This window comes from Chenopodium album, chromosome 14 (assembly GCF_948465745.1).
Source record: "Chenopodium album chromosome 14, dcCheAlbu1.1, whole genome shotgun sequence".
In the NCBI taxonomy this organism is placed as follows: domain Eukaryota; kingdom Viridiplantae; phylum Streptophyta; class Magnoliopsida; order Caryophyllales; family Amaranthaceae; genus Chenopodium; species Chenopodium album.
The window spans coordinates 11,671,927-11,738,630 of NC_137847.1; the positions used below are offsets into that span (position 1 = coordinate 11,671,927).

The following is a 66,704-nucleotide window of genomic DNA, read 5'->3' on the forward strand; positions in this document are numbered from 1 at the left end:
AAGCCAAAGCATCTACGATACAACCGGCTATACTATGTGCACGATACAACCTCACTAAAGAGCAATTAAGCAAAAAAATAACTCAGTTTTACAGTAAAATCAGTCGTACAATAGAAATTGTCTCGTCAAAATGCCTAATCAAGCTAAAACAATCCCATTCCACTAATCTCACAAACAAAATAAGTAAAAATTGATACAGCGATCAACTCAGAAATTCAACAAAAGTAGCAAATTACATTCTATTATTCTCTTAAACTTGTTGCCAGATCATACAACTTTTTTTTTTTTTCACGATTCAAGAAACTAAAGCAATGAAATAGCAAAATTAGGGGAAAAAAAATTAAAAATCAGAGACTAATTTTCGGGATTACTGACCTGATTTGAAGCTGAAGAGATAATAAAAAAGCTGAAATGAAGAATAAGCGTCGAAATTAGAATGTGTCGTTGAGAAGTGCCAAATTTGACGCCCATTTTTCTGTGTTATGATTAATTAGCGAAATTTCGACTGAAAAAATTCAATTGTTGGTGATGTTGTCTGTTGGTTGAATCATCAACTGATCACCATGGCCGGCGAGGGCAGAGATTTGTACTCTCCATCCCACCAGCACTTCCCATTTTAATTTCTGTTCATTTTTTAAAATTTAATTTAATTTAATTTTTATTTTTTTTTTTTTTTAATTGTACCATTTTTTTTTTTTTTTTTTTGCAAAAAATTGTACCATTTAGATTGGATACAACTATACAAGCCATACAACGGAGGAATTTTTTTTATTTTTTTTTTGTTTATTTTTTTTTTTAGGAAACAAACATGATTTACATGATTGAGGAAGTGTTTGATTTTATTTACGTATTTTTGTTTAAGATAGTTAAGATAAACTGTTTTATTAGACCAGAACCTCTCACAAGTCAATCCGACTAAGAAATAGGAAAATTCGAAAATCCTTACTTTAAGGTTAGAAGGAATCCTTACCATTGGGCCAAGCTTTATTTACTTGTTTTTTTATTAAGTTCAATCAATCAATCATCAATCAATATATATATATATATATATATATATATAATACTAAAACAGACATCAGGAATGACACGTGGCACTTCCTGGTGTAATTTTTTCCCTCCAAAATTCCCCCTTTTCTTTTTTTTGTTTTTTTTTAAAAAAAAAATTCTTAATCTACCCAATGTTACCTATTATATTTATACACAAAATATTCACCAAATCATATAATTATGTTATTTTTGATTCACATGTTTTACGCAATTTCTACCCTACTCTCGAAACACCGTGAGCATGATACTCCAGGGTCAAACGACGTCGTTCTATTATCCCTTCCTTCTTCTCTATTTTCCCCTTTTTCTTCCGCTATACTTTGTTTTTTGTATTTTCTTTCAATTTCTGTGAATTTCTTCTCCCCTATTTTCCTCTTTTTCTTCCTGCTATTCTTTTTTTTCCTCTATTTTCTTTCAATTTCTATGAATTCAATCAATTTTTTTCTTCCAATTGCAATTTCTGAAAATTAAAAATAGCACTAATTTAAAATAGAATAACAGAAGATATGGTTTATTTGAATATCACATGTTTAAAACAAAATAACAATAGACTTTAAATAGAATAACATCAATTTGTGTACTAAGTAACACAAAGTTTAACCTAAAATAACACATAACTTGATAACTGAATAACTTAAACTTCTATTGAAAATAACATAAGATATTAAACAAAATAACAACTTAACTCAAAGGTTAAGTAGAATAATAAAGGATACATTAAAATAACAAAACAACACAAAGTTAGGATTTCATTAAAATAACACATGATAAAAATAAGATAACATTAGGCTTAAAACAAAATATCATCATTTATGAAACAAATTAAAAAATGGTGTTTTAGAAAAATGTTAAATAATATCGCCAAAACAAATCTACTTTCAAAGACTAAAACAACACATGATGATCAACCCAAAATAACATTAGATTTTAAGTACATAGAATAACATTAGATATTAAGCAAAATAACATCATTTTAAAGAATAATATTAACAAATTAAAACACATTTTAGAAATATAGATCTGACTTCACAATCAAAAGAACATAATATACAATGCTGAATAACATAAGCCTAGAAACAAAATTGGTCAAAATAACAAGAACTTATCTATAATTTTGTTTTTAAATATGCAATTCTTTCATCTAGTTTTTCATTATCATTTAATTGGTTTACCATACTTGCTTTTTTTAATTGCAAATTTCATGTTATAAATGTACAATTGCGAAATAATTTATAAATAAAATTAAACAAATACTTACTTCCCTTGATATGCATTTCGGTAATTTATGTTGTTTTTGGATATGATCTTGAAGTTGAATTTGGCCTTTAATGGACAAGAAATTTGCAGGACTAGTTCAAATGGAGAGAGAAAGTGAAAGTAGTGGAGTAGAAATGAAATGATTTGATATTTTTTTCATCCACCTTTCTTTTATACAACTATATGGAGTTAGTTTCATGTTATTTGCTTTTCCTAAGTTGTTATTTTGTCAAATTTAGCGTTGCATGCTTTAATTTCGTTAATTGGGTTTTTATCCCATTTATTAGATTGGGCTGGGCCCTGGAGTACAATACTAGGTATCGGAGTACCTAATACTAATTGTTTTTTAATTTGTAATATAATATTTTCCAAATCCACTACTTTATATCTTATAAATACTACTCCGACATATCTTTAAATAGCACACTACATATATTTTATTCTTTATAGTTATTAATATGAATTATTTTAAACAAGGTAATTGTGATACAATATTTTTAAAACCCGATGAATTTATTATTGTTAATGTTATTATATTGTTGTTGTTGTTATTGTTACTATTATTTTGTTCTTGCAATATATTTCATTGAGAAATTCAAAATATTATTTTTATTAGAAATTTTCCTAGTTAAGTACTAATAACGTATGAAGTATTTCTTGGACAAAGATATAACATTGTTCTATTTATTTCTTGGACAAAATAACAGTATTCTATTTTTTTAAAAAAAATTTAGCTATTTATTATATATTACTTATTTATGTTTTCCACTATTACAATGGGTATTAACTGCACAGTAGTTAAGTTCCGGTGTAATTTTTATGTTCTTAATATTTTGATCAAAATCTCTTTTTTAATATAAAATGGGATTTTTTTTAATATTTTAATTGGTTTCTCACCTAATTATAATATTTACGAAGAACATAATGGGATGAAGAGAGTATACAATATAGCTTAACATTATAATTATTATAAACTCTAATCTATGTATGCACTTTTAAAATTTTTTTTTCTTAAATATTTTCATATTATTATATTTTGTTAAGGAAAAAAAAAAACCAAATATCATTAAAAACAGGATTATTATTCCAACCCATTGGGTGTACTACATAATTTTAATATACTCATGTTCTAATTGTTATTTGTTATATTCCATGTTTAGTTTTATATTTGCAAGATAAGAAGAAACTAAACACAACCTGTGTTATAGTTATGTTATGTCGATGATAGTTTTATATTCAAAATAAAATAAAAAAAATAAATTTTTTTTAAATACCGTGCATGGCACGGACCCTAAGCTAGTAACTATAGACTAGACACACCAGCAATGACATGTGTCATCTCCTAGTGTGTCTTTTTTTTTGGTATAAAATTGTATTAAAGAAACAAATCTTACACAAAAATAACTACATAATGCTTCTTATACAATATAATTACTTAAAATAAAAAAGATTTAGCACATCTTTCACTCAAATATTTATGCAGTTAAAAAAAAATATTATTAGGGTGTTGTTAAACGTCGCTCCCCTTTTACTAGGCATCACTCGCATTTTTTTTATAATTTTCCATTTTTACCCTTATCAAATAAATACCCACGACTCACTCCACGGCACTCACAACTCTCATACTTCACTCGCATACTCTAATTCACTCTCATTTTATCTCTCTAAAATTTAAAAAAAAAATTGTAAAATCGGAAAAAAAAAAAGCCACAACATTGATCACAACAACAATAAAAGTATTAATACTAATTACTCATTAATCACAAAATTAATAATAATCATAATAAAATAATAATATAAAGATTACAACAACAACAACAACAACAACAACAACAACAACAACAAAAAAAAATCCAAGTGGATCCTAATTTTTTTAGCGGATGTTTTATTTCAAATTTTTTTTAAAAAAAAGTACGACGACTTACAAAATCCTTGGGCGAAGCTTCCGGTCGGATGTGGTAGTGTCGGGAATTTTTTTTTACCACGTGGTAGTAGATGGAGGGGTCGGGAATGATATTATACCATTATACCATACAACTTACACAAAGGGCAATATTGTCCTTCCATGTCAAAAAGGGAGCGTTAGTATGTAAAATGGGAGCGACGTTTAGCAGTTCACTATTATTAACATACTTTTGATCATTTTCTTCGTCATTTAATATCTAACATATCTTTTGTAACCCTTTATTTTGATCAAAATTTGCCAACTATATTTTTTAGACTTTTTTCTTCATAAAAAACGAATCATAATGATAGTTAATAATTATTGAAAATTAACATACATGACACGGGAACTAACCTAGTTAGAACCATATATTAACCACTTATATGGAGTATTTTATATGATTTATGAATTTAGATAGCTATGTGACTTAAAGTCCCATGATCTTACAATGGAACGAACATTGATCATCCATCCATCTATCAAATTAGATATGACATCGGTACTCCTCCAAGGCTAGGAACCTTAAGGTCCAATTAAGGTAATGAAACTTGACTCCACATCGGTTATATGGGGGTTGATGTGGGTTTTTATGGGATGGGGGTTGATGTGGGTTTTTATGGGATGGGGGTTGATGTGGGTTTTTATGGGATTATGGGATCTGCTCCCTAAAGCTACCATATGGGAGTTGGGATGGTTCAATTCTCTTGTGATCTTGTATCAGAAAAGCTCCTATATGATTGTGAGCTTATATCTTTTTTTTTCCTGATACTTTTGTTGCCTAATTTTGATACTGGTTGATTTTTGTATGCAGTACAAAAGTATGCCTTATCATTCATTACGAGTACAAGTATTCTCTTGCACCCTTTTCTTTTACTTGAACTGCCCTCTTAAATATCGAGTAAATGAAAAGTACTGATGTAACTTCCTCAATCATAGAGATGTAATCATGAAAGTTATTATAAGTGTAGCTTACATATGATAATTTGGTTTCATTTAAGTCTACACTACTTGTTTTTAGCAATTTCTGGTGTTGCTTGTCTTCAAAAACTTCAAATTTAGGAATATTTTTTCCAAAAAAAGACCAATAGTAAACCGGCTGACATCAAAAACACATTTATCTGACTTGAAAACAACCTGATTGACTGACTTGACAAATAGATGATGAGTATAACAGAACTGTATTGCTTAGTTAATGAGAAAATGGTAGCACACACTATAAAACACACCAAGGATATGCATTTCATACTACGAATTTCACTGATAGTATGAACATAAGCTGAAATGCTAGGTATACAAATGAAAATGAATATAGAGCGTATCATGTCAGAACAATTTTCTGCTCTGAATGTTACAAACAAGAGCTAGGTATATTTTTTTGTTCATTCAAGCCCCTAAAATTTCGTACAATAAAAAAGCTACATGTCTGAATCTGTTGTGTATTTATGTACAAACTACAACTTAGTTGGCAGTTTTTTTGACAGCAGCTGCATTCGGCTTTAATCAAATGACCTGTAAAACGGAGATATAGCAGCACAGATCCACCTCTTGGTTGATTCTCAGCCAAGGGTGCCTATCACATACCAGAAACAGAATCAAACCATGAACGCTATGTACCATCTTGTAGTTAAGTAAACCAAGTGATCGTATATCAACTGCAGATTTTGAGTTTGCAGTTACTTAGCTGTTCTTTTCACCAATGAAATTCCTCTTGGACCACCACCCATCTCTTCGAAAACAACCAGAAGATTGCCACTTGGTTTCAACCATGAGCGTGGAACATGGTACCTATAATATGAAATATATATTTGTGACAAGCACTAAGATTATTTATAAGTAGGAAATACTAAAAAGACATGAATTTTCTTTACCATCTTTGGGAGGGCTTTCCACACTCGCCTAGGCATTTAGTTTCAGTGAAAGTTCCAGCATAATTGCACTGCCCACATTTGCCACTCGCCTTGTTAGCAGGCCAATGACGACCAATGCTTTCACCATTTATCCACATTTGCCCTTTTCCCATGCTGCTCATATCTATAGCCAATGGATCACTTCCTGCTGGTGCATTGAATGTAGTCTGAATACGGGGAGCAGAAGTCAGAAATCTCTCAAGGCTGAGTATTTTTTCAATAATCATCCGTGCAGCGTAGAAACAGAACGGTTGTTTTACTTGGATATCCTTACCTTATACCATGTCAATGGCTGCTTTTGCGCCACTGCTGATTGCTCCCACTCCACCGAAGAACTTCCACTGATAGTGTGTAGACCAAGTTTTTCACCCTTCATTCCAACCTGCTCACAGAAGTACATGTTAAGATATTTTATTCCTAGGTAACTTTTAGGCCTTTTTCCAAAAGTGTGCACAAAGACAGACCTTGTAAGACCATTTTGATCTTGTCAAGTCCCATGTTCCTTCGCGCAGACCCTGCAGTGTAACTGGTCCAAGAACCCCTTGATTATACCTTTCGAAGTGTGCACCAACGTTCTGAAGGAATCCAACAAAATCAGATAAATCAGAATGAAGGAACAGTGACAACTACAATTGAGTTAGTCAGAAAAACACTTCTCATGATAGAAACTAACCGCGAGTCCTACTGCAGCACTTAGTAAGGATATTTTGTTCAAACCAGCCCTCAATGGCACCTTCTGGCTAAATGTCAACTGTGGTTTCTCCAGTGATCCATAAGCAGTGCCTAAAAATCATAGGTATCGGCAAGTTTAACAATAAAAAATGTAAAATGAACAAATATTACAAGTTGGAGAGCAATGTCATACTATCTCTTTCTACCTTGAAATTGGCCATTGACAAACACATGTAAAGTATGTCCTGCTGACATAACTGTGAGAATTGGTTCTTCTGAGGTTTTCACAGTAACACTGGATGGAAAATGCGAAATAAATCAGAAATCAACAAAATAATCATGACACACTGAAATAAAAGGTAACAAATATATATCAAGATACATACTCTGTCATGTACCACAAGTAGTCAGAGTTATCTCTAGTCACATTCAATTGTTCGTACAACCCTGAACCTGAGAAAGTACTGTCATCATCAGATGTTGGAGTTTCATCAATGTATGATTGCCAGGAGAAACCACTGATTGGCGTCATCTTTGCATGGTAGCGTGGAGCTGAAACCTGTAGAAAAACAAGTAAGCATAAGCTTCACAACAAAGCCGAGCTTTCAATTTTGTTCCCAAAGGGATGTTTTCTGATTTGGAATCTTAGGGACAAATAAGGGGCAGTGAAGAACAAAGTTTTGATGATTTACGTACCCTTGCAGTGTTGTACACCTCTTTCTTGCAATCAGGAAGGATGCTAATGGACCATGGAGGAAGCTCATACTGTGCGCCGCTGAAGGTAACTTTCACACTCCATTGCGTGTCATAGTTTGCCAAGAAGGCTGCACAACTCCCTGAATTTGAGCTGTAGACGTGAGCCTGCAGAAGGTTTTTTTTCAATCAAATTAGCTATTAATAAACAAATTATTCAGAATGCGTTTACAGACTGCAGTGCAGTTTAGTCTAATTACCTCTTGGTTTTTCCCGAGTTTTGTCACTTTTGCATCTGCAGAAACTAAGGCAGGCTCACACATTTTGATTGCTGTGTGCAGATTTTTCAGGTGAGTGTATTTTGGTTCCCTTGGTAAACCTATACATGTATCAATATTCAAATATTACACAAACTATTAACCAATATAAAGTTACTTCTTGATTATAGTTTACTGTCCTAATGTGATTACCATATTCATCAAGTGGAGCATCATAGTCATAGCTTGTAGCAACAAAACGACCAGCAGTGTTGCCAAAGTTTGTCCCTCCATGAAACTGAGGCAAACAAGCAAGTAAAGAAGCAAATTCAATGGTGGTAAGTTTTTTGAGTTAATGACTGTCCAATATGTATTGACAGTTGATAATCAGTTGAAAATTTTTACCATATAATAGTTAACAAAAGAACCACCATTTTGTATGAATCTTGCAACTGAAAAGGCAACATCTTCTGCAGGTCTGTAAGGAACTGCTCCACCAAACTTAGTGTACCTTGAGAAATCATGGAAGTAACAGTTTTCAGAAACTGATTATGATCAAAAGAAGAACAAGATGGGAATAATACAACAAAAGGCGATGTATGTGTGAGTTTGACATACCAGCCAGTCCAATTTTCAGTCCACATCTTGGGTTTGGATTTGGAGTTTGGTACAAAATTTTCGCAGTAGAAGCCATTGCAGGTGTTAATCTGTCATAGTCAAATTCCAAAAAGTGGTTAGTGAATGAAAGTATTGGGTGCAACTCAATCAAGGAATATGATGCTAGGTGAAAATAGTACCAAATAGAAACAATAGAATAACAGAAAGTTGGTGGAAAATCATTTCAAACCAACTTTTTTGATCAATTATTACATATGGTAGATTGGTAACTAAAATCTTTAATGATATGAAAATAATTGTTAAGGGAGTTTGTAAAGCAAAATAATAAATACGCGGAGGCAATCATGACTGAGCAATGATAAAACACACTTAGGAGTCGGACTTACAACATCACCAGGGGCATCATCTTGCTTGCACATGATCCAAGGTACACCAGCATTGAGACCCTCAGCCATTTGAGCTGCCCATTTTGTGTAAGCCTTACCAGGTGCACCTATTTCCCATTCTACTGGTCCATATTCATTTTCTATCTGTTGTATGGTAAAAATGTAACAAGTAAATGAGTTAAAAGATTATTAAAATTGTGATACAATATCAAATGGAGGAAAAATAAGTTTTAGGTCAATTCACAAGATGATAATAACATCATGGTATGGCGCAATTTAAAAGAATATTTTAACTTGTATGAGGTATGTTAAAACGTCACATCAGCTACTTTATGAGATACGAAGTAGATAATATATGATAAAGTATGCATGACGTATTTTAATGAAAGAATAATAACAATCATTGAAATTTTTGTCTTAATAGAACATGAAGAAGACAATTTCAATCACATGCTATTAGACTATAGGAAAATATCATTTTCCAAGGATGATAGATCATCATTCCTAAAGATTTAATTGATTAGAATATACTGTATATTTTATCTTATATATCACGAGATTACTAAATACTCCGTAACTTGCATGATACAAAGAAAGGATAGACAAATAACAATCATTAGAATTTTCGACAATAATTAGAATTTACGACGTTCTTAAAATAATATATAATAATTACTCTTAAAAGACAGTTTATAACTACTAATGGATGAACTTTGACAAAGAATAGAATCATTAGTCCAAATTTCAAACCTGAGACAGTATAATTGGACCTCCTTGCCAATGGAACAACTTTTCTGCCTTCATCATGTTGACTATCTTTGCTGTGAAATCTTGCATTTTTTCCTTCATTGTACAAAATTTCAAAAAGATTAAACAACATTATAGCAACAAATTTATCAGTTAACTTTATATGAACAAAAAAAACTTAAGATATAAGAAAAGATGATTTAGAATTCCCAAAAAGACAAAAATAAAATGAGGAAAAGAATTAATTTTAAACAATAAAAACAAATTAGTGACTCACTTTGAAAGGTCCATTGTCAGTTCTAAATTCAATGCCAGGAACATACTTGAGCCACACAGGAAATCCCCTGAATATGAAACAGAAAAATTATCCATTATAAAAATATTAATTAATAAATTAATCATATTATTGAAAAATAAAATACTTTCTGAAAAAAAAAAGGTGGTTGAGTGAATATTAGACAAAAGGAAAGCACCATTCACTTTTCCTGTACACTAATTTATGGCAATAAGTATGATTTATTAATTTTATCTATTTTGATCCTTGTCAATGACTTGATTAGGTCATCTCGAATGACTTTGTGTTCACCTAAGTCAATTGTCCTTTACTTTTTTTTTTTTTTTTTTTTATTTTCTTAAGAACTACACTTTATTAGTTACTCTGTACGATACATTGAGTTTGTATAAGTTAAGTGTCTTATTTTTTAAGAGAACGGTATTTTATTGCTTATGAGTTTAGCCTATGTGACATTTCATAGCGTAACTTTATTTATATAAATTTCATACTTATACTTCGTGATATGAAAAAGTTATCCAATAATTTGAAACTAATTATATAATTGCCAATGTTAAAAGTAACAAATTTTGCATTACCCAAAGTTCCACTCAGCACAAACAAAGGGTCCAATTCTGAGATGAACGTAAAGTCCAGCTTGCTGTATTAGCTTAATAAACTTTACTAAATCATATCTTCCTTCAAAATTAAACTACAAAACAAAATCAAATAAAACAAAATTAGTCAATATATTACAAAATTAATATAATTCTAAATAAACTAGTAAAAAAGTATGAATTTTCAATTATGAGTACCTTGCCAGGAGAAGGCTCATGCCCATTCCAGAAAACATAAGTTTGAATAACATCCAATCCATTTTCTTTAGCCTTTTGTATAAGATCAGGCCACATCTACAATCATCAAACAACAACAAAAATTATGTACAAAATTTTTACTATTATATACCAAGTTTTTATAAAAATTTTATTTTCCACATGCATATCACTTTTCACAAACTTTATTTACCCGAACTTCCTATAATACCCTTAATGAGGTAACATAGTGACCAAATTATGTATGAGTGATATGCATATCAACAAAACAAATCAGACAACCCCGTACTAAACGTAATTACCTCGGGGGTGCTCCTGGGGTAGTGAATGGACCCAGAGAGGAGAATCCTCCTCTGTTTATTGATAGTAATAGCTTTATTATCATACCAAACATTCCCATAAACAGGGTAAATCATTGAAAAACATATGTAACCCATCATGATTAACATAATCATATTGTTAAATCCCAACATTTTTATTTTCATAATTGGGATTATAATGTTTTTGGGAAAATGAAGAAGAATACAATGGAGTAAAGGGTTGTTTGGTTAATTAGAGGAGAGAGAAAAAAGGGGGAAGTTGAGTTAAGTTTGAAGTTGGAAGAAATGGGAGGGTGAGAAGCTGAATTTAAACACATTTTTGTGGGCCCATTTTTTTTGTGTTAGAACCTCTCTGACAAGGAAAGTTTTTCTTTAAGATTTCATCCAAACATGGTATATTATTATACTTTATTATTATTAAAATTTGTTTTCTTTTCTTCAACTTGTAACAAACATACTACTGTAATTTTTATTTTAAGTAAAGAAGTTCATGGGGGAGAAGAGAGAAAAGATAAGGTTTAACTATTTTTGAATGTAGGCGCCCAATTTGGCGGAGGATATGATTACTGTTTGTTGAGTAGCTAAGTCACATTTTGGATTCCCATGCTTCTCTTTAGAAGAGATGCATAGAACAGATGCATGGACCGGGCTAGACTTCAGTTCCAACTTGGCTCATGTATCGTGCTAGCATGTTTTTAGGTATGTTGTGTTTTAAAAAAGACAAAGAAAAAGACGTGTTGTATAATTAGCATCATACTAATTTTTTTTTATTTTTTATTTTGTAAATGGTTCAAAATAAATGAATTAAAAAAGTAGATCGACCTATTGTATTTATGTAAGTTTGTGTCGAAATCTTTAAGTGATGTTCATTCATAGTCCATGACCTGCTGACACACTTGTGGTAGACATGTGTTAACTTGGGCTATTATAGTGACGTGGTCGCTCGGCCCGTGTCCAATTAAACTTTCTCCTTTTTTATAATACAAAAAATTACAAGCACTAATTATTTCATTTGCTCCTTATTGTTTGTTTCATTAGGGTGAAACTTAATTTCTTCTTAATATTTGGCTAGGAAAAGTGATTGAACTAAATGCAATTAGTGTGGCTATAAAGTTGTGATCCTTTATACGAAGCAATATAAAATTTGTAGTGCATGGTAAACTCAAATGAACAAACTAAAAAGGATATTAGAGCTAGTAAATATATAGGTAGAAAACCTATACCAATTATGTAGTCACTTGATTAGTCAAGTACTCGTAGAGTCGTAGTATGGTAGTATCAGTGTTTGTTTGGGTTAAAATTATCAAACATATCTGAAATAAAAATTCTTAAAAATCAGAAATTTGTCCAAGTTTTATTGAAAATTCTTTAAAAAAAAAAAACAATTAATTACCTCTCAATTAATAACCGTACTCTCAAGCTAAGTTTAACCTAACTTTATGTACATTAATATGAGGACACACTAAGAAGTAGACTATATGACAACACCGTCAATTTCAACTTTGACCTACTGCCATTATTATATTTGTTGTTCAATCATACAACAATATCAATGTTTTCCGAAGAAAAAAACAACACTATCCTTAATTTAATCAATTTTCTATTGAAGTTGTTTAGAAATGTCAAATGATCCAACAACTCCTTTAGACATTGAGATTGAGAAAAAGAGAATGAAATGAACAAAACTTGTAAATTAAATTACAACGAGCAACCACTGTCCACTACAAGCTTATTGTCCTTCTTTTGCAGCGCATTAGATACATTGTTGGCCACTTTGGTTCATAAACAAAACTGATAGTGATTTCTGATATAACTTCAACTTCTTGTTAAAAAGTCGTAGCGATTAGTAGTTAGTTATATTTGCTTTCACCAACATTATTATGTCTCTTAGCAAATGATATGATATATTAACAATCAATAATTAACTCTAAATTATCTTTCAAAAATAATAATTAACTAACTCTAAATTAGGTCATTCAAATTAAATATTCATATCACCAAAAAAAAAAAAAAAAAAATAAATAAATAAATAAAAAAAATTATATATTCATATTAATTAATTAAAGAACTATTTATATTTTACTACTCCCTCCGTCCCTAAAATACATTCCTACTACTAACATTTATTCCTCACATAATATAGACAGAAGTAGGAATGTAATTTAGGAAAGGAGGGAGTGTGCACTATTGTACTCCCTCTATTTTGGAGTTATTAAGCACATTCTATACATATAGTAATACATAATATTTTATTACTGGCTCATTTTAACTTTTCGTGATCTCCAAAACGCATTTTAAAACAGCTTTATCTCCATTTTCATACGTGTAGAAATTATAAAAATAAAATACTAATAATAAATATAATGAGACGAATGCAACAAAATTGCACATGACTATATTATCTCTTATAGATCAAGAGTATTTTATCTTATAGATTAAGAGTATTTTATATACTCTCTCGGTATTTTATTACTTGATCCATCACTGCAAGATATTAGATCAAAGAGGGCAATTTTAATCGCCCTCTTAGGCAAAGAGGGTGATTTTAAAATCGCCTCCAAGTTGCCCTAATAGGTTCGTCCTATTAGTTTCAAAGGGCAACTACAATCTTTCACCCTCCTTGATAGAAACTAACAAGGCAAAGTACAACTCGCCTCCTTGATCGATTTATGTTGCCCTCTTTGATCTTTTTTCTTTTAGTGCATGCATTTGCCTTTTTTACACTATTTGTTTGACCTACTTGACTAATGATTGTGATTTATACATTGAAAAAAAAAATATATAGTCTTGTGATTTATACATTGAAAAATAATATATATAGTCTTGTGATTACTAATTGAAATCGTCTCAATGAATGCATTATTAATTTTCAATTGTTATAATTTATACTTCATGATAATTAAAGATATTGCTAATTAAATATTTGCATTGATTTACATGCCCTAGAGAAATATTAGTAGAACAAATTATATAATACCTAGGGTGTATATTATAGATTTTAAAATTTAACCTATATTTTTATAATGGTACAAAAAATTAGAGACTTGAGGATGTAAGTTTTATGAATGATTTCCTCAAAAAAAAAAATTTAAAAAAAAAAGGTACCACAATATTATATATACTTGACTTGATCGACATTTGTTTTGTTGTGTTACGTGGTGTGTCAAAGTAAATAATTAAATAAACGTCAAAGCAAGACCTTTCCTTTCCATATTCTTAATTGAAAGAAAAGCTTGCTAGTGAATGGTGTAAGGAAGTGGTAATCAATTAAATACTAATGAAATCTAATGTGTACCTAACAAAATACATCAATTGCATGGAATGTGATCAATATGCACAATTATGATTGTGATTGCAAATTAAATACAATATTATGGCATTGCTATGGTTTTCTGTTTTTTGGTTTTTTATTGTGTAAAATTATATGATATATGTCACATGATGAATTAAAAATTATTTAAATTTATTAAAATCATAATAATTTTGAAAACTGACAACAAAAAAGTGAAAACACCTTTTTCTTGTTTCCTATTTTTGGTTTTTAGTTTTCAAAAAAGCAAGAAACTGAAAACAAAAAATGATGCCAAACAAGCCCTTAAATTATACGAGTAATTTTTATTGATTAAGTTGGAAAACTGAATCAACCTGGTCAACTTCTTTTGATTCTCTTTGTAAGCTGATTAATCTGAAATTTGAGCAAGTTTTGAATTTACTCTATTAATGTAGTTCTATTTTGTTTGCGATTTCTTCTTTAACAAGGAAATTACAATTTATTAGTGACATGCGCTCCGACCTAATTGCAATAATTTAATTGGCTCATTGACACCAACTTGGCATTGTTCAGAAGGCAAAAAAAAAAAAAACCTCGAACGTACATTGGCTAGTATTTATAGCTTAACAAGCATTATTAATGGCTACTAGAACTTAGCTATCAATCTAGTTGATTATCAATTTATACTATCTACATACTTTTGTAAGAACTATTTTATGTAATGTCCATCATTTTGAAATCAATTCCACAAACGTGTACTACTTCTGTTCTATAAATTTCTATTTTGTTTCTTCCATAAAATTCTAACCACTTTTCATTATTGATTTCAGCCCACACATTCTTCCCTATGACCCTACCTGATATCTAGGGATGTTAATGGGGCGGGACGAGGCGGGGTCGGGCGGATGTTTGCTGTCCCATCTCCATCCCCGCTTTTCATTCTCATCCCCACCCCCATCCCCGCAACGAGTCCAAAATTCATTCATATCCCTGCCAGGCAGGTACAATCCCAAAACCATCCACCTAATCCCCACCTATGACCCGCTTAATTCCTACCTTCCAAATACCACTATATAACATCATAATGATTAAAAAAATAAAAAATAAAATAAAAAAAAACATAGGTAAATTAATACACATTTTTTTTTTGTTTATAATTTAAGTCTATTACAAAGTATTATACTTTTACAATATTACACATTTTTATTTTATTTTTTTTATAATTTAAGTCTATTACAAAGTATTATACTTTTACTATATTATTTTACTTAATTTATATTTAAAATAGTACAAAAAAAAGTATATATTTATATGTAATAATATATATGGATATGGGTATGGGACAGGTATAAAGTTGGGCGGGGTGGGTATGAAGTGGGGATTGGGGGGGGGGGGGGGGGGTGGGGTACGAAGCGGGGCGGGTACAAGCTAAAATCCACCTCGCTCCATTTCTCATGGCGGGTATGGTTTTTATCCCCATCCCCGCCCACCACCCGCCAAACCGGGACTCATCCCTGACTGGAGCGGGGATGGGGCCGGATGGGTCTCCTACTTGACCTGCCCACTGACATCCCTAATGATACCTCCTTTTTTCCTTTAAAGCAAGTGGTCCTGTAAATAACACAATCTTTTTTATTGCACTAAACTATGTACACAAAGTAAGTTGATAGAAATCTATCTATATACTATACTAAAACAGGGTACACTAGCTCCATGGCTGACACGTGTCCCTGTTTTAGTTTATTTTAGGTTTTTTTTTTGGTTAAAAAATATTTTGGTGTATATTTGTCAAAAATCTTATTCATATATATTATGACATTTATAGAATATTTCTCATAATTATAAAATCTTATTTTACTAAAGTATTTAGTTTTAAGGAGTTCAATATAATCTTGGTCAATTATAAACATGTATAAAAATTTTGTCAAATAAATACAATATTTTACGGAGTAACAAAAAGTTTTAAAGTGAAAAACATTACTTTGTTTTGTAAAGAATATCTATGATCAATTTATATGATCTGATCTATATAAATGATTTAATTTGTATATAATATTAGTTTTTTTTTTTCGATTTTTCTAATAAATATTTGTTAATGAGGAGTATTTACAAGCTTGAAAAAGGAAGGTCTAATATATCATTTGGAAAATAACAAAGCCTTTATTATTTCCTCTATTACAAGATTTACCACATTTTTCCCTAAATATCTCTCAATTTATTAAAACAATACTTTTGAAGATTTTTTTAATTAAAAAAATACACCACTTGCCGCCTAGCTTTCATGAAAGAATGTCATATCAAATATTATGGTTTTTTTTTTTTTTTTTTTTTTTTTTTTTTTTTTTTTTTTTTTACTGAAAATGACATGAAAATAATTTGCTAGCTTATATCATCCTCCTAATCAAAGCATATGCATTATCCCATCCTTTCTTCTTGCACAAACAAATAATGCAAAATATTTTATTAATTGAACTAAGCAATAGCAGCGCAATCTCAAAACATTAATCATGCACTCTACCATCATTACCTAATCTTACTTTGTTTTAAATGTTATTTTGGTGGTAATTTATTTTCTAATTCCATTGCATGTTTATATTTAAGCAATAATCTAACTTGTACGTACTTTAATTTGGTCTAATGTAATAATAATGACTATACAAGGTGATATGTTTTAATGCGCGTAATACTTGAGAATTTCATATGTTGTTTAATTTTACCAAAGATGTCTTGGCTTGGTGGTTGTACAATATTATCATAGGTTTGAATTTCCTCATTCTCGCCCAGTTGTAATTTGTATAGTCATAGTGGCTTATTCGAAAAAAAAACATATATTATTATTTGACTTTATATTATATCATTTTTTTCCCTATGAATCTTTTAAAAAGAAAAAAATATATAAATAATGTAATAAGCCACAATATGCATACTGCGCGATTTTTTTAAGCAAATGAGCTCTCCACATTATACAATGTGTTGCATATTTTAGGAGGTTGGATGAAATAATTTACTTAGTAATTTATTTTTATGTAAGTGTAGAACGAATTTCATATACAAAGTACGGAGTATATTATTTTAAGGAATTTTTATATTAGGAATGAAGTTTAATAAAGTAATAAGAAGTTCAATAAAATAAATAGAGAAATATTTTGAAAAAAAAAAGTGGTAAATCTTGTAATAGAGGAAATAATGAAGACTTTATTATTTTTCATATGATATATTAGACCTTTCTTTTTTTTTTTAACTTGAAAATATTCTTCATTATCAAATATTTATTAGGAATTTTTCTTCAAAAAAAAAATATAAATAATAAAATATATATTTATTAGGAATTTGTTTTTTATTGTGTGTCCATGGACACAGTTAGAAAAACCGTTTTTTATATAAGATATAATAATGAGAAAAAGATCTCAAAATTTTTACTAAATTATAATTAATTTCTTTTCTAATATTTGACTACGGCCCATAACTGATAGTTTGTAAAATTGACTTAAATACATATTTGCGATTTGTTTATACAATTTATATGACAGTACAATATTAAATTTTATTATTTTCATATGACATTCCCTTTTGAAAAAAAAAATTACACTTAATGAAATTATATTGTCAGATAATATCTGTTATTTTATTCGTTTAGTGGTAAGGCCACACATGCTTTTACATAGATTGTTTAAGTATGTATTGTATTTGATGTAAATGTTAGTTTTCAAATATATGAAATTGCATTAAACAATAATCGATCACAAAATCAATACATATATTAATACTAAAATTAAAGTCCATATATAGTTTTGTTGTAGTTTTTTTTTTTATTACAATTTTAATATTAAGTAATTTTTTGTTGTTTAGATAACCACAAGGACATGTGATGAGAATTGATCTTAAGATCCCCTGAAAATAGGAGATAAACTTAAACTAACTGAGCAGTTTTTTTAAGGGTACTAATAACTATCATTTTGTGTCAATGTATTATTTTTTTATATATAAAAAATTGAAAGGTTTTGAAAAAATGTATTAAGTTCAATTCAAAAGTTGTTGATCAAATAAGGACTAAGAAGGTGATGAGACGTATATAGGTATAATAGGTGGATATAAATACCTTGGAAATAAATTGCAGGGGCAAGGATTGTATAGGTATAATAGGTGATAGGCGGGTAATTGCGTATTAACTGGGTATGGATACCAAGTGAATGAGGACAAAACTAGTGTACTAAATTTTAAGTTAAACACACATTTTCATATGTGGCTGATCATACGGGGTGGCCAGGGTTTTTTGGTCAAGGGTTACTCGGTCGGTTAGGGGCTACTCAGTCAATTAGACGACTTGGTTAGGGTTTACTTAGCTGGTTAGGCGTAACTTGGTCAGGGGCTACTCGGTCATTAAAGGATTACTCGATCAGTCGGTCAGGGGTTACTCAGTTGGTCATGGGCTATTCGATCGGTCATGGGTTATTCGGTCAGTGTTTTGGTGTGTGTTAGCTTGTTACACGGTGTGGCTAGCCACACCAGAAAAACACTGTAAAAAAGCATTATAAGTTTAAGTTGTTGCATTTAATTTGAATCCTTTAAACATAAGAGTTAAACATTGTTTTAATAAGTACTGGCTATACATCATTTAATTTTATCCTTCTGAGAGGTTCGTATCTTGATTTATTATGATTAATATTGAAAATAATTTATGATTAATGTACTAATTTTATAGAAATTAATTGTTTTTCTAATATTCAATTAATTTAAGGTTTTACGCAAGATAAAATGGAGATTATTAGTAAATTGTGTATCGCATGGGTGCTATACTAGTTTAAATTAAAGAGTAATGGAGGTTATATTTCTTCATTGTTTTTCTTATCAAGGCCAGGCGACATCACCTCTAAAGTGGTAACGAAAAACTTGGGTTGAATGGAAAATTATTATAATGATCATTGGCAAAAGACATGTTCATAAAATCGTTACTCCATTTTCAGTATTATTTCTGCATTAAAAATGGGTAGTTGTAAACTTGTAATAGTCGAGTATTTCATTAAGATTATTAAATTTTTATGGAACTCTCTTGAAATTTCTTAGGTGGTTAATGTACGTTAGAGATAGCTATCCATTTTAACTATGTACTGAATGTACTCTTGGCCTTTTTCAGTGAAGGTGTCAATTTACATATTCTGTCTAATTTATATGGAGTTCAATACTCCTTGCATTAACTTGCTCATGTAATTTTCGTTGATCAGAAATAGTAAGGTAATGGATTGTATCATGTTTTCAAATTTTTTTTTTTTTTTTAACTGTACACGAAATTAAGAAGTGATTAATGGTAGTACAGTGATGTAGACGAGATTTTACGAACTCCATGTAATTTAACTCGGCTACTCCAAATTATGTACTATCATTAATTAGTGGTGGAAAGATTAACTTTCTATGGATAGGAGACGGAGTGGCCGAGTAGTTTGGGGGGTTTTCAAATGCTTAATGCAGATAGAAAGCTAGGCAGCTAGCCAAAGGGGGACCAAAGAAACGATCTCTAATGAACTATATTTAGTTGGTTAATTATCTTTACAAAGACTTGACCCAACAGCTGGTGAATTGTCAAACTTCATGTGCAAGAGTTAGCATCTACCTCCAAAAAAAATGTTCTATTTTACCAAATGAGCTTTTTGTTAGCTTTCTTCTATTGTAATATGGTTGGTATATTTTCAACCGATATATTGAGCATATCATACGGATGAAATAATAATTTCTTGTTGGTAAGTTTACAAGCTGTTGTGATGTGAAAAGTAAGGAAAGAAAATCGGAAATGTATACAAAATAAAATCTCTTATTACTCCCATGAAAAGTTAATTCTTATCCTAAATTGTCATAGTACAAATTTATTTTAAAATCTTATCCTCTTATAATTATGAACGAATACTATTACAACTTTCAAATAATAATTGATTTATTATTACAAATTTTATACGTCTATATCTTATTTTTAATTTGTAATACGTAGTTCCTTTCTACCACCACCAAAATTAGATAGAAATATTTCAATGAGCTACTTTATCCATTTGCTATTGCCTGTTGCAGTAACAACCTAGTTTATTCACTTTATTTCCACTCACTTGGAAAAAATAGGAGTTTAATTTATAGTTAATAAGAATTATTCCACTTCAGTTTACTACTAGACTCAAATTCATATAAGGATCTTGCTAATGAGCGCCCCGAGGCGTTAGATAAGGATAAATTATATTGGTTGAAATGGTATTAAGTTAGGAATTTATGACAAAATCACGCGTCGTTTAGTGTAATTAATGTTAATTTTACTCTAATATTTGCATTTTAATTCTCTTATCTAACGCCCCGAAAACGCTCATTAACTTTTGCCTTCATATAACTACAAATAAGTGAATTCCAAGTGAACTGATTGAAACATAAATCACCACAAACAAATTTTAAATATATTAAAGTTTATTCCTCACTATCCAAAACAAATAAATTTTAAATTTATTAAAGTCTATTCCTCACTATCCAAAAATAAGAAATACGGATAAGTTGACGACGTGGATCATAATTAATGACTTTGATTTGGTAGGGCCTATGAATTGAAGTTCAACTTGCAACCATTCATGTGTTGGCCTTCTTATCTAAGACAACAGAGAAAAGTGAATATTGTACGCATACAGTTTTGCTTGTGTTTGTCCAATTTGATGGCTTGCCTTTGATGATTCCCTTGTTGTAAGATTATCTCTTATATTCTACTCTCTCCGTTTTTAAATACTTGTTCTATTTTTTCATGCGCAGAGTTTTAGGAGAAATTGAAGAAAGTAATAAATTATAGAGGTAGTGGGGTTGGTGGAAAAATAAAAAATTATAAAAAACCAAAAGTAGTAGAGAGAATTGAATGAGGGAGAATATAGAATTAATATTGTTGGGTCCACTTGGTGAGAGAAATTAATTAAATATTGTAAAAGCTTTCTAAATAAGGAAATAAATCGCAGAGAAAGTATCTAAAAACGGCCGAAAAAGAAAAGTGGAACAAATATATAAAAATGGAGGGAGTACTTCATACTCGGATCTGTATATTATATCCAAATGTAGTAACATTTTATACTTGTAAACTTTATATATAAGTCTATTTATTATACACATGTCCCCTCGAATGTATACATTTGTAGGCAAATGTAACATTCAGACATTCTATCATCTCGTTTTTAAGAAAATTTGTTCATTCGAAATACTCCCTCCTTTCCCAAATGATAGTTCATTATGGGCAAATTTTAGTCCTAAAATGTTCACCCTATTTGTTTTTTTCAACAACTATTAATATTAAGTTTTTACCAAAATTCCCTCCAATTTGCAACAATATTTGTGCAAATTTATATTTTCCATGTAAATTTTGTTTTCTCATATACTTTTATTACTTTCTCTCTCTACTTTTTTGCATACTCAATGTCAATTTAATTTTTCAATATACTTTTACTATTTTTATTTGTGTTTATTAATTCCCATAAAAATGCCCATAAGAGACTATCAATAGAGGACGGAGGGAGTACGAAAAATAAATAAGTAAAGGGAACATAAATTTGTTGATGTGTGTCTAATTCGAAGTACTCACGTCTGTATAAATGCAAGAATTAAAAGTTATAAAATAGATAAGATTAATCGAATTTGATTGGCTTAAATTGAACATTCTCATCCATTGGCCAACCAAGAAAAACAACAGATGTCAAGCTCAAATAAATAGTAATGTGGAAAATAAAAAACGTAAAGGGGATATTTGATGAAATTTATACACAACAATAAAATCACTCGTTATCAAAAAAGATTATGAATTCTTAAAATAGAAGTTTTAGCTTTTAATTATCCAAAAATTTGATGGGACAACTTTTTTAGCCTTAGCTTGGCCCCTGATAGTTTGCTTGAGCTACTACTAAAAGAATTCAGATTTAAACTTATGAATAATTGGATAAGCAATAGGACCTAGCAACTAATATTAGGAATAGATTCATAACAACTCGTGAATAGATTTTGGATTATATTCCTTCACTATTTAAAAGCATTTTAGTTAATTAATTGATCTATTTAATATTAAGGATTGTCTCTACTTTTAATTACATCTTGTTAGAGAAATTTTCCCATACATATTAAGCTAACTTGTAATGGAGATAGAGAATTAGAGACGCAATTAACATTGTTCTTAAAGTAACATTAGGCTTGCTAACAACAACAACAATTGCTATCTTTAGCCTCCTTTCTCTTTCTAACCCCCATTCTTATCCTCCACCGCCTTACCTTTTCTCAACCCCTGCTCGCCAGCGACTGGCGCTCTTCGCCTAGTCGTCGCCGGCGAGCCCAGTTCTCTTGTCCGTTTCCTTTCTAGTTTTTTATTTTTCGTTTTTTGCTCTATTGGTGAAGAATTCAGAGGTCCTCTTCGGTGGTTCCGATTTATCGGGTTCATCATTAAGTGTTTTGCGGCTAGCTTCAACGAATTAAGAACCAAAGGCTAGTCTTAACGCCGTCGTCGAAAGGAATTTCGTTAATTAATTCCCGACGGTAAAGGTGAAGTTAAGGTTAGAGTTTCCTCGCGTATCCAAGGTTAGGTTCAGTGAGGGGTTCTTTGTGTTGCCGTTGACGATTGTTCTTGGTGTTGGGTTGAGTTTTTGCCGGTGAGGTTTTATTAATTTTTTTGTTGCTTTCCTCTGTTCTCACGTAAGTTTGAGCTTGTTTTCTTTTAGTTGTTGTTTTTGGTTTTGTTTTAGTTTATTTAGGAGCTTGTTTCCTTTTAGTTGTTTTTAGTGTTGCTTTACTATATTTATGTTGTTGTTGTTTAAGTTGCTTGTTTTGTTGGGTGGGTTCTGGTTTTTAAATAATCCTCTTTTTCAGCTTAGCTTTGGAAGTTAACGAAGTGTTGTCGAGGTCTTTTGAGCCTTGTTGGTTGGTTTCAAAGGTTGTAAGATTAAGTTTTCCTTTATTAGTTGGGTTGGTGGTCCTACAAGTAGCCTTGTCGAGGTGTGTATGTGTACCCTTGGTAGTCAAAACAATTCTCCAGGGGGTGAAGTTATTTGCGCAGGTGGATGGTTTTCCCCGCATATGGAGATTGCAGGAGGAGCGTGGTTTTGAGTGAAGAGTTTGGTTTGCGGGTCTTGTTGCTAGGTTATGGGATAATATGGGCATTCAGGCAATTGCTATCATCCCTTTGTTAATTTGGGTGATGACAAGGTCAGTCATCGCTGTTAATCAATATCTTGAAAGAGGCTACCCATCTTTGATGTTTGGGTTAAGCAAAGTCCTCCATTTTCTTGCATCCGCTGGTAGAAGAGTTGCAAGAAGAGAACCTGCATTTGGATGCACGGTTTCTCATAGAGTCGTTAGGATATATGACTCTATAGGTTTGGTTCCCATACTCCTAGGATGCAGATATGCTTTTCAATCCCTAAGAGTGGAGTGGTGTCACAGATCCGTTCTTCAGCAACAGGGTGCATATTTCGGGTTCTTCCATCTCCCAATAGTTTCCATCACGATTTCCCTTCGCTGTCAATGCTAGGTCGGGTTCTATTTATTGTTTATGATCTGCGCTCTTGGTCCATCTCGACTGTTTTAGTCAATTCAGCTTCTCTTGGACCACAATATGGATGTGGTTTGATTTTCTTGGTTGTTCGGGCTCCGTAGCTATTGGTGTGCTGCAAGACCTTTTCAGTATTTTGTTCTCTTCGAACTTCCTGCAATAGTGCTTAGTGTGTAGGTTGTTTTGTGTTCTTGTATTAGTTTATGTTTAGGTTGTAATTCTGTTTTTCTATAATAGTATCTTTTGTCAAAAAAAAAAAAAAACATTAGGCTCGCTATAAATTAATATGGATTTCTATCTCAGTTATTTCTAAAATTTCACTTGCAAGTTTATTAGAATAATTAAATAAATAAATTCCTTACCACAATAGTATTAAATATGTTTGTATGAATTCTTTTATAAAAAGCATTGGATTAGCGTCAATTGATTTAATTTATAAAATGCATGAGATATAGATATATTACACAAAAACAACGAAATAATTGTTTTTTTTTCCCTTAGTTTTTTACTTCATATATTGTAATATTGACAGGACAAAAGCGCTAACATCTTGCATTGGTGTTTCAAACTTGGTAAACAAATTGTGATCAAATTTAGAATTGAAGATGCTTAAATGATTTTGATTAGGTATTTCATTTTAAATGTTGGATTAGGGTCAATTGAGCTCTTTGGAAGCATTTGGAATTTCTTTGGAAGCATTTGGAATTGGATTTGGCCCAATTCTGTACACTAACTGACTACCTAATTAAATGTAGCCCAATTCCAAACACTAAATAAAAACAGGTAAACAACTCAATTCATTATCTAACTTAATCTAATGCTCCTAAGTCTCCAAGCATGAAAGCGTCACTTGACATCTTTATTAATTGATATATGTAAGAATTTTGTAAAAACACGAGGAATGATCCGAAAGTATTGGGAAAGATAATATTGTGAATATTGTGAAAAGATATCTTAGAATATTTTGTGATTATCTTAGGAATATTTGGTCTTGTCCTCCAAGTATCCTAGTCTATATTTCTGTATATGGCCGTATTATTGTTGAATGAGAATTACAGAACACATTATTCAGCATATTTTAGCATGGCATCATAGCCAGGTTGAGTTGTGTGGTGATCTTGGCCAATATTATGGACAATTCACATGTGAGGGGGAGTGTTGAGCCCATGAGCAAATCCACATGTGAGTGAAAGTGTTGTCCCACATTAAAGAGTGTAGAAAGTGTTGGGAAGTGTATCCCACATTGAAGAAATAAGAAAGTTGTGTCCACTTTATAAGGCTAAGGGGCTACTCCCCTTATTGCCATATGGTTTTGAGGTAGAACCTCCTTGGTTGTATAAAGTGGACACTTGTGACGGGTGTGGCCTAAGCCCATTTATCATGGTATCAGAGCCAAATTCCGATCTTGGGACCTGTGGGTTAGGAAAGATAATATTGTGAAAAGATATCTTAGAATATTTTGTGATTATTTTAGAAATATTGGTCTTGCTCTCCAAGTATCCTAGTCTATATTTTTGTATATGGTCGTATTATTGTTGAATGAGAATTACAGAACACATTATTCAGTATATTTTAGCAGAAAGAGTGTGTACATGTTTTGCTCTAAGGTATTTTTTTTTATCAATAGTGATATATCATATACTTCCTCTGTTTTTTTAGTTGACACCGTTTGACTTTTACACTATTCACACAACACGGTTTGACTCACTTTGTGTTTTATAAATACGATAAAACATATTCATGTGGGATCTTGTTTGAATCGTTTCAATGTATATTTATTGATATCTACTTTTTATAATTTTATACAATATTGATAATTAGAGATATTAGTCGTTAAAAACATGCATTGATAAGCGTGATAATAGAAAAGTGTCAACTAAAAAAACAGAGGAAGTATCTATTAGATATAAATCTATTTGTACCGTTTATCATGTGATTTTGTCATGTGATTCAGCACAAGATCTTGGTCTAGGTTGACAATTGAGATACTTTTTAATGCTACTTCGCATTTCAACTGGTTTCTTACAAAGAGCCATGTTTATGGTTCTGATTGATTTTTATAAAGATTTTGTGATTCCAAAATATTGTTAAAGAATTGAAGTACATCATAACCACCATCTTCCTGAGTTTATTTGTCTTTTTCATTTGTTTTTTGGTTGCATACATTGAGTCATTGATACATAGAGATATGACATGATAGTATGGGTGGCTTCAATAACATAATGAACGAGTGTCATAAGATACGCCTCATCATCATCGTCTAGAATTTGAACTCGCAGGCATTAGATATCAATGATTAGGAAATAAAAATGTCCACTGCGTAATCTATCAAATTCAAGACTTGTACACCAGATAGCGCACATTGATAGCAGCAACATCAATCCTAAAGAATAGGGCAGAATGGCCTCCTTGATCGACCAGCTGAAAGCAGGTAGATATAGTAGCACAATTCAGTACATCACAAACAAGCGCGATTCTCTGAATTCTTACAGCAAGGAATATAATATGAAGCCAGAAGTACAACACTTGGCTTAAAGTATTTCAATGTCTAAAAATTAAGCATGATTTTCTGTTAAGCTCATATATAACATATACACTAACATAGTAACATGTTTGAAGGATTAATATTTAAATTCATCTCTATAAGTTCTAAAATGTCAGAGCCTGTGGCTGCTGTTAGTTGCTGGCGCGGCTGCTATCTCTTTCATTGCAGAAGAAAGTGTAGAGAACCGCGCTTGTTAGCTTAAACTAGGATTGAGGATATGTCACTAAGGGTATGACAAGCATCAGGAGTAAGGTGCATGTCAACAAAATCGCTGTATTTTCAAGTAAACCCAATGTCAACATTTAAATATACATCAGTAACAAAAAAGACCAATAATAAATCATTATGTAACATGAATTAATTATTTTCTTCAATTGCATGCTGGTAGTATGCTAGCATAGAGATGCACAAGATTATTTGCAAGCTAGTATGTATGTAAACTATATTTTCACAATAGCCGAATTAAAGGGATCATAAATTATCGCGAAAATAGACATTAAATGACTTATTTATATTGGTTGATCTGTTTTGCCATTGTTCATCTATGCTTGCATAATAATCAGCTAGTTATTCAATTCAAAGATTAAGGTTCTGACCTCTGGTTGGCAACCTAGGATTACGATCATCATGAGGGCTAATCCTTGAATATCGAGAACGAAATGGCCAAATCGAGCTCAACCGGTTCCAATTCAAGCATCTACGAGGCCTACTAATTTCAATACTTGAACTTTCTGATTCTAGTCCTCCTCCTGCATCTTCACATTGAGGCAATGTCGGTAGCTCGGTTCGACAAACAGGACAGGAGTTGTGCAGCCTTAACCAAGGTACAATGCAAACAGAATGGTAAACGTGTTTGCATGGTAACTCTCTTACTTCAGTCCCTATTTCAAACTCCTCTTTACAAACAGGACACTCTGACCCACCTTCTTTCACATGCTCTGCAGTCAGCTTCACCAAGGGGACCGCCTCGATTGCGTTATCTGGGGCCGGTGGTGGGCCCTGGCGGTCGTTCTCCGTCAGTTCTTCAATCAGCTGTATAGAAGAGTTGGAAAGAAGTTGTATTTTGTTGTATATTTACAACTCAATATATAGTGATACAAGAGAGCTATAATTTCAGTAAGCTAGAACTAAGGGAGATAAAATCCCTACAATTAAGCACTACATAATTACAGCTATAAGATTGATTGTAATTCCTACAATCACGTAAGCTAATGTTGGAAGTGTTGACTTTGAAGATGTCATTCCTTATCACGCCCCCTCAAAACGGGCGGCCAAGATGAAAGCCCGATTTTGTTGACCAAATTTGTGAAAGTGGCTCGCGGCAACGGTTTGGTTAAGGCGTCAGCTAGCTGATCGTTAGTGGAGATGTAAGAGACACGCAACTTACCACATTGAACATTCTCCCTAACAAAGTGATAATCCAAGGCTAGATGTTTCATTCTTGAGTGGAAGACTGGATTAGCACTTATGTATGTTGCTCCAACATTGTCACAGTATATGACTGGGGCAAGTGTAAGGTTGTGATGTAGCTCCTTAAATAAGTTTCCTACCCAAAGAATTTCAGCAGTAGCATTGGCCACTGCTCTGTATTCAGCCTCTGTAGAAGATCGCGCCCTTGTTTTCTGTTTCCTTGATGTCCACGATATTGGGTTCTTGCCAAGATAAACGATATACGCTGTGGTTGAGATATAGTCATCTTTGTCACGTGCCCAATCCGCATCAGAATAAGCATGAAGAGTGAGAGGAGAATCTTTGTGGATGATTAATCCCATGGTTGATGTACCAATAAGGTATCGAAGTAGGCGATGGAGAGATTGCATGTGTTCCTCCGTTGGTCGTTGCATGTATTGAGCTAACTTGTTCACTGAGAAAGCAACATCAGGTCTAGTGAGGCTTAGGTATTGCAAGCTACCCACCAAAGTACGATATTCAGTAGGATCATCAAGGAGTTTTCCTTGAATGGTCAAGGGGGGATGAGTTGCGAGTGGTGTAGCAACTGGTTTAGCATTCTCCATATTAGCCTTGCATAAGATGTCATTTATATACTTTTTCTGGCTCAAGAAAATTCCCTTGGGATGAGGCATAACTTCCACTCCCAAGAAATAGGATAATGTTCCCAAATCTTTTAGAGAGAAGCGTGCTGCAAGATTGGTGATGACTGACTCCAGGGCATTATTATCATTGCTTGTGATAATAATATCATCAACATAAACAAGGAGATAGATTGTGGAGCCATGATTATGCAAGGTGAACAATGAGGAGTCAGAAATTGTATTCTTGAAGCCTAACCCAAGTAAGTGGTGGCGAAGCTCTTTATACCAAGCTCTTGGAGCTTGTTTCAAACCATAGAGGGCCTTATTTAGCTTGCACACATGAGTAGGATGTTGAGGGTCTATGTATCCAGGAGGTTGGATAGTGTATACATCATCAGTAAGTGTGCCTTGAAGGAAAGCATTATTGATGTCGAGTTGACGTAGTTGCCACCCTTGGCTAACCGCGCGAGAGAGAACGAGCCTAACTGTGGCAGGTTTGACTACAGGGCTGAATGTTTCCCCATAATCTATGCCATGCCTTTGATTAAAACCTCGAGCAACATACCGAGCTTTGTATTGAATAACATTCCCATCTTTATCTTTCTTTATGCGAAATATCCACTTGCAACCAACAACATTTTGAGACATTTCAGGAGGAACAAGTGTCCAAGTATGATTTTTGATGAGTGCATTCATCTCGTCATCCATGGCTTTTCTCCAAACAGGGCTCTTTAAGGCTTGTGTGATATTTTTGGGAATGTCAATAGGAACTAATTCGGCATTGAGATTGAGTTTGTCAATGGGTTTTCTAATGCCGTGCTGAAGGCGAGTAGACATAGAGTGAGTAGGAATGGGTGGTGGGTGGTCAATATGAGATTGAGGTGGTGATGGTGGGGGGGAAGTAGATGGGGACGTAGGAGACGTGTGATGACTGTTTGTAGGAGATGGGGTTGTAGTTTGAGAGGTGGGGGAGAAGGATGAAACTGATGGGCTAGTAAGGAGGTGATATGGTGGGCTTTGATTGGGGCTTGAAGGAGATGGTGCAGCGGAAATTTGTGGAGTACTAGGTATTGAATTTGGTGGGATAAGTACGGGTAAGTAAAGAGGGGCCCAATGGTCAATAGTTTGCAAAATGGGGAATGAGTCATTTTTATTTGAAAAAGGGAATACATGTTCAAGAAATTTAACATGGCGTGAGACATAGATGCGCTTAGTATCTAAATCCATGCAATAATAGGCATTTTGAGTTGGTGCGTATCCCATAAATATACATGGTTGTGACTTTAGCTCTAGTTTGTTTGAGGTATACGGTTTAAGCCATGGGTAGCAAAGACAACCGAAACTCCGAAGTTTTGTGTAATTGGGTTGGACACCAAATAATTTTGAGTATGGAGATTCATTGTTTAGAGTGGAGGTGGGCAGTCTATTTATGAGATAAACTGCAGTAGCACAGGCATTTGACCAATATTCTAGAGGCATGGATGCATGAGAGAGAAGAGAAAGGAAGGTTTCAACAATATGTCGATGGCGACGTTCTGAGTATCCATTTAATTGAGGAGTGTGAGGTGGAGTTGTTAAGTGAGAAATGCCGTCAATTGAGAGATAATTGCTTAAGGATTCATATTCCCCACCATTATCAGAGTATAGAGTTTTGAGAGGAAGTTGGAAATATTTTTCCACTAACGCTTTGTAACGAATGAAGACGTTTTTAGCGTCAGATTTTTGCTTGAGATTGTAAAGCCATATATACTTGGTAAAATGATCAACAAATATAATATAGTATTTAAAGCCATCATGAGAGTGAATAGGAGAAGACCAAACATCCGTATAAACATACTCAAGTGGAGAAGTTGATGTAATTGATGATGTTGCAAAAGGAAGACGATGACTTTTATTGCAAGCACATGAGTTACAATCAATAGTAGAGATACTAGGGATATTTAAATTATTCTTAGAGATAAGTCTTCTAAAAACATTTTTGGATGGATGCCCTAGACGGTGATGCCAGTCAAGGGAGTTTGTTTTGATGCTTGCATAAACTCTAGGAGATTGTGTTTGGATTTCATAGATACCATTTTTAGTGTGCCCCTGGAATAGGGATGCCCCAGTTTTTAAATCCGTAACAAGAAAAGAAGTGGATGAAAATAGAATAGAGACATTGTTATCTTGACATAATTTAGAGATAGAGATGATATTTTTCGAAATTGCAGGAACTACTAAAACGTTTTGCAAGATTAATGATGAAGAAAATTTTACAGAACCAAAGTGAGTGATTTTGAGGCCCGTACCATCACCTACAAGAAGTTCTTCCATGCCATCATATGGTGTATGGAGAGAGAGATTTTCCAAATCAGCAGTGACATGGTGAGATGCACCACTGTCAAGAATCCAAGAGGAAGAAGGTGAAGGTGAAGCGAGGATAGCGGTATTGGTTTGTGGTTTTGAATGGGACGAGTTTGGGTTGTCATCCATGAATAAAGTTTATAGAAAGGATCAAGGTATCTGATACCATATAGAAGAGTTGGAAAGAAGTTGTATTTTGTTGTATATTTACAACTCAATATATAGTGATACAAGAGAGCTATAATTTCAGTAAGCTAGAACTAAGGGAGATAAAATCCCTACAATTAAGCACTACATAATTACAGCTATAAGATTGATTGTAATTCCTACAATCACGTAAGCTAATGTTGGAAGTGTTGACTTTGAAGATGTCATTCCTTATCAAGCTGTTGTAAGCCTGGTCCAAGGAAGTAGTTTCCCGGATCAGACTCCATAAATGGGGGTAAGGTCTCGGGCCTGGAAACCGGGCCTGTTGACCCGGGTGGAAGGCCCGTGGGCCTAACAATGACCCACCTGGGCCGGGCACGTAACCCCGGCTGAATATCCCAGTCATCCCTACGGTTTGAAGGCCGTGGGACTTGAACCCATCTAGGCCGTTCAGAAGTAGGCCGTTCAAGTACTACATCCCTACTAGACTGTCTTCGAGGGACGGCCCACGGGTTGTCGGGCTCATGGTTTCGTACCCTCAGTGGCGGGTCTAGCATAAGGGCCAAGGCTTCAAGGAGACGGGCTTGGGGGGACGGGTCATCATATGTGAAATTAAAAACTAGTCTTGGCCTTGGGATCTCCATCTCACACACAAATTGACCAAAACATCGTGGGCAAGCGATTTCCGACGGGTTGTCCGAGGAGATTCGGACAATCCGTCGACATTGGTAGCACCAATAAGAATTGAAGTTTTGAGTTGAGTTAGGTTGAGTTTGAGATGAGCTCAAAGACATTTGCTAAATAATAATAATATGTTATGTGATTAATTTGGAAAGTGTAACATTTGGGGTATAACGAGTTTAGATTATATATGTGATTGTACATTGGACAGAGAAATAGGAAAGGAATTGTTTAAGGGTATGTAGAAAGAGATTCTTTATCTTTGTGTTTTGTTTCTGTTTTTGTGAGTTTGAATGTTAAAGAAATGAGTTGAGTGAATGCGGTGCAAACCTTTGTTATTTGCCCGGGAAGAAACGTTACAATATAACAATATTTGATTCTCTTTTCTTTGAGCACAATTCTCATCTTAAACGACGACAGTCTAGAATTGGAAAAGGTTGTTAAACCTCCATTAGAAGTTTATTTAAAAAGAAAAGGCAAAACTAGCAAGAGCATAAAAAATGTGCCGATATTATCAAGTGATACAATAGGAAATACCATTCTTGGCCTCATGGGGATTCAGTTTATTTTGTTTATGCAAGATTTGATTTATCTTGTAGAGTTTGCAGATGTTATACAATTGATGACTTTTTTTTTTTTTTTAAAAAAAAAAAAATTGAATTTTTAATTCATAAAAAATTATTAAGACAAAAGAAGGTAGTCCCAGTTAATCAATTTGATAAACAAAATTTGTTTATCAAATGACAAAGTGGTAAATAAAACAACATATATGTTCAGTTATCATGACATTTTCGTAAATATATTAACAATAGTGGGACCAGTATCGATACAAAATTGTTGATTTATTTACAATTTTGGCATTTGATAAACAAATTTTGTTTATCAAATTGATTAACTGGTAATAAAACAAAAATTATTTATATTCCGCGCTACCTCGGTGTAGTAGATGTTAAGCGGTCGCTGTCAGATTAGCATGGCCTTGAAATGTGTGAGCACTTCTGAATCCAATGGGACTCAAAATATTGCCATAACTCAGAAGAAATATTTTAGAGAAAAAGTAGTCTGTATTTTGTGTTTTATTACTTATATATCTATAATATTATTAAAACCCATGGATTAAATGATATTAGGGGTGTCCGTTCGGTTTTCGGTTTGGATTTAGTCCGAATCCGATCCAATCCGAATATAATTCGGTTTTCAATTTTTCAATCCGATCCGATCCGAATTTCTCTCTTGATCCAATCCAATCCAATCCGAATTAAAATTCGGTTATTTGGATCCGATCCGAAAATCCGAATTATAATGCATTATTTTTTACCTCCTAATACAATTATAAAAATAAAGCTTTAATACAAATAAAAGTCTTTAAAATAATGAGTAAAATAAATAGTTCAACGTCAAGTCATTAATTAATTAATACAAAGTCTCCCTAATTTATTTTTTGTAGTAGTAAGTATTTGAGCTAAACTTCAAAAAATAAAGAAATCCATATTTATACAAGCTTAATTTTACAATTCGGTTTTCGGTTTGGATTGGATCCAATTAGGGTAAATCCGATCCAATCCGAAAATCCGAATTTCCAAAAAATCTCAATCCGATCCAATCCGATTTAAAGTTCGGATCCGATCCGAATTGATAATTCGGTTTGGATTGGATTGGATTTCGGTTTTTATCCGAATTATGGACACCCCTAAATGATATTACGACATGTGGCATCCTTATGTCAGCATAACATAGCGCACATTAAGCTATCTTATAAATATCTAAGGCGTGACATGGTGGTTAACAATACTTAACCTACCTGAAAATTTTTTCATATGCGTAACCTCTCTATAATAATGTTTAATTTAATGGAAAACTCTTCATATTAACCTCCCTATTTAATGTGATTCATTGGATACTTATATTCTAGATTGAATAAGCATTTAGCAATCTTACAGAGTAATATTTCATCATGTTTTATCTAAAAAAATTGTATTACTAAAGTTTTAATTTTGATACTTTTTTTTTTTCTCTATCTTTTGTGTGTGGCTTGTGTTTTTAGTATGTACCTATGATATACGAAGTACAATTCTCATTCATAATACACGGGTAATACAATTTCGATTATTATTCTTATGAGTTAGTGCTTATAATGTACATTTTTCATTTATACTACAAAAATAGTAAGTTTCAGTTATTCTTATCTCTTACATTGAAGCTAATATTTTTAGGTGGTAGTGTGGCACATTGCACATTTAATTGGTCCAAATCCAGAGCATCGCTTGGGACAACAACTAGTTATGATAATAAAAAAGACATGTATGACATATTAAAGCTGGAATTCAACTTCACCTAAATGGACATTAATAAGCAAGTTCATGGCAAATTCAGTTCAGTTTAGTTCAACTTCAATAAGTTCAGTTCAGTTCAGCTCACTTCAGTCAATCAAAACAGGCCCTCAGTGCCTTTAATGACCTATTCATGTAAATTGATAATAAAGATAGGTTCGTTTCAATGGTTGTAATTGGAGTATAGTTCATGACAATAAGGACTATTCTCTTCGGCTTAATTTCAGTTCAATTCCTAATTTCCTTCTATCATAAATAATTCAGTTCAATTCAGTTTAGTTCAGTTCAGTTCAGCTCAATTCAGTTCACTAAATTTGAACCGGTCCTAAGTGTAATTTTGCCTTATTAAAGTTATAATAGTCACAAATAAGGCAACATCGACGATTACATATGCTTTTCCTTGAGAAATTTGTTTTAATATACTCTTACAATACTTTTAAGATCCATCGTTTCTAATTTTGGTAAGCGTATATGACTCAAAATTTTAGCAAGTCATCGCATACAAGTAATATAAGCATTGTATTAACGTTGGAGAAGAATTCGAGAATAAATTTAACATTCTGGTCACATCAATTATTGTTTACTAAACATTGTACCCTTTGTCAGAAAAAAAAAAAATGTTTATTAATAAATTCCGCCACACAACACATCATCTAAATTTTTTGTTCTTTATCTATTTTCTAATAGTCTTGAAATTTTATACGGAATGTTTCTTACATCACCTACGCCAAAAATGAACACAAGCCATTATCGATTCACACTCGGTTCATTCCAATATTAGGAGTCTCACACAATTACAAATTCTTAAATGGACCTGGTTCACACTAATTTATTGTGGACCACTAACATTAGAGAAACTATGGTTGTTTTATCAATACAAAAAAAAGTCACTGTAATAAAATAAAGGTCACTATGTTGAAAATAAAAGTCATTTTGGTAATATATAGGCTATAAGAGGTTAATTTTTTTAATAAAATATTTTATAAGGTCAATATTAATAATAAAGGTCACTATGTTAAAAAAGGGTCATAACGTCGTATTTCAAGTTCACAATTGTATTAAACATTATGCAACTTTTAATAAAGGTTACTATGTTAAAAATAAGGTTACTATGTTAAAAATAAAGGTCACTATATTCAATATAATGTCAGTTACGTGTGTATAAACCTCGGGTCCACAATAATATTATTGTGAACCAGGTCCACGCAAATATTTATGCTCACACAATTACACACCCGTAAAAACAGAAAGTACCAAAAACTCTCGTCAAAACCGCCAAACACAAATCTCTAAAACTCAAAAATATTCTCTCTTACACAAAAACATTTTAAAAAATAAAAATAAAAAAATGAAGGAGTTTCAATCTCTAGCTCTCTTCTTAACTGTGTTCACATTTGTAAGCTCAAGCTTTGGAGATGTTGTTACAAGTAGTAATTACGCCAACATTGGTATTAATGGTGTTAATTACGGGATTAGCATCCTTAATCGTACCACTTTTCCTCCGGGTTTCCTATTTGGCTCAGCTTCTTCCGCTTACCAGGTTACTAGTTAGTTTTCTTTTTTTTTTTTTTTTTTTTTTTGTTGCTAATTTCATGTTTTATATTCAATATTATGTTGTTAATTAATGTTTAAAGTTGGTTAATTATTGAGTTATTTATTTATTATAATGGGTTTTTCATTTTATACTTGGAAATGTAATCAAAGAATGAAAATGTGGATTTTTTTTAATCATTTTGAAATGGGTTTTGAATTAATTTATTGATTTAAATTTTGTATTTTTCTATTTCTAGAAATGTAAGTTTATGATTTTGTGTGTTTTTTTGTGTAGTATGAAGGAGGAGCTAAAGAAGATGGAAAAGGGCCTAGTATATGGGATACTTTCACCCACAAATTTCCTGGTTAGTTTTTTTTTTTATTTTTATTTTTATTTTTTTGTATATCAATTAGTTTTATGTTTTTGGGTTGTAACCAAAATAAAGATTATTTGTGTATATACTTCGTATATGATATATATGAGCAGTCACAACTCACAAAGAACAATGATGTAGATGAGATTCGATTCGACTCTACTCATGTACTGTATAATGTACATTGAATGTTTGTTTAAGGTGTTGGCGATAATTTGTGCAGGGAAAATAGCCGACGGAAAGAATGGGGATGTGGCAGTTGATTCATACCATCGTTACAAGGTGTGGGATCCCTTGCTTGAAAGCTACTCGTGATCACAATTTTAATGTGGTTTCTTTTAAAAAAAAGTATTGTTGTTGTTGTTGTTGAAATGCAGAATTTATGTGGTATTAGAGTAATTAGACTATTATACAAAGATTCCCTGGAAAAAGTAATAAAACAATTTGAATTTGAAAATTTGAACTTTTCCCCCGTTTTATTCGTTGTAGCTTTTGCATGTTCACAAAAATACTACGTATTAGGTTCTTTGTAAAACTTAATTTCCTCGACCTTTGTTTAAAAATAAAGTAATGGTTATCGTTTTAACTTTTGCATGACCATCATTATTTATGATTTATACGTAAAGATAAAGATAATAATCACCTGGGATTTTGTTTAATTCATACCAATTATGTTTTCAAAATTCAACATTTTATACAAGTAATTTTTGTAAATATATGTTGGCAAGTGTGAAAAATTAAATTGAAGTTGTTATTTTGAAATGGTGGGAGTAGTGAATTACAATTCATAGATTCAATAGATGCTTTAGTTTTTAAGAAGTATCATCATGAATTGGAATGTTGAGGGCTGGATTTTTTTTCCAACCTTCTCGTCCTCTATTCAAACTTCAAGAAAGCCAACATTTTTTAAAAAATGTTTTAACTCAATTGTCATTTTGTAGGAAGATGTGAAGATCTTAAAGGAAATGGGACTAGATGCTTACAGGTTTTCAATTTCGTGGCCCAGATTATTGCCTTGTATGTCATCTATCTGCAAATAAGCTTTAGATCTACAAAGAATTAACTTGTACATTTGAACTGAGTTTAAGTTGTCATTACTGTATATGTTTGCAAATTAGGGATGGATAATAACCAAAAAGTTGTCTGGATACATTCTAGTTATGTAAGTCACATAACACTTTAGTTTCAATTTCAGTCTATAGAAGTTAAAGGCAAGCTTTTGATGAACTTCATCTGCACTTGTTTGTTAACTGTTGTATTTCTGCCACCATATCGTGTATTTTATAAAATATAAGCCCTAAGAACTTGGTCTCCCTACTTTTCTTTTCCTGATAAAGTCATACAACACTCGTTGATGATTACTTAAGCTCTAGATCCAACTATTACCCGAATCCTTGAAAAATTCAAGTCGAATTATTTGGTCTGAAGATATATGACTTTGTGTCTTTAAACTTTTGGGTTTTGATAAATCCTTGATTCCATGTAGAAATTAAGTGAAATGTGAGAGCTACTTTTTCTCTTTAAATTCTCAAACTGGCATTGATCATCTTTGGTTACTTCTATAATTTTCAGATGGAAAAGTAAGCAAGGGTGTGAACAAGAAAGGAATAGCCTATTACCACAACCTTATCGATGAACTTTTGGCGAATGGTTAATATTTTGTCATGCTCTTTGCTATTCCTTCGTCTGGTATATTATCTGCGACATTGTGATTATTTTGTTGCTACATAATGGCAGGCATTCAACCATTCATCACCCTTTTCCATTGGGATCTTCCTCAGTCATTGCAAGATGAATATGGTGGTTTTCTTAGCCCCCAAATAGTGTAAGTTATTAACTTTGTAGAAATCTTCACAATTTTGCCATAGTGGTTAACACAGGTTCAATACTAGAAATGATCTTCTCAAAGCATAATGGAAATATGGTAACTGTAAATCAGACGTCATTTTTTAGTACTTGTTTTTGCCCTTTTCATTTATTTTTGAATAGTTTGTATTTTGGAATCTTTTAAGTAGAAAGAGAAAGTTGGCTTTGTTTTAATCCAATGTTCAACCAAATGAGAATTGAGTACGTAGTAATAGAGGTCGGAAAAATTGAATTTTAGTTGGTTAAGATTAGTCTTGTATGGTTAGAAAATTAAATTAATTAACTATATAATTCATACTTATTTATATATAAATAAATCAACTATATACTAATGAATTGTTAATCCTTGTGTGGCATGCTAAAACGTATAATGAAAAAGAACAAAGGTAGTAACATATAATATTGTGAAAATGTTGATAATTGAAATATGTGATATCAATCTCAAAGTTGTCTGCCAGTTTTAAGACATAATTACCTTGATCCCTTTTTCTTGGGGCATTGCAACAGCTTATTGCATCTAATAATTTTCTTTTTATGTATATTTGATGTGTTACATATTGTTTTACTGGACAGGGGTGATTTTCGGAACTATGCAGACCTCTGTTTTAGAGAGTATGGTAACAAGGTGAAGCATTGGATTACACTCAATGAGCCATGGTCCTATAGTACAGGCATTTACTCAACTGGAGTCTTTTCGTCCAAGCAGTGCTCTACATCAAACCCCCTGAAGTGCAATATTAATTTAGCCACTGACCCTTACAAAGTTGCGCATTACCAGATTCTTGCTCATGGTGCAGCTGTTCAAATTTATAGACAGAAATATCAGGTCTTACTTCATATATCCTGAAATTTATTTTCCAATGGGTATAAGTGTTGGTATTTGAACTTTAACCATTTTGAAAATACTAAAAAGCTGATGTGCATTCTATTATATACTATATGCATTGCTGCTCTTCAGCTCTTCTGCTTATAAGTGGACATAGTTTTTATTCTTTCCAATCTTTGTTTGAGGGGTAGGTTGGTTTCAGAGCATGTTTGAGGGTATTATTTTAGAAACGGATTCAATTAAACCATTATTGTTATGGCGTTACCAAGTGTTTGGTTAGAAGGTTTGGGTAACAATTACCATTACTTAGGGGTAATGGTTTCCATCGATTCAATTTGTTACCTCTCGAAAACCTAAGGTAACAATAACACTTACCCTTCTAAAAAAAGAAATAAATTTAAGTGATTCATTTCCAAGGTTAACACAAACAAATGAAAAGTTTAATGATCGTTCCCCCCCCCCCCCCCCTCTTATTTGTTTCCTTACCATTCTGTTTCCAATGTTTGTACCAAACGCCCCCTCACATTTGTTTGGGTTGTAAGAGATAAACTTGTTTTATGATTCCAAAATTCTTTTTATTCATTGTCCTTCGCTTATAGGTCTGTCTCTTAGTTTGCGAATAGCCCTTGTTGGCAGAACTTACATGATCCTTCACCTTACATACTACTCAAATTACAAGTGAGAATAACGAATTCACGACGTCTTTTAATTTGAATTTTGGTAGGATACATACAAGATATTCTTATATCCTAAACTTCAGCTGAACTTTTAAATACTCTGCTTATGTTTGGTTCCATTAGCGCCTGATCAGTAAGTAACATGGAAAAAAAAATGACGCGATGTAAGTTAGTATGCTAAAAGCCTAAGATTATTGATGTTTATGATCAGATGTTGAATTGTTGATAAAGTGCATGTATTGGTGGATTTCTGAGCTATATGTAACTTCTTTTGCATACCACAGGCTTCTCAAAAAGGTGTAATAGGCATTGCTTTGAATTCAAATTGGTTCATCCCCTTTTCTCAAGCTAGGCAAGACCGAAGTGCGGCACTTAGAGCTGTTGACTTTATGCTTGGATGGTGAGTATGTAAGTTATTGAGGAATGGATAATCTAGTTCAGCAACAGAGTTAATATTTTAAATTCTACTTGATTTAAAGGATTTTCTCTATATTGTTGATTGTTGACTACAAGCTGGAGGTTTCTTCAGTTGTTATTATTGACTCCAAAGAGTCCAAACTCAATTTATTGCTTCTAATCCTATGAATATTACATCCTTGATAGGTATATGGACCCTGTGACATATGGTGACTACCCACACACGATGCGCTCTCTTGTTGGCAGTCGCTTGCCTAAGTTTTCAAGGGAGCAGTCTAGCCTGCTAAAAGGTTCATTTGATTTCATTGGCTTAAATTATTACACAAGCAGCTACACAGCATATGCTCCTAGTTTCAGGAATGGAAAACCTAACTTTAATACTGATTCTCTCATCAATATGACATGTAAGTCCATCAAACTGTTTCTTATTTGAGACTTTGTATAAGACCATTCAAGTGTTCTCACTTATGTTTTAAACTTCTTTCTACAGCGGAACGTAACGGAATACCAATTGGTCCAAGGGTATGTGCATGACTACCAAAATATCAGGAAGCCTTCTGAAATATGCACTAATTTCTTATGATCAAGTTTTTTGTGCTATGCCTTTTATTAATCTCAAAATGTTTTTCCAGCAATACGTACTATCTTTCGTTACTACAAACAATGGAACTGATACAAACAAATTCAATTTTGCATGTAATAATTCTTTTTCAGGCTGCTTCAGATTGGCTTTATATTTATCCAAGAGGAATTTTTGATCTCCTACTCCATATAAAGAAAAGATATAGAAATCCAGTCATTTACATCACAGAAAACGGTGAGTCATATTTTGTTTGGTGTTTTCTAACTTCCGTCAAGTGAATTTGGTTTAAGGAATGAGCACAAAGGGGTGATGCATTGCTACATACAGGCAATACTACTTTTCAATCAGCCAAATTGACATTTTTCTCTTACTGCTTGTTTCTAATAATTTATAAACCTTTTAACATGCTTCCCTTTTTATATTTTTTTTACATGACCTTGTTTATGCATTAACTAACATTAATATGAAAATAATAAATGTGATTTGTAGGCTGTGATGAGTCAAATGATGCCAAATTGTCTCTTAAGAAAGCTTTGAATGACGGCATGAGGATACACTACTACCATGATCATCTAGCCTTTGCACAACTTGCTATTAGGTAAGTTAATGCTTCTTCGGAAGTTTCTTATCTCTTTCTATTTTCTGACAAGGTCCATTTTTCAATATTTTAGGGTTCCCCCACCCCTCCCCTTTCAGCTTCAGTTTTGTTTGTGTGAGAATACTGAGAAAGGCTTTACGTATAACTCTTCTTCGAAAGTTATCCAATATCCATTATTAGAAATGATGAACCAAGTTTATGTGCTCACGATCTCTTTTCTGTACTATCTATGAAATTAATGACATAATCCATGTGTTTGAACCAAAGTGATGTGTCTAGTGCCCACAATTATGTCAGATTATTGTGGAACTTATTTATGAGTAAAATAGCTTGCAACTCTGTGGAGCTAAAAAACAACACTTCGTATTATATCAGAGTAAAACAATGCATTCAACTCCTACTGTACTTACACTTGACCGCTTCATCCGTTTTCGAATACTTATAACACTTCCTAAAATGGAAAAGTCACAATACTTGCAATATACCATAATTGGAAAGTTTTTGTGGTTAAAGTTATACTATTACCCTTATTTAATGCTCATGGCCCACTTAAATATACTTCTAACAATCGCTCAACTCCATTTTAAGTGTGCAAAATCATGTGAGACGTGTCATAAGACTCCATCAGGCGTTTTAAATACCGTGAAAAAGCGTGTTGTAAGTATTAAGTAACGGAGGAAGTATTAGTCTAACATACGACTTTTACAAATTTGTTTAATTATTTTTGCCCATCCTTGATGTCTCTCTGTTATGTTTCAGCTGTCACAATTTGAGCTGAAACATAACAGACTTAGTAAACAGTGGCATGGAAGTTTCAGCTGTCACAGTTTGAGAAAGCTAAAAGAGTAATATTAAATCAGAGAAGAAATTGACTGTAACTTGAAGGAGAAATTGATGAGTTTGCTTCCTAATGTAGAAACTAGATAGTATCAAATGTTATCAAATTGAATCTTGTGCAAAAAAAAATAAATCCTATATTGAACAAAGATTTGCAGTTTCTAATATTCGGATAATAATTCTCCTCCCCCCTTCTAATTCTTTTCCTTCTCTATCATTCAAAGGAAAATCTCGAATTTATTTGTTAATCAAAGCATTAGTTCCTTGTATATCAACTAATTGTGGGTGTAAAATCCGAACTTTGGCAGGTATGCAGTTAGATTGAAAGGATACTTTGCTTGGTCATTGTTGGACAACTTCGAGTGGGGCTCTGGTTATACTGTTCGTTTTGGCATAAACTACGTCGACTACAACAATGGTTTGAAACGATACCCCAAGCATTCTGCTATATGGTTCAAGAGTTTCCTTCATAAATAATATATTACCTGTAACTTCTAGAACTTTTGCATTTTAGTTTCATTTCTTCCCTTGTTCCTTTGGCTACGTAACTTGTTCAGATGTTCTTTGCAAGGACTTGGTTAAAATATTTAACTCTTTTCTGACTATAATGGTTTTATTTTCACCAACGATAAAAAATTGATTCATCTAAAAGAACACAATGTTCAAAAGAGCAACATTGTGCTAGCCTAAACTCTGGACAGTCTGAAATGTATTCTGTGGTATGGTTGGCAGCTGCAACATAATTTGCAACTCGATTTGCTTCTCGAAAATTATGTTGCACATTCCATGAATGTTAGACGTGTCACAGGACTTCATCAGACATCTGATGTGTTTTAACATCGATATCGTCTTGGAGTTCATATTTCATTTTCATCTCCATGTATTATTATGGTCCAGCCATTGATTTATTGATACTAACCCTTATTTGGGAGGGAATAGTGTCTATTAAAGACAACAAAAGCTTAGTTAGGGATCCCAAATTCAGTCTCTATTTTGTGGTTAAAATTATGAAATATTCTGCTTTTAGCACTAATTCTGTAGCTGAGTAATTCCTGCTGTTTCCAGTCCTTTTATTCAATTATGAATTTCTTTCTGCACTTGCATACTACTGTTTTCATGATTTCCAATATTGAGCTCCCTATATGATGGGTAAAGGTAACGGTATAATTAAGACAAATTATGTATTAGTTTATATATAGTGATATAAGTTAATGCACCGAACTTGTTAAAATAGGTTATTGTTGTTGCCATATTGACGTGACACTTGTTGCTTTATTATTGGTTTACCTTATATAATATATACTGGCTTTATTCAAAATTAATTGTTACGTAATTGTGTGATCTAAACTAAGATGTGGCAACTAAATTCGTACAACGGCAATATATATATTAACGTAATTAATATTGATCTTTTTAATTATGTTAACAACTTGGTCCCTCACATGCTATAAATTAACTTTTAACATAACTAGGGTGGCTAATGTGTGTATATTTAGAGAGCCCTTTTAATTGTTAGGAACATTAAAGAGAGAAAATATGTTAACATATACTTTTAGGAGCATAAACAGAGTGTTGTTATTATTATTATTATTATTATTAAAAAAAAAACAATTAACATTAATGAGGGCAAATGAATAAATGAATATTTTTTGTTCAAAAAAATAAAAAAAATAAATAAACATTTTAGATAGTATATTTGTCCAAACACTATTTATAAGAGTTAAATCATTAAATCACACAATAGAAAAATTTAGATACAATTATCATCATTTCAATAGGGGCATATAAGTAAATAAACAATTTAAAGATGTAATTGTCCACACACAATTTTGATGTGTTCTCATACTTTTTAAAAGGTAGGGATTGATTAAAGGTTCTTGCTAACAAACGCCTCCGGGTACTAGATTATAATTTACAATATTTCCTAAAATGGCATTAATTTGAAAATACATGTCAAAATCACGCGTTTATTGGTGTAATATGTAATTAAAACACGGCCATTTCATTATATAACAGCCTTTATGTAACGAATTTTGGATTTTCTGTTCTGTAAAACCTTGTTATATAACGCCGCGACAAAAATCACATCTTTCACCTAACGGTGACTCGTCGAGTTAGATTTTTTTTTTTTTTTTTTTTTAATGTGTTACACCCGTAAAATATTTTAATAAGTAACTAGTTAGGTTATGTCCCGTGTCAATGTGCCATGCACGGTACTTTTCAATAAGTGTTTTTAAAATTAACACTATATTAAAATTTTTGACTTGCCACGCTAAGAATAATCAACATGACAAAATAAAAAAAATGAAAAAGTATCATTTGTTGATTTAATATTCGCATTTCATTATTTAAGCATGTAGCTTCTATTACATAATTAAAAATAAAAAATAAAAAAACCCCGGGAAAATAATGTATAATCTTTTTGAAATAAAAGTACGTAGTACATAATGTCTTTCCTAAAAAAAATAGTCTATATGTCACAAATTATGTTAATATTTTACTGCAAAGTGCCAATTATTAGCCTGTCATCCATATATATCCCCAATGTACGAAAGGTTACAAGTGTACTGGTATGTGTTTTAGCAATTAAAAAGGGCCCTTTACAAGAGATTTTAAACAGAAATAATGAGTTAACTGTAACCTTAGTTTGTTATAAAGATGTGGTACTACATGCAGTTTCAATAATGCAAGTAACACATATTTTTGTAACCTTAGTTTGTCTATGTTCAGCTTTTATTGAATGCAACATAACTGTATAAGAAGGCAACATAACTGTATAAGAAGGCAACATTAACAAGGGAATAAAAACCATATATTCAAATGAGTATTAGAGTATTAGACCATTAGTGTATAATCAATCATGAGCGTAGAGGTTCAAACCCATGTTTTCCTTGTCCAACTACTGGTACTCGTCCTTTTGATGCTTGGACACTCCAATGGTGCCCCTGATATCGATGTCATTCGAGCCGATTATGGGATTGGTGCACTCAATCGGAGCAGTTTTCCTGCAGGATTTGTTTTCGGGAGTGCTTCATCATCATATCAGGTGAGTTAGAGCTACATCTCTTTCTGTATAAACAGTATGAATGTCATGAAAACTTATCACATTGTGAAAAATATTGAAAGATAAATAATAATTGTGTGTTAAGAAATGTTTTTCTTTAACAGTATGAAGGTGCAGCTCATGTAGATGGTAAAGGCTCGAGTATATGGGACACTTTCACTAGTAAATTTCCAGGTTTTGTGTTGTGTCTTTTGAAGTTTTCTGCATCTATTCTTGATTATATATGTAAATAGTATATGCATCCGATCGTTTTTATTCTACATTGATCCAACCTTTATAAATGTTCTGTTTAGTTTTAAGCATAGTCGAATTGTTATCCTTGTCATTTGTTAACTAGAAGAGAGCCAAAATGGATGCTTTGTGTATAATCCTATGTATTTTCAAATGTTGTCGATTTTTGAAATTCCTTGTGCAGATAAGATCAAAGATCGAAGTAATGGTGATGTGGCTATAGACTCGTACCATCGCTATAAGGTAACTTCGAGTGTTGCTCAACTTAGATCATGAAGCAAATGGCTATAATTAACTGTGTAAAGATCATGAAGCAAATGGCTATTTTGTAGGAGGATGTAAAAATCCTGAAGCAAATGGGATTAGACGCCTACAGATTTTCAATCTCTTGGTCACGGATTTTGCCTTGTACGAAATATATCACCTAGTCTTAATTTGATTTCCAAATCATGTTTTTTCTTCCATTGCTACTACTTTTTCATTCTGAGCTGTATGATCTGATGACTGAGCAGATGGAAGATTGCGCAGAGGCGTGAACCAGAAAGGATTAGCATACTATCACAACCTTATTGATGAGCTAATAGCGAACGGTGAAAGAATTCATACCTCAATCTTTTTTCAAAGCTTTCTCAATTTTCTTGTGCTGTAATTAATAAGCTGATCTTTTTTGCAATGCTGCTGATTACATTTTTTGTATTGTTAGGTATAAAACCCTATGTGACTCTCTTTCATTGGGATCTCCCACAAGCATTGGAAGACGAGTATGGTGGTTTCCTCAGTCCTAACATTGTGTAAGTTATCTTCGGAGTGGCAATATTGACTTCTACCTTTGGACAATTTTTACAGACAGATATTGTAGCCGGTCCAATGACCTGTGACAAAAAGGATCGAATTTTATATACCTGTGCCCAAGCCATATATGTTCAGCTTTTCCCATACTTAGAAATTCAACATTAGATGTTTTTAGAACAAAATTTTCAAATCCTTGTTACAATCTTACAGGGATGATTTTAGGGATTATGCAAATGTTTGCTTCAGGGAATTTGGTAACAAAGTGAAGAATTGGATTACATTGAATGAACCTTGGACCTATAGTAATGGTGGGTATGCGTATGGGATTTTGGCTCCTGGACGATGTTCACAATGGCAACAGCTTAACTGTACTGGTGGAGATTCATCTACTGAACCGTACTTGGTTACTCATCACCAACTTCTTGCTCATGCAGCAGTAGTGGATTTGTATAGGCGTAAATATCAGGTTTATAAATTTTTACTGCTCTATACTTGCTTGAATTATATTCTTCTTAAACTTCTTTGATATAAGCCAACTTTACATTAAATATTTCCTGTAATTCTTAACTTTTTAGTTGTGCAATTTCAAGAATGACTTGATTGATCAGTAGCACTTTGTATTTTGCATTTCAGCTTATTGTACTTATATAACTATCTAACTGTCCTTGCATTTTTAAACCGCTTCAAAATAATGTATCTTAGCATGATCAACAACATTTTGTCACATGAACTAAGAAAAATTCTCTGATCTGTTATCTAATTACCCTGTTATGATCATAGGTTTCTCAAAAGGGTGTAATTGGTATTACTCTAGTGGTAACTTGGTTTGTTCCACTGTTTGAAGTACAACGCCATCAGTTTGCAGCAATGAGATCACTTGACTTCATGTTTGGATGGTGAGCTGTGTATCTATTAAAACTTGGGTCCTTCGCTGAATCTACATTTTCTAGCACCCATTTCAATTTTGATCTTGTTCTATTATATATCATACTAGGACATTTTTAATCTATCTTTGTTCGACATAGAAATGGGATCTCATATTGCAAAGGTTGCATACAGGTTTATGGATCCAATCACAAAAGGTGAATATCCACATACCATGCAGTCCCTTGTAAAAGGCCGGTTGCCTAAATTTTCTGCCGAGCAGTCAAGGATGGTGAATGGATCCTTTGATTTTCTGGGTTTGAATTATTACACTGCTAATTATGCAGCTTATTCTCCTGGCCTGAAGCAGGCAAAACCATCTTACATCACTGATCCTATTGTCAGACTAACAGGTATGTTTATAGTCTTACAGACTGCTCTGATGTACCTCCTACATAATTAAAAATGTCAGCAATTGCTAAGAACTCATGAAGCTTTTGCTGGTTTTTACTTTTTACTACGAGTAATAATGGGTTGTTTTCTTGCAGTGAAGCGAAATGGAATTCCAATTGGTCCAAAAGTATACGAGTCATTCCTCAGTACCTCGAGATTTCTTATTTATGAATTATACTTTGTATATGTTATCTTTTGCTTAAATCTGAAATATTATACGTGATCCTTGTTTTTGGTCTGGGGTGCCCCAAAAAAGGGTTGTTTCCTTGACTTAAAGGGTTGTAATGTTGTTCATTTTGCCCTTCTCATTCTGCAGGCGGGTTCAGATTGGCTGTATGTTTATCCACGAGGAATTCGAGATCTTATGCTGTATGTGAAGAGAAAATATAGCAACCCTTTGGTTTATATAACAGAGAATGGTGGGCTGAGCACTATTATATTGCACCTTTTGTTTCTCCATAACTCAAGTGTGAGGCAGAAATTTGAATGACCATACTCGAAACTGTCGCCTTCTCTTTTTGCAGGTGTTGACGAGGCTAACAATAACAGTTTGTCACTTGAGGAAGCACTTAGTGATAAAATGAGGGTGCAATACCACCATGATCATCTTGCTTTCTTAAATCTTGCAATTAAGTAAGTAATTTGAATTATTTCTTGATAGAGATGATTTCATTCTACAACGAACATATGTTAAATTTTCTGATAAATGATAGAATTCGTTCACTCTACATCCAACTCTTTAGAGTTCACGAAATCACGAGTTTAACTAGATTCAATCTCAATCTACCCATTTTTTGAGGGGTGCAGTGTTATGTTCGGTCTAGGCTGAGGCCAACTTTTTTCCAGCTCAAAGTGTGGTTTTCCTATGTTCAGCTCTAGGCTTAATTCATAAAAGAACAAAGGAATCCCTTAGGCCTTACGTAGGTGTCAATGCAATTATTATCATTACTGATAGTTCCCTCAAAGATAGAGGTTACATGTTCTTATAGAATCTAGTGATTGAATGCAGTGATTTTGGATTGTAGGGAAGGTGTTAATGTGAAGGGCTATTTTGCTTGGTCATTGTTGGACAACTTTGAATGGTATGCCGGTTACACTGTCCGATTTGGGATTAACTATGTTGACTACAAAGACGGGCTTAAACGATACCCTAAACTTTCTGCTCTCTGGTTCAAGAAGTTCCTGAAAAAGAGGATACATTAAGGCCATTCAAGCAAAAAGAAAGTTGAATAAACTGTGAAGTCATACTCCTGAATGTCCTAATGGCTGCCTGGCGGGTTATCATAGTGTCTAGTATAATCTCTCTATTCGGAACTGATTGTCATTTTGATAGTATAATTTTACAAAAATTGTAACAATTAAATCCTGACCGAGATTATAAATTCAAACAATTGTGTGGTTCAATTAAACAAAAGTTTTAGTGGGTGATGACTGATTATCGCTTGCTTCATCATTGTAATCATTTAATTGTGGTTTAAAATCTATCAATTATTGTTTCCAAAAGTTTTACCTAAAGCTCTTTCTACAACTAGGATAACAGTGGAGCCAATGTGAACACTAAAAATTAACTAAGTCCAAAATTTCACCCAATAGAACCATCTCCATATAAACACATGAAATGAGGCTGAATTGTTTGAGCCGAGGTCGCCTGTCATGGACTACTATCACTGCAGAATCATCCATGGTGACAAATAACCATAGATGTACAACCTTCCTATAGCTGTATGGGCTGCATACAACATACTTCATTTAAGTAACGATAGAAGACTTTCATATGTAATCACAACAACTATGTCGAGAGTTTTCTTGTACATTTCTGAAACCAATTTGTTTTTTATTGCAAGCTTCTTGAAACCACCTTCTCAAACAACACATGCAAGTGTCAATTGTAGGGGTGTAAATGAACCGAGCCCACCAATAAACTACTCGGGTTCAAACTCGGTTGAAGCTCGTTCATGTTCGTTTATTTAATAAATGAGCCGAGCTTGAACAAAATTAGAAGCTCATAATAAATGAGCTTGAACACGAACATACATATGCTTGTTCAGATAAGTTTATGAACAACTCATTTATTTATGTTTACAAACTACTCGTTTATTTATATTCATGAAGTATTTATTTATTCACAATTGTAAATTTAATTTTTAAGTTTTTTAATAATTAAGATTTAATTCTAAGGTTTATAAATAGGATTTAATTATTATGCTAATTTTAATATTTACAAATGTCAAAAGTACAAATCTCATTTATTAGAAAGCTCGTTTATTATTAAGCTCGTTCATGAAACGCTCATTTATCAACTCGGTTAATAAACGAGTCGTTCACGGACCGTTCGCGAACATATAGTAATCTAAATGAGCCGAGCTCGAACGGATTTTTGAGCTCACTTGAAAGCTCGGGATCGTACTCGAACTCGCCTAAATTAACTTGAACATGAACAAGGTAGTACTCGGCTCGGCTCATTTACACCCCTAGTCAATTCCTTCAATGTCAGACAAGTTACTCTGCTTTATGTCAAATTAGGGTTTTAGGGTACGATGAAAGAACCAAACTAGAAGACGGGTAAAGGGAAATGTTGACAGGTTGGTCAGGTAATTTAACTCTCTTTCCTTAAGTTAAATTTCAGGATTTCAAAAAATAATAAGGGAATCTGATGAATGCCACCAAACATGGAGGGAACAACTTTCAGAGCAAAGGTAGAACATATGAAGAAAACTTCATAATCATCAAACTCATCACAAGCCCTATAGACGAGCTGTACACAGCTTTCATGATATTGAACGTTCTTTCCATGAGCTTCATCACTTAAGCATTTTTCCATCTTACAAATGACCAGATTTTCAGTGTAAAAATATGCTAAATCTAAAGCGCAGTTAATTCCTTTTCAAAAGTGTAGGCATGATTTCATGTATATTTACCCCTAAGAGAGCCCTGAAAACACTAAATGAGAGCACCCAAAAAAACTGGCTCACATCTCTGAGATACTATCTCCTGAAGTTAGACATTTTGCAGGATCCAAAAAATCAGGTTCAAAGGATAAATGTGACGGTCTCTTAAGGAGGAGGCTAAAGGGAAGGGTTTGATTTTCCTCGTATAAACTGCTTGAGCATGGCCTTTTCTTCATCTATTTGCTTCTTTTCATCTCTATTCCTGTGTTTGACCTTTCTTTTCTCATCCAGTATCCACTTGAAGATCTCTCGTTGCTGATCCTCAGTAATTGGCTCATGCACCTTCACAAGCTCTGCAATCGGGGTAACAGGTGGATATTCTGGCTCCACACTTTCATCAGTAGAAATTACATCCACTGCAGCTGGGGTTGCTGGTACAATTGGCTGCCCATAAAAATTAACTGCTGGTTCACTTGTTTGAGCAGGAAGTGCAAGCTCTGCAGTTGGGGTTGCTGTTGCATATTCTGGCTTCTCCACAGAAGTGACTGTTGGTGCACTTGCACTAATAGCAAGAGGCGGAGCTTCTTCATGCTTTTCACTTTTCGAACTTCCATCTTTCTTTTTTGACATTCCAAAAATATAAGCTGCATCGTTGGGTTTGTCTTATAAGTGACAATTGATCAAACTCATAGTTCAAAGTATAATTTGATGAATTCACTTCACAAACGAATTCTTTCATAATTGCACCAAACATAACATGCACCAAAAAAGAAGGGGAGCAAGGGCAACGAGGGCTAGAAATAGGCAAAATTAATATTTCCAGGAACTGGAATCAGATAGAAATTGTCTGATCTATGATGTTAATTTATTTAGTGCAAACTGCTTTTTGGACAAGGACTAAGCAATAGTGGCAGTCTAAACTGCTTGTTTTGAATGCCATTTATCTCAGTATCCACAAGCCAGGTACGAGTACTTTGGTCCAGATAAAAGAATGACCAAATCAAATCAGTTTGAACTACTGGATTTATCAATATTGATCCTTGAAATGGGCAAAGGTATTGGATCAAAGAAGAAACATCTTGAATGGACAGGTAAGACTCTCTTCTCAACATCTATACTTGTAGATGCTGTTGAAAAAATTGGTGACACAACCGCTCCTACAAGTTATGTGAAGCAGAAATCATTGATGACACTTACAACGGTTACAAGTCATATATTAAATCAAAATCAAGTCACAGAGGATCATCAAACTATTATATAGTCAGGCACAAAGGTTTCTGGTGAAAAAGTTCGTCACTGGACAGCTAGAACAGGATAAAGCTATCACAACACAATATTAAAAGCATTATAAAAGCTAACCATGTTAGGCAGCTCGACTTCAACCAAACTTTAATCTCACAATTTGTAAAGACTTGTAACCCTGCTCGCAAAGTTGCAAGCCCTTTAACCAGCATGAAAATCAAAAGCAGTTAACGCTTAGGTGATCAACTCACGAGCAACAAATTAACAAGCAGCAAAGGTTGAGCAATCATATTTTCATCTTTCCCTATCCCTCAGCCTTATGTTAGAAGTTGAAAATGCAAGATTCTTGACTTCAACAACATTGGTCATCAATCTATTATACTCGTCAATGGAAGTAGTAACAAAAATGCTAATTAATGTTGGGTAATGATTCAGCTCAGGTTTTCACATCCCCTGCACATTCTCCACAAATGCATGCCTAGTAAGAATCAACTACCTCAATCTTGCATCCTTTTCATCTCTACCATACATAAAACAGAATTATCCTTATAGAACTCAGCAATAACATAACACCAACATTTACATAAAAGTTTCTATTGATAAAATCATAAAACAGAATTATCCTTATAGAATTCTGCAATAATATAACACCAACGTTTACATAAAAGTTTCTATCAATAAAATCAACTCTCTGGCCTCCACCATTAGATTATGAAATCAATACACTCATCGATGCAAATCGTATTAATTCTAGCTATAACTACCCAGCCACTGAATCAAAGAACATTAAAATTCTCGCTATTAAAATAAAGATTCAGACCCTATCTGGTTCAAAAGTAATCTTGAAGACAAAATGAGATTAACCTGTTCCTCGGATTCATAAACATTCTAAACTATTTAACTTCAAATTCAACCCATACCCTAATTTTCCTATCTCCCCTCTTTTTACTTCTTCAGTTCATCAATGTAGCAAATTAAACCCTTCTAATACAAACCCACTATAAAAATCTCATTCCCATGTTTCCCTAAACCCAAGAAAATCACACTAAACACCAGAAAACCCTAAAAAAACTAGGTATAAATTATAAACAGAATCCTCGTTCTGATTCCATTATAAATTTCGAAGTATCTCAGGCACTAAACATACAATTATCCAAATTGGGGCAAGAAAAATGCAATTAAAATTGCAATAATCAGAAGAAATAACAAGAAATTAAGCAATGGAATTGACAAAAACGTAGTACAAAAACAGCAAATTAGAGCAGAAAAGTTGAGATTAATAGCAAAAAAAATGCAATAAAGGGAAGAGAGAGAAAGAAAGTAACCTCCAAAACCTAAGTTGACAACCATTAAAACTCTCCAAACAAATTTGTAGCGCTGCATTCGGGAATCCATGGATGGGAAGAACTGACGCTTTGCTTTCTCCTCCATTGGCGTTTTTTTCGCTCGGCGCTTTTGCTGAAGAAAAGAAGGTGTAGCTGTAGTAGAAAACTTGTTGAAAGAGGCACGGCGTACCAAGTATTCTTACCGGAGCTGTTAATAACTGAAATGACCTTTCTTATAAACGGAACTGTTAATATTAATATGACATATCATATCATATAACTAATATATAAAGCTAAATTTTTAGCTAGTTAGAGACAGTGATAGTTAGCGTTTCAACTTTCAACTATTCGCCAAGTATCGCGTCACGTTGACAATAATTAAATATTAGTATGACACTTAGGATTTATTTGAATATATTTTTTTTGAATAAAATAGTTGTATTTTTTAAGAGGATAAAAACTAAGATAGATTTTTTAGGATAAAAGAAGTTAGGTTAGAGTTTTATTTTCAATAAAATTTTGATAGATTTATAGGATAAAATTATTGGTCTAGTGTTTTATTTCCGACAAAATACCTATATTTCATAGGTATAAAATAAATTATAGTTTAGCTAAGACAAAGACACTTGACATTTTAACATTTTACCAAATTCGCGCCACGTTGACAACAATTAAATAATTTATCATCATATAAATTTATTTTTATATCATAATTTTTTTTTTTGGAGCGAAGAAAGTAATTCAAAATGTACAACATTTATTTATAATATATCTTAATCGATTGAAATAAAATACTTTACAGGTCTAAAATGATTTTATTATTATGTTATGTAGCACTATCAATCAGGTCTGGTCATAAGTCGAGTCACTTTAGGTCACAGGTTAAGAAATGTTCATACAAACCTAAAGTTTCGGAATCGGATCAACCCAACAGTATTATAATAGGGTTTTTTTTGGCTAATTTTTAGAAATTTCTAATAGTTCAAGCTTATTTTATATTTTTTTAAGATAATTTTTCAAATCAAACGTTTTCACCAATATTATTATTAGTCATTACATGTCTACTCTATAATTTAAATCGTCACAAAATAACATAATTTTGTATCAATAATATATTGTAAAACTTGGTATATAGATAAAAAGTTTATCTCAAAATTCAATAATCAACCCGGGCATCACACAAGGCTCCAAACTAGTTATTTATTAACAAGTATTTTCTCATTAATATGTCATACTAGATGAAGCATGTGCGATTGCACCGTTTATTTGTATTAAAGATGGGCACGGGCCGTGCCGGCACGCGGGTGGCACGGGCCAGGCACGACTCCGGCACGGCGGCCCACCTGTGGGCCGTGCCGTGAACTGAAATTGGGGATTCGGCACGGGCACGACACGTGGCACGGCGGGCGGCACGGTGGCCGGCACGTGGCACGGCCCGGCACGGCATGAGGCCCGCCAGGAACGGCTCGGCACGGCACGACACGCACCTAGCCGTTTTCTTACAGCTCTAAACGGCTTTAAACGGCTAGTTTTTGGCCAATTTTCCCACCCAAAATCCCTATAAATACCCTATTTCTTCCTCCAAATTTTTCACAATTCATCAACTCATCTCTCCTTTCTTATTTTCTAATTCTCTTATTCTCTAATTCTTACAAAGTTTGGGAAAGCAATTGAAGCGTCATTGTATGATCTAATTCAACTTTATTTTAATTTGTTTATTATTATTATTATTGTTGTTGTTGTTGTTGTTGTTGTTGTTGTTGTTGTTGTTGTTGTTGTTGTTGTTGTTATTGTTATTATTGTTTTCTTGGAACAACTTAATTATATAAAAACTACTTTATATTTTTATTGTTGATAATTTGTATTGTTAGTGAAATTTGTCTAAGGCGGGACTTGGGCTCAGGACAATGTCGTTCCTAAGCTCTCCTACCTGGGATCTCATTGACCCAAGTAATCTACTATTATTATAATTATTTTTAAAAACTTAATTTATATAAAAACTACTTTGTAATTCTTATTGTTATTGTTATTATTATTGTTGTTAATTGGTATTATTATTGTTATTGTTAATTTGTTATTGTTATTTGTATTATTATTGTTATTGTTATTATTACTGTTATTATTATTATTATAATTGTTATTGACTTATTGTTATTATTATTAAATATTAATCATGGCATCAAATCCAAACGCTTCCTCCTCCTCTAGAAAAGCCAAGTCAAAACGTAGGGAATCACCAAACCCAAACACTTCAATGCCCCCCCTAACATGCCCTTTCCTTCCCCTAACGAACAAATGGATGATATGGCTCCTTGGACTATGCCTAGTTCGGGATTTCAACAAACCCAATTCTCACCTCATTTATACGGATCACAACATGAATTTTCTATTCCTAGTAACCAAGGTAGCCAAACACAGGCCTCCGGGTCGAGTGAATAATCCACCCACATGCCAAACACCCAAATGCCAAACACCCAAATTCCAAACATATTAGAGTGGTGTACCGAAGAGGAAAAACCAACCGAAAGAGTGATGTTTGGGAACATTATCAATTAAGTAAAGATGGACGGAAAGCCCGGTGTCGGACTTGTATGAAAGTTTTCTCGGCCGAAACCAAGGGAGGGACGGGACACCTTAGTAGACATGCAAAAAAATGTGGTGAACCATCTAGTGATCCAACCCAACCCAAAATTTCTCAATTCCATCCACAAGGCTTCACTTACAGTTATGAAAGAGATAGGGATGAACTTGGGAGAATGATAGTTATGCCGAACAACCTTTTCTTTTCGCCGAAAATGATGCCTTTAACAACTACATTAACTGAGCACTACAACCCAAACACAAAAAAATCTCCCGAAAAACCGTTCGATCTGCTGCCGTGAAGAATTATCAAGAGTATAAATTGAAATTAGAAAATGAATTGGGTAATCTTCCTAGTAGAGTTTTTTTAACTGCCGATGCATGGGATAGTGGTTACGGACTTCACTATTTATGTGTTACTTGTCATTGGTTGGATAATGATTGGTTGTTACAAAAATGCATCATTCATTTTAAAATGCTTGAGTACCCTCATACCGATCTTAACATTTCTCATCATTTAATGCAAGCTATTGATGCATATAGTCTTAGGGATAAAATCATGTCTATGACTTTTGATAATACAACTTCTAAGACATTTAGTGCTAATTTGGTTAAACCCCAATTGACCGATTTAGTATTAGATGGAGATGCACTTCATATTAGATGTATTTATCATGTTCTTAACTTGTGTGTGAAGGATGAAACACAAGCAATTGATCCATTTTATCACAAAATTAGGAATGCTATTATGGCTATTAATAGCTCTAACTTGAGATATCAAGAATGGAAAAGGTTATTGCAGGCAACAAAGGGTAAAGGCTATAAAAATAGCACCGGATTGTCCAATTAGGTGGAACTGCACCTATGAAATGTTGAGTAGGGAAATCGATTACAAGGTTCTTTTAACACATTTTTATAATAAAAAATTTCCACAAAATGCTATACTAGAAGATGATTGGGGTAATTGTGAAAAATATATGAAGTTTTTACAATTATTATAGTATGACACATTATTTTCGTTCCCATTCTTTTCTTAGCAATGCGTGTTTACTTGCACAACTTTTTGCCAAACCGATCAGAACAAGATTATCATGGATATCTTCCATCTATGGAGGAAAAATGGCGTAAATATTACACTAATATTCCTATGATTTATATTTTTGCTTCTATTTTAGATCCTAGGCAAAAGTATGATGACACTTTTTTATTAATTGATATTTATTATAGTAACATGGATTTTGAAGATGATGTTGAAACTTTTAAAACTAAGGTGACTAATGAGTTTTTCTCTTTATATAGAGTTTATGAAAGTAAATATGGAACAGTGTCTCGATTTGCCCCTTCTCAAACATCCAAAAACATAAGTAAACGGGCCAAAGGTTTATTTGCACAAGCTGCTAACATGATGTCCAAGTTTTCAGGTACGGAATCATCATCAACTAGGAGAACACAAAGCAATGTTTCGGAGTTGCAAATGTACCTAAATTACAACTTCATGAAAGGCATGGACGATGAAGAGAAGTTCGTCCTCGACATCCTTGATTGGTGGAAATCACAAACCATGAAACATCTAATTTTGTCGGCAATGGCTCGTGATATTTTTGCTATCCAAGTTTCCTCCGTTTCCTCCGAAAGAGCTTTTAGTGTGTCAGGACGAGTTTTAGACGATAGAAGAACAAGACTAAAACCCAAAACACTTGAAATGTGTGTTTGCTTCAAGGATTGGTTGGATGCCGAAACTCGTTCCCAAGATCGTACTTATGCACAAAACGACGATGATGAAGGAATGTCGACTTCTTTTAGTTCTCATACTTCTCAATCAACTCAATTGGCCGATGAACTTGAACCACAAGAAGACGAAGACGAACAATAATAATTACATTATTACATATTTACATTATACACTATTGTACAATTTTTGTATTATCGAACCTCGTATTCCGTATAATAAATGAAGTTATTCACCAATTATTGTACGATTTTTAATTATCATTAATTATTTGTATTATCGATTTATCGTACCGGCTACCGGCATATAATAAAATAAGTTATTCTTCAATTTTTTGTGTTTTCGGCTTATCGCACTCGTAATTTTTTTTTTATTATATGCATTGTTGTTTTTTGCTAAATTAATAAAATTATTTATATAAACTTAAACATAATTAGATAAATAATTTATATAACCTTAATTAAAATAAAGTTGTTCAAAACAAAATATATTAACATTAACATAAACATAAATTAATAACATTATTTATATAAAATTAAGTTTTACTAATATATATATATATATATCGTTTTATTATTTACATTTATTATTAAAAAAAAAAGAAAGAAAAAACACGGGTTGGCCTGCGGCCCGGCACGGCACGGCACGGCCTGCCAGGCACGTAGGCCGTGCCGTGCCGTGGGCTGGGGTGTGCCAAATTTTGGCACGGCATGCCCACCACCACGGCACGGCCCGCGACGGTACGGCACGACACGTTGCCCATCTTTAGTTTGTATTATTGTAAAACAATTTTTTTTTAGTTTTTTTTTTGTATTTATAAAATGTGAATTTCCATTCATTCATTATATACTAGTTTTGTGCCTGAGCGATGCTCGGATGGTTGATAAAATTTTTAAGATAACATTTTTACTTTAATGTTAAATACAGTCAAATAATTCGTTCTGATAATGTAAGATATTTAGACAATTTATATAATAATACTCTTTGTAGTTTTATTTTAAATAGAATTCTAGGTTATTATTGACTTGAAATTATTTTTAATGTACTTAAATTATTTTTACTGAACTGAAAGTACTTTTACCAAACTAAAATTAATTTTACTGATTAAAACTTATTTTTACTATTTCTCTAATATTTTTTTAAATATAAATTAAATAAAATGCATTTTGTATGCGACTAACCACACCATCTAGCTGGACAAAGTAACCCTTATAAAATTGACCAAGTAACCCCTGTAATACTAACTGAGTAACCTCTAACACTGACTTAGTAACCCTTATTATAACACTGATTAAGTAACCACTATAACACTGACCAAGTAACCCCCATAACACTAACGAAATAACTCATATAATAGTTGGTGACACGGTTTGGCTATCTATGTACAAAAGTTTGTGATTAAATATATTATAAATGGATCTTATTTTAAGTAACTTTTTAAAAACAAATTTAATGATGTAAATAGAATTGAGTTTTAGAATATTTATTAAAATTTATGATTGATTTTGTAAATATGAAATCTTAGGATTCTATCAATAATAAAACTCTATACAACAATTTTATCTTATAAAATCTTTCTAAAAATCGCTTACTTAGCATCACATGTGTCAGAATAATACTTGGCGAAAAACTGGAATGCCAAGTGTCATTGTCTCGTGGGCTGGCTGCGAGACCGGCTTTATATATTAGTGATGACTTAATAACCCTTGAGTAACCACTAAAACACTGACCAAGTAACCCCCATAGTATTAATGAAGTAACTCCTATAATAGTTGGTGACACTACTTGGCGAAAAATTTGAATGCCAAGTGTCGTTGTCTCGTGGCCTAGTTGCGAGACTAGCTTTATATAATAGTGATATGATTTAGATAAAATTCTTAATTTCAAAAAATATTACATTATATTTAAAATTTTGTGTCCCGTGCGATGTCCGGTTGTTTATTGAATTTTAAGATATATGTCAAATTTTAAAATATATCATTAATACAAAATTAGTTAGGAATTGATGTGCTTTTATGACGATTTGATATCTAGTAGGCATGTAATGACTAATAATAATGTTGGTGGAAATATTTGATTGAATACATTAAAAAAATAAAAATTAGCAAAAAATAAATTAAATAAAATAAATGTTCAAATCCCATTGGGTTGACCCGACCCAAAACTTTGGGTAAGGATTGAACATTTCTTGACTCGTAACCTAAAGTGACCTAATCCGAGATGACTCATGACCCGACTCTAATTGACAGGTGTACATAGTAATAAAATTCTATTAGATTGTGCAATATATAATTTTAACTGATTAGTAAATATTATAAATGGATGTTTTACGCTTTGAACTACTTCCTTCGCTCCAAATTTATGATATAAAAATAAATTTATATGATAATTTTTTAGAATTATAATCTAATAATTTTTTTTGAATAAAATTATAAATATTGGTATTTTATCGAAAATAATACTCTAAAGTAACAATTTTATCCTAAAATTCTATCCAAATAGAATTTTAAACTAACTTTTTTTTATCTTATGAAATCTTTTTAAATCTATCCAACGTGGCGTGACACTTGGCGAAAATTTGGAACACCAAGTGTCGCTGTCTTGTGACCTGACTAAAAGTTTAGCTTTATATATTATACTAGTTTTGTGCCTTGTGCAATGCTCGGGTTATTTATTAATTTTTAAGATGAATTTTTAATCTATATATCAAATTTTAAAATATATCATTGATACAAAATTAGTTAGCAATTGATGTGTTTTTGTGACGATTTGTTATCTAGTAGGCATGTAATGATATAAAAAAATTTAAAAATTAGCAAAAAATAAATTAAATAAAAAAAATGTTCAAAACCCGTTGGGTTCACACGAATCCAAAACTTTGGGCAATGGTTGAATATTTCTTGGCCCGTAACCTGAAGTGACTCGATCCGAGATGACTCATGACCCAACCCTAATTGATAGGTCTACATAATAATAAAATTATATTAGATTGTGAATTATTTTATTTTAATTGATTAGTAAATATATTATAAATGGATGTTTTACGTTTTGAACTACTTTTTTTGCTCCAAAAAATATTATCATATCAAAAATAAATTTATATGATAATTTTTGAGAATTATAATCTAAAATATTTTTTTGAATAAAATTATAATTCAATTTGTACATCTGAAATATTGGTATTTTATCAAAAATAAAACTCTAAATTAATAATTTTATCCTAAAATTCTATCCAAAATTGATTCAAAATACTACCTCCGTTTCACATAATCTACAACAAACTCCCTTTCACATTCCCCAAGACAAAATTTGAGAAAAGCATATTAACAAAAGTAAGAGGAAGTGATTAAATATTAATGAGGGAGAAAGTGGGGACCAAAATTTAACCCCCACATGTTGCTGCCAGGTTTTTTTAGCCAAAAAGGAGGGAAACTTTTCATGAAAACTTAAAATTTGGGTGCCAAATTTTAAATTTTCAGCTTCCTCCAAAATTCAATTTTGGCTCCATGTTTTTTGTCATAGCCTATGTTATAAATACACCATTTACTACATCACTGTCCATATTCCAAATATTACAAACCACCATTACATACAACATTTACTCCATCCCCAATCATATTAAAAAAATTACAGCCACCATTAAATTCCTAAATTAATATAGTCAGCATCATCATCTACATCATCAGCTTCCAAAAAATTCTAGCTTCAGCAGGAGTTAGTGGTGTGGTGGACAACATACTCTCTCACAGCAAAATCTGAAACCAAAACAAAAAAAAAAAAAAAATGGAAGAAGTGTATGATGATGATTATTTCAACATGGAGCAAATTTTAATGGAAGAAGGTCTCCTCCAACCAAATTTTCAACCAAATCAGAATGGTCAGCAAGAAAGTGACAGAAGACAACTAACAGTAAGTGAGAAAAGAGGTATTGTCGATGCAATTTTAACACAACTTAGGGAGGATGATACACTAGAAAGGGGGATGCAAACAAAAATTGCTAACAAATTTGGGGTGCATAGATCAACAGTTAGCAGGATATTGAATGATGTAATGACTCAAAAACAGAATGGGGGGCTGATTGATGTCAGGAATAAAAAAATTGGCAGAGTTGGTCCCAAATGCAAAGAGTATTCCGAGGAATTTCTCCTGTCAATTTCACTTAGATTGAGAACCACTGAAAGAAGTTATGCAGGTGCTTTAAAAATCTCTCCATCTGCAATACACAGACTGAAGAAAAAGGGCCTGCTAAGGACTCATACAAGCACAACCATCCAAAGTTAACTGATAATCACAAGATAGAAAGACTAAGATGAGTGTTGTCACACCTCACCCCTGCCACAGAGACAGAAGACCCAATGTATACAGACATGAGCAACACCATTCACATTGATGAAAAATGGTTTTATTTGAACCCACAGACAAGAAGGTTTTATCTTCTGCCCAATGAAGAAAATCCTTATAGGTGTGAACAGTCAAGGAGGTTTAAGGTCAAGGCAATCTTCATGGCCATGATAGCAAAGCCACAACACAACATAAATGGTTAAATGATCCATGATGGCAAGTATGGTATATTTGGCTTTGTTTATGAGCAAAGGGCAAAGAAATCAAGTAAGAATAGAGAAGCAGGTACAATTGAGATGAAAGCAATGCAATCAGTCACAAAGGATGTCATCAGAGACATGTTGCTTAATAAGGTCATTCCATGCATAATAGAGAATTGGCTAGCACATTTGTCTAAGGACATTCTCATTCAATGGGATAATGCAAGACCCCACAAAATTCCAACTGATCCAGAATTTGTGGCAGCTTGTACACAAAATGGGTTCAACATCAAGATGGTGTACTAGCCACCACAATCTCCAGACCTAAATGTGCTTGATTTAGGGCTTTTCACAGTCATGCAATCAATTCAGTACAAGTCCTTCCCCAAAAATGTGGAAGAGTTAGTGAAAGTGGTTGAGGAGGCATACAATACATTTGATCCACTATCAAACAAATTCACATGGATCACATTACAGTCATGTATGACTGAAATACTGACAAAGATGGGAGGCAACAACTTTACTCCACTTCACATGAAGAAGAGAAGGTTGGAGGAGCTAGGTATTCTACTTGAAAGGCTCACAGTAAGCCCTGAGCCGGTAGATCAGGCAGTGAATTACCTTAATGACAGGTTCAAACCAGTGAATCAAGTTCAAGGACAAGAAGATGTGGAAATGGAAGTAGATGCTGATTGAAAACAAGGCAGCAGAAAGGGACTCACATCAAGCACTTAGCTTATGCTTTAATTAGGTATCATGCTTTATTTTTTATTTTTTTTATTTATTTATTTATTTTTTTTTAATTTCCTTAAAGGTGTCAGTTTGTTTTTGGGCAGTCAGTAGGACCTAGAAATAGATTTAGACTGCCACACATAACCATTAGGAGATATATGGGACTGTATATGAATGGTTATGTGCATCTTTTGTGAGACTCCAAATGATGTATGGATGGTATGAAACCTTTTGTGAATGTAATGAAACAATCATGTTTATTTTGCCAACCCATATCACAACAACAAAAGCACCCACTACTTATTCCTTTAGGTTCTCAAAATAAAAGGTTTTTTTTTTACTAATTCCATCAGAAGGTTATTTATCATCAAGACTAAAAACCCATGTTTGTTACCTCAACACTTTATGGCTTTAAAAAAAGTAACCAAACAGTGGAGCAAATCAAACAGGTCTTTGATTATCAAAAGAGTCCCTTCATCATATAGAATTGAGTGTGATTGTTGATCTCTCACAAATGTTCATTGAGATCTAAAAGGGACTTGAATTAGATCACCAAACAACAACAAAAGTGATATGTCCAATAAGACATTTACATCTAAAAGGGACTCTATTAAGGGGATCAACCAACAACAAAAATGATCTCTCAAAATTGGTCATTGAGATCAAAGTTGGAACTCAAAGTAGGATATCAAACACAACACAATTCTTACAATCATCATCCATCAATCAGCAACCCCATTTAGTCATACCAAGTCATAATCAGTTCATGCATCAATTACCATCAAAATCAGCTCATACATCAATTAGGAGAACAGAAATTATCATTAAAATTGATCATATAGTATGCCACAACAGGGAATCATAACAATAAGGATAATTTATCAAAAATTAAGCCACATCAAGGACTAATAACAACAACAAAAAATTATCATATAAATTAACCAACATCAGGGACTCATAACAACAACATACAACATAACAACAATCAGCCAGATTTTATCATCAACAATTATCATAAATTATGCCATAACAGGGACTCATGAATAACCAGAAATGTAATTGAAGTTAGGGTTAGAGAATGTTACGCTGGACAATCAGTCAGATGAGTGAAATTTTCGGTCCACATACTTCAAGAACTCAAGGTAATACTCATCAATTTTCGACTCATCAACCTCAATGCCAGATCTGACCCTCTTGTTACCAACTTTTGCATTTTCAGAAGGGAAATACATTTTGGGCGGAGGATTAGATATGGTAAAACCCCACCATTCCTCTTCTTTATCAGGTGGTGCAACCACCTTCTCAGCCTCGTCCTGTAATTTTTCCTTCCCTTTTCCAGTTAGATCTGACCCTCCATCATCCCCTTTTGCTTTCTCCTCTTCCTCAATTAGATCGATTATTTTAACCCCTTTCCCACCGATCTTCCTCATTATCTCACATCTGCCAATTTTCCTTGGCTTGAAAGTAGGGCGCTTTGGTTTCGGTTTCGGTTTCACAGTATCAGGAAAATCTAACACCTTCCCCCCCTTTGCCTCCTCTATGGAGTTGAGGACTCTTCTAAGAACTTCCAACCCTTCATCAGACAAAACCTTGCGAGCTTGACCACTTTCGTAGAAATGGCGAGGCGAAGAAGACCCGTTCTCAAGGGACGTGATAAGATCACAAAGAACAGGAAGCTCGTTCTCGTCGGTGGTTGTGTAGTACACCTTTTCTAATGGGGTCAAATCAGCGATTTTACGGGACTCCATGGATAGAAAGAGAAGATCTGATGGAAAAAAGGAAATTAAAGCAGATGTAAAACAAACAGCAGGGGCGTTCTTCAGAATTGGAGAAGATGAAGGAGTCGAATAGGGAAATGGAGTGAAAAGAGAGAAAAAGGGGCGTGAAAGAGGGAAGAACAAGGGTTAGGGTTTCACGAAATGGTAGATGAATGAAGAATATGGTTGATGATTTAATTGGGGATGCAAGAAATAAAGGAAAGTAGGTGGGAGTTGTTTTAATTTTGGTGGGAGAAATTACTTTAATTGACTAACATTACTAATGTAATCAAATCTGATTATCAAAATTAATTGGTGCTTAGATTGTTTTAGTAAGGGTAAAAATGGAAAATAAAAAAAATAAAATTGCTATATAAGGAAAGTTTGGTTTTTGTTGCACATAATGTAAAGCTTCCGTAAATGGAAATTGTTGCAGATTATGTGAAACGGAGGTAGTAGAATTTTTTTAATTTTTTTTTATCTTATGAAGTCTATCTAAATTTTTCCATTTAAACTTTTAATCTACATGGTATTTGAATTATTTATTCTAAAAGAAATTACAAATCTCTTATTTGGCTATCCACTGAAATTTATAATCCTACATGACATGTTAAGAAATTTCCATTCTATATGGCTCTCTAAAAACTCGGGAAAAAATTTCTCTTATATATATATACTAGTATGGTGCCCGTGCGATGCCCAGGTTGATTGAATTTTAAGATAAATTTTTTTTTACTTGAATGTTAAATACGGTTAAATAATTCGTTGTGATAATAATTTAGACATACGATATCATATGGCTTATATTTATGAAATAGTGGTAGTTTAGTTTGTAAGTAGATATCTATATTATTATTAACTTGAAATTATATTTATTGAGTTTAAATTATTTTCAACAAACTAATATTAATTTTACTGATTAAAACTTGTTATAATTGATTCCCTAAATTTTTCTTAAATATGTTAAATAAAAATGCATTTTGTATGCGGCTAGCCACACCATGTGGCAAGACAAAGTAATACCTATAAAACTGACCGAGTAATCCCTGTCATACTTGAGTAACCTTTAACACTGATTAAGTGTAACCCCCTATCTATAATACTGATTGAGTAACCTTTATAACACTGATCGAGTAACCCTTATAGCATTAATGAAGTACTCCCTCCGTTTTTTTTTAAATGCATCACTTGAGAATTTGCACTATTCATATGTTACATTTGACTTAATTTTTTCACTACTATATAATTTATATACATGGTCATGTAATATATTGTTGGATTTGTTACAATGTCTGCTATCATAATATAATTTTGTTCTAATTTTTACTAATATCTAATTAAAGATATTAACGGTCAAAGTTGTATCTCGACAAGTGTGAAAACTCAAGTGATGCATTTAAAAAAAACAAAGGGAGTAACTTTTATAATAGTTGGTGACTCGGTTTGATCAGCTACGTATAAAATTTTGTGATTAAATATAGGAAAAATTGTCAAAAATAATACAAATTTTGAGCGATCCACTAAAATCAAGTCAATCTTTTAATTATTTCTAAATAATACAAAATTTGGAGAGTATTCGCTATAAACAGGTTATAATCGGTTAGTGACTTGATTAGTAGGTAAAGGGACACGTGTCGTTATTCTATTGGTTTGACATTTTAATTTTTTTTAATTTTATTTAATGATTTTAATATTTATTTTTATTATGTTATTAATTAATATAATTATTAAAAAAAAACCCTACGGCCACCCCTTCTCCTCCCTGCCAACATCCCCTATCCTCGGCCCCCACCTTTAGCGACCCTTGTAGGCATCCCAACCCCTTCCCCTGCTTCGATGACGCCAATCCCAGCACCCCTACCCCTCCTTCTAATTTCCCCGACTCCTACCCACCACTTAATAATCAACAGAGTCACCGCCGCACGACTCGCATCCAGAACACAAATCGAAAATGCCACGATGATGATTTCCGCCATGACATCACGGTAACAAATCGCTAATACTCTGGCGAGTTAAAGCCCTAACTCCAACGACGCATGAATCACCATTGCTCCAACGTTCAGATTTCGTTGGTGGTTTGAAGGGAGGGGAATGGGGTTTTGGTGATGGTGGTTTGAGGGAGGGGAGGGTGACGGCGATGACGACATAGGTAGGAATGGTCGGCGGGCCAACGAGAAAACCGGGTTGGGGCCACCGGGGGATTTGGGGAGGGAAGCTGTTGGGGGGAAGAAGAGGTCAACCGGTGGTGAGAGATGGAGGGTTTTTTTTTTAAAAAAAAATTATTTTACAATTTAATTGTTAATTAATTATAATTAATTTTTTTGAGTAAAACTGTAATTAAAGCTTTAATAAGGAGTTAATTAAAGAATTTAGGGAAAAATAAAAAAATGTTAATCGGTTATTTAGGTTCTAGGTAAAATATCTCGTTTAAAGCGGATACTCCCCAAAGTTTGCATTATTTAGAAGTAATTAAAAGATTAACTAGTTTTTGGCGGATCACTTAAAGTTTGTATTATTTTTGACAAATTTTCCTTAAATATATTATAAATGGAACTTATTTTAAAGAACTTTTTCAAATGGATTTGATGATGGAAATAAAACAGAGTTATAAGATATTTATTAAAAGTAATGATTAAATTTTTATATATGAAATATTAAAATTCTATCGATAATAAAACTCTATAAACAATTTTATCTTAAAAATCTATCCAAAAATCATTTACTTAGCATCATATGTGTCACAATAATACCTATTTATCGCCTACGTGGTGTGACACTTGGCGAAAAAATAAAATGTCAAGTGTCGCTGTCCCGTGGCCTGGCTGCGAGACCGGTGCCCGGGCGATGCCCGGATTGTTAATAAAATTTTAGGATAAAGTTTTTGGCTTGAATGTTAAATACAATCATATACTTCCTCCGGTTTTTTTTTTATAGTTGTAACAGTTTGACTTTTACAC

The 66,704-nt window shown here is 32.8% G+C and overlaps 6 protein-coding genes across 6 annotated transcripts in view; 2 read left to right on the plus strand and 4 right to left on the minus strand.

The window, feature by feature from the left end:
• LOC145578915 (uncharacterized) overlaps positions 1-609 on the minus strand; it is a 4,869-nt gene extending 4,260 nt beyond the window's left edge. Inside the window, exon 1 of the mRNA XM_081636209.1 lies at positions 376-609. Coding sequence (XP_081492335.1) covers positions 376-471 — 96 coding nt within the window. The 5' untranslated portion in view covers positions 472-609. The remainder of the gene's footprint in view (positions 1-375) is intronic.
• A 4,858-nt stretch (positions 610-5,467) lies between these two features.
• On the minus strand, positions 5,468-11,217 carry LOC145580064 (putative beta-galactosidase). The gene is made up of 18 exons (XM_081637389.1): positions 10,936-11,217; positions 10,616-10,711; positions 10,400-10,512; positions 9,807-9,873; positions 9,533-9,625; positions 8,783-8,926; positions 8,397-8,485; positions 8,184-8,289; positions 7,992-8,076; positions 7,782-7,900; positions 7,525-7,689; positions 7,215-7,387; positions 7,035-7,123; positions 6,830-6,939; positions 6,621-6,731; positions 6,431-6,538; positions 6,118-6,323; positions 5,468-6,034 (listed from the first exon to the last, which is right to left on the minus strand). Exons 1-18 carry the CDS (start codon positions 11,116-11,118, stop codon positions 5,923-5,925), a joined length of 2,169 nt encoding a protein of 722 aa, XP_081493515.1. The 5' UTR covers positions 11,119-11,217; the 3' UTR covers positions 5,468-5,922.
• A 15,125-nt stretch (positions 11,218-26,342) lies between these two features.
• LOC145578916 (E3 ubiquitin-protein ligase RZF1-like) lies at positions 26,343-31,726 on the minus strand. The gene is made up of 2 exons (XM_081636210.1): positions 31,063-31,726; positions 26,343-27,338 (listed from the first exon to the last, which is right to left on the minus strand). The coding sequence occupies exons 1-2, from the start codon at positions 31,619-31,621 to the stop codon at positions 26,881-26,883; spliced, it is 1,017 nt and encodes a 338-aa protein (XP_081492336.1). The 5' UTR covers positions 31,622-31,726; the 3' UTR covers positions 26,343-26,880.
• Positions 31,727-35,186: 3,460 nt separating this feature from the next.
• LOC145577782 (beta-glucosidase 24-like) lies at positions 35,187-42,196 on the plus strand. Its single transcript, XM_081635229.1, has 13 exons — positions 35,187-35,378; positions 35,667-35,736; positions 35,969-36,027; positions 36,687-36,762; positions 37,318-37,395; positions 37,483-37,570; positions 38,185-38,437; positions 39,399-39,514; positions 39,718-39,935; positions 40,022-40,053; positions 40,246-40,348; positions 40,604-40,712; positions 41,858-42,196. Exons 1-13 carry the CDS (start codon positions 35,187-35,189, stop codon positions 42,024-42,026), a joined length of 1,563 nt encoding a protein of 520 aa, XP_081491355.1. The 3' UTR covers positions 42,027-42,196.
• Positions 42,197-44,409: 2,213 nt separating this feature from the next.
• LOC145578917 (beta-glucosidase 12-like) lies at positions 44,410-48,156 on the plus strand. The gene is made up of 13 exons (XM_081636211.1): positions 44,410-44,595; positions 44,718-44,787; positions 45,029-45,087; positions 45,177-45,252; positions 45,357-45,434; positions 45,548-45,635; positions 45,847-46,102; positions 46,417-46,532; positions 46,696-46,913; positions 47,049-47,080; positions 47,270-47,372; positions 47,478-47,586; positions 47,979-48,156. Exons 1-13 carry the CDS (start codon positions 44,410-44,412, stop codon positions 48,154-48,156), a joined length of 1,569 nt encoding a protein of 522 aa, XP_081492337.1.
• A 1,583-nt stretch (positions 48,157-49,739) lies between these two features.
• LOC145578918 (uncharacterized) lies at positions 49,740-52,597 on the minus strand. The gene is made up of 2 exons (XM_081636212.1): positions 52,409-52,597; positions 49,740-50,485 (listed from the first exon to the last, which is right to left on the minus strand). The coding sequence occupies exons 1-2, from the start codon at positions 52,512-52,514 to the stop codon at positions 50,019-50,021; spliced, it is 573 nt and encodes a 190-aa protein (XP_081492338.1). The 5' UTR covers positions 52,515-52,597; the 3' UTR covers positions 49,740-50,018.
• Positions 52,598-66,704: the final 14,107 nt, after the last annotated feature.

Bases quoted from the DNA above. Each gene is read 5' to 3' on its own strand.
- LOC145580064 (XM_081637389.1), bottom strand. From the start codon at position 11,118: ATGAAAATAAAAATGTTGGGATTTAACAATATGATTATGTTAATCATG. The intron at 8,290-8,396 runs GTATGTCAAACT...TGATTTCTCAAG, and splicing joins ACTGAAAATTGGACTGGCTG to GTACACTAAGTTTGGTGGAG. The intron at 8,077-8,183 runs GTAAAAATTTTC...TGTTTGCCTCAG, and splicing joins CTTTTGTTAACTATTATATG to TTTCATGGAGGGACAAACTT.
- LOC145578916 (XM_081636210.1), bottom strand. From the start codon at position 31,621: ATGTCTTTGAGCTCATCTCAAACTCAACCTAACTCAACTCAAAACTTC. The intron at 27,339-31,062 runs ATAAGGAATGAC...ACTCTTCTATAC, and splicing joins ACCAGGCTTACAACAGCTTG to AGCTGATTGAAGAACTGACG.
- LOC145577782 (XM_081635229.1), top strand. From the start codon at position 35,187: ATGAAGGAGTTTCAATCTCTAGCTCTCTTCTTAACTGTGTTCACATTT. The intron at 37,571-38,184 runs GTAAGTTATTAA...TTTACTGGACAG, and splicing joins TTTCTTAGCCCCCAAATAGT to GGGTGATTTTCGGAACTATG. The intron at 40,349-40,603 runs GTGAGTCATATT...TGTGATTTGTAG, and splicing joins CATTTACATCACAGAAAACG to GCTGTGATGAGTCAAATGAT.
- LOC145578917 (XM_081636211.1), top strand. From the start codon at position 44,410: ATGAGCGTAGAGGTTCAAACCCATGTTTTCCTTGTCCAACTACTGGTA. The intron at 45,253-45,356 runs GTACGAAATATA...ATGACTGAGCAG, and splicing joins TTGGTCACGGATTTTGCCTT to ATGGAAGATTGCGCAGAGGC. The intron at 46,533-46,695 runs GTGAGCTGTGTA...GGTTGCATACAG, and splicing joins CTTGACTTCATGTTTGGATG to GTTTATGGATCCAATCACAA.
- LOC145578918 (XM_081636212.1), bottom strand. From the start codon at position 52,514: ATGGAGGAGAAAGCAAAGCGTCAGTTCTTCCCATCCATGGATTCCCGA. The intron at 50,486-52,408 runs GTTACTTTCTTT...CCAACGATGCAG, and splicing joins TGTCAACTTAGGTTTTGGAG to CTTATATTTTTGGAATGTCA.